The 68,518-nt window shown below is 38.9% G+C and overlaps 1 protein-coding gene across 1 annotated transcript; it reads right to left on the bottom strand.

Moving 5' to 3' along the window:
• Window positions 1-9,143: 9,143 nt before the first annotated feature.
• On the bottom strand, window positions 9,144-60,956 carry SNX15 (sorting nexin 15). The gene is made up of 8 exons (XM_053720133.1): window positions 60,685-60,956; window positions 50,033-50,068; window positions 49,724-49,844; window positions 37,861-37,976; window positions 31,535-31,721; window positions 29,482-29,604; window positions 17,145-17,369; window positions 9,144-13,374 (listed from the first exon to the last, which is right to left on the bottom strand). The coding sequence occupies exons 1-8, from the start codon at window positions 60,781-60,783 to the stop codon at window positions 13,268-13,270; spliced, it is 1,014 nt and encodes a 337-aa protein (XP_053576108.1). The 5' UTR covers window positions 60,784-60,956; the 3' UTR covers window positions 9,144-13,267.
• Window positions 60,957-68,518: the final 7,562 nt, after the last annotated feature.

Genomic DNA, 68,518 nt, shown 5'->3' with positions numbered 1-68,518 from the left:
AGCGCTGACTCCTAGGTAACTCCACGTGCGTGAGCACAATGTTATCTATATGACACACATGAACTAACGCCCTCTAGTGGTGAAAACAGTCAAAATGCATTCAGATAAGAGTCGGCCTTCAAGGTCTAAGAAATGAACATATCAGCCTACCTAGGTTTAGTTTTCAACTAAGAATACAAAGAGAAAAAAGCAAAATTGGTGATAAAAGTCAATTTGAAAGTTGTTTAAAATGACATGCCCTATATGAGTCATGAAAGTTTGTTTTGAACTAAACTGTCCCTTTAAATATTTTTTGGGCTCTGCAATGAGGTACTGTTCTGATTTCAGTAAATGGTGTGGCAATTATCGAGGCATATCTTAAAATAGTAATTTCCCTAAAGCACATGGGTGCTTTCGTAAGTATGTATACGTTTGCATATCATAATCTTTTACAGTAGTGCTGCATTTGTGTGTGTATTTGTTAATGCATTCGCTATTGCTGTTATATACACACTTTCTGTGACATCATTGAATATGCAAATTATTGGACACTAAGGATTTTTCAAAGTCGGCTGGTCTGCAAGCCATTGTTAACATACAATGAATGGCTTGTCATTTTTTACGTGATCACTGGGACTGGCTTTCACAGTGATCACATGACCATAGGCCACTTTTTTGTGCATCACTGGAGCGCCGCACTCCTGAGGCATCCAGTGATTGGCCACTGAACTTGATACCAGCATGCATTGCGGCATGCTAGTATCCATGCTCCATTTTAAAGGGATGGTATGGTCAAACATTGTACTGGGTTGCTTATAACAAAATTATGTTCAAATACCTTATGTTGCACTTCTATTACTGTTCTCTTGATATTCCTGCTGTAAAGTGGAGGGTATTTCCAAACCCACCGTAAAGCTAATTTGCATTAGCCAATCACAGTGGGCAACCTGCGTTCTACATTCCCTCCAGTTCCGGGTATTTATTTTACAGGCCACGCATGTGCTCTACTATGCTCTAATCTAACACATGAGCTTTCTGATCGGAGTCCCCTCTCCAACGTCACTGCTCTGGCGGACCGCAGTAGTCCAGATCAGAGCCGGAAGCTAGCAGTAGGCATATATCATTGCTAGTATAGCACAGAGACGAACTGCTATGTGCATACGGCTAAGTTTTCAGAAGACCTGGCAAAAGTCTTCATGTACTGCAGTGCTAATGCGTAATATGCCGAATAGAAATGCGCATGCGTTGTGGGGGAGTGAATTAATGGTAAAATATTATAAATAGATGGGCTTTTAAAAGACTGAGAAGGACAGCCCTTTCTGGTGGGCGGGCAATTAAAACGTCACACCGGTAAAAGAAATAACGTTTTTAACCATCTTAGAAGCTTCGGTTTCTTCAAATAGTAAGTTGACATTTATTGTTTTACCATTTAGGGACGATATGCATGTTTTTTTTAAGTAGACTTTACTAATCCTGTTGTCACAGTGATTGTATACATAGTGCTATTTTTGATGATTACTGTACTGCAGCTAGCTAGCCTCACATACAGACTTCTAGCAGCAGCATGAGATACACGCTGATTGCAGATTACATCTCATGAATGAAGGTACCTCACTGACAGGCATGGGATCATAGGGACAGCCTGCGATCGCTAGCATGGGATATCCTCCATTACTATATTTCTGCACTGCTTCACTCCTGAGGCATGCATAAATAGCGCCGCTCGCCAACAGTGCAGAGAGAGGCACGCTAACAGCATAGAACTTTATATATATTGTTATATGCAAGCAATAGTGCAATAATAAAATGCCCTGTGTGTTTAACTCCAGCAAATGGGTTAAATGCTAAGATAAAGTTATCTCCAGAGCAGCAATGCACTACTATAAGCTAGTTACTGTTAAACACATGTGGTGAGCTAATGACAAGAGACATATGTGTGTGGCCACCAATCAGCAGATATTTCCAAGTAGTATATTGCTGCTCCTGCGGCTACCTATGTATGCTTTTCAACAATGGATAGCAAGCAAACAAAATGAATACATAGAAAACCCTTTTAAAATTGCATGTAGTATCTGAGCCATGTTTTATTTTGGTTTCATGTCTGAAACTTGGTGGCTTTCAAATTGGAATTACAAACCCCATATCTTACAAGCTTACCCCTGCTACATTCAACAGAGGCATTCGGGGGGTGTCATGGGAGTGTCTGGGCAGCTCGTAGGTGTGCCTGGGTAGCTCATGGGTGGGGCTAATGCAAATTCTGAAGGAGAGGAACTGGGGTAGGAAAAGGTTAGTGTAGATTATATGTATCCCTGAACAGTAGCATTTTTAAGGGGTGATTAAAACTTTGAAAACAAGTGGAAAGTCTTGTGGATTATGGTATGTGAGGAGGTAACGACAGAGGAGGAGACAAGTAGGTCTTGGACAGAACGAAGAGGGAAGGCGGAAGAATATCTGCAGGCAAGGCCAGAGATTGTGCAGTGTAATTTAGAGACAAATTATATGGTCTTGATATTGAATTTTATTCTTAAAATACACCAATTTTCATAGAAGTGCATGAAACAGACACTACTATAAAGAGGAATATGAACAGATACTTATCTAAAAATCCAGTATTAAACCTTTAAAAAACTTACTTAGAAGCTCCCAGTTTAGCTCTGTTGATGAAGTTAGGCTGGGACACCTAATGAAAGGGGCTGGGAAAGCAGGACGAGTAGACACCCTCCCCCCCTCCGCTGCATATGAAAAGACAGATTATACAAACAGGAGCAAGCTGGAGTCTATAGACATCAGTATACATCTGAAACTTTGGGGCTTGGTTAGGAGTCTGAAAATTAGCACAATGTTATTAAAAAATAAGCAAAACTATACATTTTTATAAAAACACTCCCAGATGGGCTATGTAAATGGATCATCTACAAAACATTTATGCAAAGAAAAATCTAGTGGACAATGTCAGAGCAGGAGCTGCACATTTTTGCTGTGGCTGCATTGCTCTATATTATTGTTGAATTTAAAATATATATATTTTGTGTAACTGTAAAACTGTAAAAAATGCAAAAATGTCAAGCGCCTGCTTTGTATCTTGCACCCTACCTGAAGCACATTATACAGCTGTAAGTAGGCAATATAACTGGTCTGTGAGTGTGCACAGCTTATGTCACAGGCTGTGGGAATACCTGAGCTCCAAGATGGCAGCCCCCGTACAAAGAGGCGGAGCTTCAGTATCTGGCACCTTTAAAACAGGAGAACGGATTTGTAAAGAACTACAGGAACAAGATGAAATGCAATAACAAAGTGAGTAGTTACTATTCTTTTGTATTTGTGCGCAGCAGTTTAATGTCCCTTTAAAATTATTAAAGGGACATGATACCCAAATGTATAAGCACTTGAAAGTGATGCAGAATAGCTGTAAATAGCTGACCAGAAAATATCACCTGAACATCTCTATGTAAACAAGGAAGATATTTTACCTCAACATTTCCTCAGTAGCGACATCTCATTGTAAAGGGACTTTAAAGGGACACCAAACCCCAAATTTTTATTTCATGATTCAGGTAGAGAATACAATTTTAAAGAACATTCCATTTTGCTTCTATTATCTAATTAGCTTCATTCTTTAGATATCCTTTGCTGAAGAAATAGCAATGCACATGGGTGAGCCAATCACACGAGGCATCTGTGTGCAGCTACCAATCAGCAGCTACTAAGCCTATCTAGATATGCTTTTCAGCAAAGTATATCAAGAGAATGAAGCAAAATAGATAATAGAAGTAAATTAGAAAGTTAAAAAAATGACATGCTCTTTCTAAATCATGTCCCTTTAAGCAGCCAGGATACTTAGTCCAAGGACTTGCAAGGAAGCGTGCATCTGGCATGTGCAGCACAGTCATGTCATTCCTTCACCAGTTTAAGGGAGTTTACTATTAAAGGGACAGTAAACATACAGATCAGAGCGGGAGCAAGCTACATTCACTTCAATGGCGCGACCGGGCGGGCTGTGACTAGACAGCGCGCCCGCAAAGCACTTTTGAACAACAAGACCCGCTCAGTAGAACCTTGAGCGGAGTCCAACTTTGAAATAAAAAAATCAGGAAATGCTTTAGTTTCATAAAGATTTCATAAATTGGTTCAGCCAATCGGATTGAACTTGAATCTGATTGGCTGATTCAATCAGCCAATCAGATTTTTCTACCTTAATTCCGATTGGCTGATAGAATTCTATCAGCCAATCGGAATTCGACGGACGCCATCTAGGATGACGTCATTTAAAGGTACCTCATTCCGCGTTCAGTCGTCGTGCCGGATGGATGCTCCGCGGCGGAGGAGCGAAGAAAGAACATTGAAGATGCCGCTTTGCTTGAAGACATCGCCGGATTGGAAGAAGACTTCACTGCCGCTTGATTGAAGACATCGCCCGGATGGAAGAAGACTTCACTGCCGCTTGATTGGACATCGCCCGGATCGGATTAAGAGTTCTGCCCGGCTGGGTGAAGACAAGGTAGGGAGATCTTCAGGGGGGTAATGTTAGGTTTTTTTTTAAGGGGGGTTTGGGTGGGTTTAGAATAGGGGTATGTGGGTGGTGGGTTGTAATGTGGGGGGGGGTATTGTATATTTTTTTAAATGCAAAAGAGCAGAATTCTTTGGGGCATGCCCCGCAAAAGGCCCTTTTAAGGGCTGGTAAGATAAAAGAGCTGTGAACTTTTTAAATTTAGAATAGGGTAGGGAATTTTTTTTATTTTGGGTGGCTTTATTATTTTATTAGGGGGCTTAGAATAGGTGTAATTAGCTTAAAAATCTTGTAATATTTTTTTTATTTTTTGTAATTTAGTGGGGGTTTTTTTTGTAATTTAGTTTAGTTTATTTTATTGTATTTTAGTTTAGATATTTGTAGTTTATTTAATTTATCGATAGTGTAGGTGTATTTGTAACTTAGGTTAGGATTTATTTTACAGGTAAATTGGTAATTATTTTAACTAGGTAGCTTTTAAATAGTTATTAACTATTTAATAGCTATTGTACTTAGTTAAAATAAATGCCAAGTTACCTGTAAAATAAATATAAACCCTAAAATAGCTACAATGTAATTATTAATTACATTGTAGCTATCTTAGGGTTTATTTTATAGGTAAGTATTTAGATTTAAATAGGAATATTTTAATTAATAATATTAATATTAATTAGATCTATTTTAATAAGAATTTAGTTAGGGATGTTAGAGTTAGATAGGTTTATTATACTTAAGATATATATATATATATATATATATATATATATATATATATATATATATATATATATATATATTATAATAACGATATTAACCCTAATATAATTAGGGTTAATATAGTTAATATAGCTGGCGGCGGTGTAGGGGGATTAAATTAGGGGTTAATATTTTTAAAATAGATGGTGGCGGTGTAAGGGGCTCACTTTAGGGGGTAGGTAAGATAGATGGCGGCGGGGTAGGGGCTCACTTTAGGGGTTAGGTAAGATAGATGGCGGCGGGGTAGGGGCTCACTTTAGGGGGTAGGCAAGATAGATGGAGGCGGAGTAGGGGCTCACTTTAGGGGGTAGGTAAGATAGATGGCGGCGGGGTAGGGGCTCACTTTAGGGGGTAGGTAAGATAGATGGCGGCGGGGTAGGGGCTCACATTAGGGGGTTATAGATTTAATATAGCTGGCGGCGGGGTCTGGGAGCGGCGGTTTAGGGGTTAAACATTTTTTATTGTTAGGATAGTGAGGGGGGATAGCGGATAGAGGGTTAGACGTGTCGGGCTATGTTAGGGAGGCGTGTTAGACAGTACGGGAGATTTAATAACTTAGTCAGGTTTTGTAGGCGCCGGCAGTTTCTAAAGTGTCGTAAGTCACTGGCGACTCCAGAAATTTGTACTTACGCAGATTTCTGGACATCGCTGGTTTATCAGACTTACGGCACTTTAGCCTCTGACGGCGCTGTATATAGGATAGCTCGAGTTGCGAGCTGAAACTGCGGGCAGCGGGGGTTCCCTCGCTTGCGCCGCAAACTACGATCTTTATCGGATCGCGCCCCAAGACTGATCTCTACAGACTCCATCTTGCTCCTATTTGTGTAAAAGGTTTTTTCATATGCAGATAAAGGGGTGGGGGGTGTCTGCTATTTTTGCTTCCACTGGGTGTTCCAGCCTAACCTTCTAAACAGTGCTAAACTGGGAGCTTCTAAGTAAGTTTTTAAAACGTTTTGTACTGGATTTTTAGATCAGTATCTGTGCATATTCTTCTTTATAGTAGTGTCTATTACATGCAGTTAACTGAAAATTGGTGTGTACTGTCTCTTTAAGTCCAGTCAAGCATCATGGGAAATGTAGTTCTGAAACATCTGGAGTGCCACAGTTCGCCACCACTTTTCTAGGATGTATACCAAATAGCTCTGTTTTTCTCAAAACTAAAATGATGCAAAGGTTGATGCTTATTGGTGGCAATCTAACAAGCTACCTTTACTGATAGCGATAATTAACCAGTGAGCAGAAAGGAATGGCTTAAAGTGACTATCAAAATGACATTGTCCTGGTTCAGATAGAGCATGCCATTTTAAGTGACTTTTCAATTTACTTCTATTATAAAATGAACTTCATTCTCTAGCTATCCTTTTGTTGAAATTCATACCTAGGTAGGCTCAGGACCAGTAATGCACTACTGGGAGCTAGATGCTGATTGGTGGCTACACATATATGCTTCCTGTCATGTGTTCAGCTAGCTCCCAGTAGTGCATTGTTCCTCTGGAGCTGACTTTAACTCTGTGTTTAATCCCTGCAAAGGTTATATGCAAGCAATAGTGCAATAATCAGCTTCTGTAACTGAACACTGCATTAAAGGGACAGTAAAGTCCAAATTAAACCTTCATGATTCAGATAGGACATGTCATTTTAAACAACTTTCCAATTTACTTTTATCATCACATTTGCTTTGTTCTCTTGGTATGCTTAGTTGAAAGCTAAACCTAGGTAAGCTCATATGTTAATTTCTTGGCCTCTTATCTGAATGCTTTTGACAGTTTTTCACAGCTAGAGGGTGTTAGTTCATGTGTGTCATATAGATAACATTGTGCTCACGCCTGTGGAGTTACCTAAGAGTCAGCACTGACTGGCTAAAATGCAAGTCTGTCAAAAGAACTGAAATAAGGGGGCAGTCTGCAGAGGCTTAGATACAAGGTAATCACAGAGGTACAAAGTGTATTAATATAACGGTGTTGGTGATGAAAAACTGGGGAATGGGTAATAAAGGGATTATCTATCCTTTTGAACAATAACAATTCTGGAATAGACTGTCCCTTTAAATGAATGCTTTGCATGCGTCCAAATTCAAATCTTTACTTTTTTATGTGATACAAAGAATATTCCATTAACTCCTTAATGACAACAGTACTTATCCATTTTCTGTCCGTTTGTGACAAAGGCTATTTTTACATTTTTGCAGTGTTTGTGTTTAGCTGTAATTTCCCTCTTACTCATTTACTGTACCCACACATATTATATACCGTTTTTCTCGCCATTAAATGGACTTTCTAAAGATACCATTATTTTCATCATATCTTATAATTTACTATAAAAAATATATAAAATATGAGGAAAAAATGGAAAAAAAAAACACTTTTTTTTAACTTTTAGCCCCAAAATCTGTTACACATCTGCAACCACCAAAAAACACCCATGCTAAATAGTTTCTAAATTTTGTCCTGAGTTTAGAAATACCCAATGTTTACACGTTCTTTGCTTTTTTTGCAAGTTATAGGGCCATAAATACAAGTAACACTTTGCTATTTCCAAACCACTTTTTTTCAAAATTAGCGCTAGTTACATTGGGACACTGATATCTTTCAGGAATCTCTGAATATCCCTTGACATGTATATATTTTTTTTTAGAAGACATCCCAAAGTATTGATCAAGGCACATTTTGGTATATTTCATGCCACCATTTCACCGCCAAATACGTTCAAATAATTTTTTTTTTTACATTTTTCTAAATTTTTGGTTTCTTACTGAAATTATTTACAAACAGCTTGTGCAATTATGGCACAAATGGTTGTAAATGCTTCTCTGGGATCCCCTTTGTTCAGAAATAGCAGACATATATGGCTTTGGCGTTGCTTTTTGGTAATTAGAAGGCCACTAAATTCTGCTGCGCATCACACTTGTATTATGGCTAGCAGTAAAGGGGTTAATAAGGTAGCTTGTAGCCTCCCACCTGAAACATCAGACCCCCTGATCCCTCCCAAACAGCTATATTCCCTCCCCCACCCCACAATTGTTCCCGCCATCTTAAGTACTGGCAGAAAGTCTGCCAGTACTAAGATAAAAAGGTATATTTGTTTTTTTTGTTTTTTTTTTATAGCATATTTACATATGCTGCTGTATAGAATCCCCCCTTAGCCCCCAAACTCACAGATCCCCCATCAAACAGTTCTCTAACCCTCCCCCTCTAACTTAATGGGCACCATCTTGGGTACTGGCAGCTGTCTGCCAGTACCCAGTTTATTAAAAAAAAAAATGCTTTTATTGGACTTTTTTCCCATTTTCTGTAGTGTAGCTTCCCCCCCCCCCCCCCAGAACCCTTCGATCATTTATTCATTAAAAAAAACCCCTTTTCTCCCAATTTTGAAGTTACAGTTTTCTGTAGTGTAGCAGTTCCCACCCGCTCCCGCCCCGTGCACGCGCCCGCCCGCCGCCCACGTGCACGCGCCCGCCCGCCGCCCACGTGCACGCGCCCGCACGTCCGTGCGCGTCCCCGGACACTGCCGCATCCGATCCGGCCTCCGATCCCGCCCCCCTCCAAATCACAGGCCCTTGGCAGGCCGCCCACCCACCTCCCTGCCTTGCTCCCACCCACCAACGACGCTCCGGTGCAGAGAGGGCCACAGAGTGGCTCTCTCTGCATCGGAGGCTTGTAAAGGGGTATTGCAGGATGCCTCCATATCGAGGCATCACTGCAATACCCTCAGAGCTGCTGGAAGCGATTGTGATCACTTCCAGCACTCTGTTAGACAACTGACGTACCAGGTACGTCCATTGTCATTAACTGCTTGTTAATGCATGACGTACCTGGTACGTCAGTTGTCATTAAGGGGTTAAGCAGGATTTTGTTTCTCAAAAAACACTAAACCCAGAAAAAAAAGTTACACTTAACATAAATTCTTTTATTTATTTATTTTAAAGTGCAGCATTGAAAAAACATGTTTTACTGAGACCCCCCCCCCCCAAACAATAACTTCAGTCTATGGTAGTAAATACGCCTCATGGGGAGTGAATACATGAGAATAGTTCAAGCCATTCAGTACCAAATGTGTATTTAAAGGGACAGTCTAGTCAAGATTAAACTTTCATGATTCAGATAGGGCATGCAATTTTAAATCAACTTTCCAATTCACTTTTATCATCAAATTTGCTTTGTTCTCTTGGTATTCTTTGTTGAGAGCTAAACCTAGGTAGGCTCATATGCTAATTTCTAAGCCCTTCAAGTCCGCCCCTTATTTTAAAGCATTTGGCAGTTTTTCACAGCTAGATGGTGTTAGTTCATGTGTGCCATACAAATAACATTGTAACCACGCCTGTAAAGTTACAAATGAGAGGGCACCGATTGGCTTAAATACAAGTCTGTCAAAAGAACTGAAATAAGGGGGCAGTCTGCAGAGGCTTAGATACAAGGTAATTACAGAGGTAAAAAGTGTATTAATATAACTGTGTTATTTATGCAAAACTGGGGAATGGGTAATAAAGGGATTATCTATGTTTTTAAACAACAACAATTCTGGAGTAGACTGTCCCTTTAATTCACGCACCACCCAGCTGATTTTACTAATCACCCGGCTAAAATGTAAGCCAATATTAAAGGGGCGTGAAACACAATTTTTTTCTTTCACGATTCAGAAAGAGCATATCATTTTAAACAATATTCCAGTTTAGTTATATTAACTAATTTGCTTCATTCACTTGATATACATTGTTGAAAAGTATATCTATATATGCTCTGTAGCTACTGATTGGTGGCTGCAAATAGATGCCTCATGCTATTGGCTCATTCATGTTCATTGCTATTTCTTCAACAAAGGATACCTAAAGAATGAAGCAAATTAGATAACAGAAGTAAATTGGAGTGTTGCTTAAAATTATATTCTCTATCTGAAGCATGAAAGAAAATATTTTGGGTTTCATGACCCTTTAAGCTAAAATGAGCTAATATTTATTTTTTTAATGTATGTTGCACAAATTATCAGTAAAGGACATGAAACCCAAATTTTCTTTCATGTTTTTGATAGATCATATGATTTTAAACAACTTTTACATTTACTTCTATTATGTAATGTTTCATTCTCTAGGTATCCTTTGTTGAAGGAGCAGAAATGCAATACTGGGGGTTTGCTGAAAGCCAATGACAAGATACTTGTATTTGCAGCCACCAATCAGCAGCTTCTGAAACAAATTAGATAACAAAAATAAATTGAAAAATGGCTTAAAATGACATGCTCTGTCTGAATCATGAAAGAAAAAAATGTGTTTCATGTTCCTTTAAATCAAATTATATTAAGCCATGCAATCAATTTGTGCTTTGAATAGTTTAAAGGGACATTAAACACTAAATAAATACTACACAGAATGATGCATTCAAAGGAAAGATTAGTCTGTTAAGAACGATTTCATTTATTTTTTAAAGTTTCATTAGTTGTTTAATCAGTGACAAAATAAGTGTAAAGTTTTAGTGTCTATAAAACACTGGGAGCTGCCATGTTGTAACTTAGGTTACCTTCTCTGCTGTGGCCAATTAGGGACAATAATAAATAGGTCACTAGAGTGTACAGCTGATGGTTGTCTGGTATATAACAGTATTCTACACTTCCATTTCTAACAGGAACTGAAAAGCTCACAATTTCAGAATTGAATGACAGGAAAAGGGGACAAAATAAACAATGAAAGTATATTGCAGACACACACACATATATATATATATATATATACACACGATTTATCATTTTATATTACCATCTCAAAGTGTTTAATGTCCCTTTAAGTAACATTTTAAATAACAGAAAATCTTATAATATTGCTAAGTATTAAGCTCCCCACTCCTAGCTAATACATAATTTTTTTTTGAGAAGAACAGTGAAATATTCTAGTTTACAAAAAAATAAAATAGTTTTTTTGGCTTAACGGGTCAGTAAATGTTAAATTGTTGTTGGCGTACATAAGTAGTTTGTGCGTTACAGATTGTTTATTTTTGATGATCACACACCACAAATTGCTGAGCACTGGAAAATGTATCCAGCTTAACTTATAATTACATCCTATTGAAAATGTTACTCAAATCGGCGCCTATGCAATTTGCAGTGCGTCACCATGTTGTAGGGGTCTCTTTATACGCAGCCGTCATTTAATGTTCGTCTTTATAACGCATGCGCAGAAGCAGTTGAATGGTAACTAAGTTCGTCAACACATTTGCAGACAGTGTGCAGCTTTGAGACGAGAAGTGCATCCAAGCCGTTTACATAAAGCTAATGATTTATTATAGTTAAAGGGACAGTCTAGTCAAAATTAAACTTTCATGATTCAGATAGGGCATGCAATTTTAAACAACTTTCCAATTAACTTTTATCTCAAATTTGCTTTGTTTTCTTGGTATTCTTTGTTGAAAGCTAAACCTATGTAGGCTCAAACTGATTTCTAAGCTGTTGAAGCCCGCCTCTTATCTCAGTGCATTTTGACAGTTGTTCACAGTTGGACGGTGCTATTTCATGTGTGCTATATAAATATCATTGTGCTTACTCCTGTGGAGTTATTTATGAGTCAGCACTGATTGGCTAAAATGCAAGTCTGTCAAAATAACTGACATAAGGGGGCTGTCTGCAGAGGCTTAGATACACGGTAATCGCAGAGGTAAAATTTATATTAATATAACTGTGTTGGTTATGCAAAACTGGGGAATGGGTAATAAAGGGATTATCTATCTTTTTAAACAATACAATTTTTAAAGTAGACTGTCCCTTTAAAGTATTTTTTCCCATTTATGAAACTATTTATGCACATATCCAAATATGAGTACGAGTTCCCCATTTTATTAAAGGAGAGGATATTATATGTGTGCATGCGCGCTTTTCAGAAGGTCATAACACAACATCCGATAGACATCCCAGCCCCCTTAAGGCAGAAGTTTCAGACAGGGGTAAATACTAATAAGCAGTCAGAATGTGGTGTGCGCTTGCTTTTGTGAGTACTACAACAATGCAGTTGGTTTTTTTTAGACTTAAAGGGATAGAAAGGACAAAACTGAAATGTGTGTGGGAGCATTTGAATTTTAAATAGAAGCATTTTTCCAATATACTTCTAGTAAAAGTTATCAGTGTTTTTCCAGTGGCATATGCACATATATGAGAGCTGTGCACCGGTATTCAAGCTCAGAGAGTGGTGGTGATGTGTATTCTGTCTAGAAAGACCTAATTTGTGTCATACAAGCAACTGCCGACTCTCTGAAAAGGTGCTGGTGCACGGCCCTCACAGCATGTGTGTGTATGCCCCTGGAAATTAGTAATAACTTTTACTAGAAGCATTTTTGCTAATGGAAGTCTATTGGAAAAAATGCTTCTATCCCTTTGGATGGCATTCATATTAAATGTCTCTTTAAATGGATAGAAAATTAAAAAATGAAACGCGTGTGGGTGCATTTCAATTTGAAATAAGCATTTTTGTAATATACTTCCATGAGCTAAAACGTTATTACACACATATCCCATGAGTATTAAAACACTACGTCTTTTCAGAGAGTCAGCTGTGGTTTGTATGACACAAATGACATCTTCAGAAGCAATACACACCACTGTCAGCTCTCTGAGATGTAGTGTTCGAATACTGGTGCACGGCCCCTCATCAGGATATCTGCGTATGCAGCTAAAAAAACAGTAATAACTTTTACTAGAAGCACTTTTGCTAATAGAAGTATATGGCAAACATGCTTATATCTCAAATTGAAATGCAACCACCTTTGACCTTTCTATCCCTTTAACAGAGCTGTTTTTAAAGGTAAAACTATCCTGTCATAGCTACAAATGTGCTTTCTTAATACAGACTACTTGTACGGCACCCAATACTTATTAAAGGTAAAGAAAATCAGCTTTTACTGTCTTACATCTGTCTTAGAAAGTTACTCCCATTTATTAACAGCGGAGCAGTGTTTTTAAAAGTGCTGAAAGTTCCATTTCCCTCCAGGGTTTTTCCAGAGTGTGGATTTAAATAAGAGATGTTGTATATTGCAGCTGAATTAGAGCAGGTCAGGTTGTGTTCTCACTCATGTGCTCTTGGAAGATTCTCTCCGCATGACGAAGATACTCTGCAGTTTTTCGTGTAACAGCATCACGTCTTGCCGTGCAATGCTCATCTGCAAGAGAAGGGGCTACAGAATTAAATTGACACATGAAACATTTCTACACATCTAGATTACACCACACAGTATACAATATCTACATGCACATGACCATACCCTGAAATTAAAGGGACTGTGTACTGTAATTTGTTTTATCCCCTTTAATGTGTTCCCAATGATCTATTTTGCCTGCTGGAGTGTATTAAATTGTTTAAAGATCACTTTATTTTGTCATTTGAAATATCTGATTTTGCCCGTTGTATTCCAACCTACACTAAACATTTCTGTATCGGTTTTAGAAAAACTATCGCCTAGATTACGAGTCTTGCGAGAGCCTTAAAAAGCAGTGTTGAGAGGCCCCAACGCTGCTTTTTAACGCCCGCTGGTATTACGAGTCTGGCAGGTACAGGTGTACCGCTCACTTTTTTTTCTGCGACTCGAGCATACCGCAAATCCACTTACGTAAATTGCGTATCCTATATTTTCAATGGGATTTTCCTAACGCCAGTATTACGAGTCTTGGAAAAAGTGAGCGGTACACCCTCTCCTGTCAAGACTCCTACCGCATTTAAAAGTCAGTAGTTAAGAGTTTTATGGGCTAACGCCGTAACATAAAACTCTTAACTAAAGTGCTAAAAAGTACACTAACACCCATAAACTACCTATTAACCCCTAAACCGAGGGCCCCCCCACATCGCAAACACTTAAATTCAATTTTTAACCCCTAATCTGCCGACCGGACATCGGCGCCACTTTAATAAATATATTAACCCCTAACCTGCGGCACTCCCGCCTTGCAAACACTAGTTACATTTTATTAACCCCTAATCTGCCGTCCCTAACATCGCCGACACCTACCTACAATTATTAACCCCTAATCTGCCGCCCCCAACTTCGCCGCCGCCACTATAATTAAGTTATTAACCCCTAAATCTAAGTCTAACCCTAACACCCCCTAACTTAAATATAATTTAAATACATCTAAATAAATATTCCTTTTTTAAACTTAATACTTACCTATAAAATAAACCCTAAGCTAGCTACAATATAATAATAGTTACAGTGTAGCTATTGTAGGGTTTATTTTTATTTTACAGGCAAGTTTGTATTTATTTTAACCAGGTAGAATAGTTACTAAATAGTTATTACCTATTTAATAACTACCTAGTTAAAATAAATACAAATTTACCTGTAAAATAAAACCTAACCTAAGCTACAATTACACCTAACACTACACTATAATTAAATAAATTACCTACATTAACTACAATTAATTACAATTAAATTAACTAAATTACTAAATAAAAAAAAACACTAAATTACAGAAAATAATAAAATAATTACAATTTTTTAAAACTAATTACACCTAATCTAATCCCCCTAATAAAATAAAAAAGCCCCCCAAAATAATAAAAAGCCCTACCCTATACTAAATTACAAATAGCCCTTAAAAGGGCCTTTTGCGGGGCATTGCCTCAAAATAATCAGCTCTTTTACCTGTAAAAAAAAGTACAATACCCCCCCAACATTAAAACCCACACACCCAACCCTACTCTAAAACCCACCCAATCGGAATTAAGGTAGAAAAAATCCTATTGGCTGATCCAATCAGCCAATAGGATTGAGCTCGCTTTCTATTAGCTGTTCCAATCAGCCAATAGTATGCAAGCTCAATCCTATTGGCTGTTCTAATCAGCCAATAGGATTGAACTTCAAATCCTATTGGCTGATTGGATAAGCCAATAGGATTTTTTATACCTTAATTCCGATTGGTTGATAGAATTCTATCAGCCAATCGAAATTGAAGGGACACCATCTTGGATGACGTCATTTAAAGGACCCGTCATTGTTCCAGTCGCTGTCAAACGAAGAGGATGCTCCGCGTCGGATGTCTTAAAGATGGACCCGCTCCGCTCCGGATGGATGAAGATAGAAGATGCCGCCTAGATGAAGACTTCTGCCCGTTTGGAGGTCCTCTTCTGCCCGGATAGGATGAAGACTTCGGACCGTCTGGAGGACCACTTCTGCTCGGTTGGGTGAAGACGTCTCAAGGTAGGGTGATCTTCAAGGGGGTAGTGTTAGGTTTTATTAAGGGGGGATTGGGTGGGTTTTAGAGTAGGGTTGGGTGTGTCGGTGGTGGGTTTTAATGTTGGGGGGGGTATTGTTCTTTTTTTTTTACAGGTAAAAGAGCTGATTACTTTGGGGCAATGCCCCGCAAAAAGCCCTTTTAAGGGCTATTTGTAATTTAGTATAGGGTAGGGCTTTTTATTATTTGGGGGGGGGGGGTTATTTTATTAAGGGGATTAGATTAGGTGTAATTAGTTTAAAAAAATTGTAATTATTTTATTATTTTCTGTAATTTTGTGTTTTTTTTCCGTACTTTAGTTTATTTAATTTAATTGTAATTAATTGTAGTTAATTTAGGTAATTTATTTAATTATAGTGTAGTGTTAGGTGTAATTGTAGCTTAGGTTAGGTTTTATTTTACAGGTATATTTGTCTTTATTTTAACTAGGTAGTTATTAAATAGTTAATAACTATTTAATAACTATTGTACCTAGTTAAAATAAATACAAAGTTGCCTGTAAAATAAAAATAAATCCTAAGCTAGCTACAATGTAACTATTAGTTATATTGTAGCTATCTTAGGGTTTATTTTATAGGTAAGTATTTAGTTTTAAAAAGGAATAATTTATTTAATGATAGTAATATTTATTTAGATTTATTTAAATTATATTTAAGTTAGGTGGGTGTTAGGGTTAGACTTAGATTTAGAGGTTAATAATTTTATTATAGTGGTGGCGACAGATTAGGGGTTAATAAGTGTAGTTAGGTTGCGGCGACATTGGGGGCGTCAGATTAGGGGTTAATAAATATAATGTAGGTGTCGGCGATGTTGGGGGCAGCAGATTAGGGGTTCATAAGTATAATGTAGGTGGCGGCGGTGTCCGGAGCGGCAGATTAGGGGTTAATAATATAAAGCAGGTGTCGGGTTGTCGTAGGCGGCGGATTAGGGGTTAATAAGTGTAAGATTAGGGGTGTTTAGACTCAGGGTTCATGTTAGGGTGTTAGGTGTAGACATAAAATGTATTTCCCCATAGGAATCAATGGGGCTGCGTTAGCAGCTGAACGCTGCTTTTTTGCAGGTGTTAGTTTTTTTTTCAGCCGAATCTGCCCCATTGATTCCTATAGGGAAATCGTTCACGAGCACGTTTTGTCAGCTTACCGCTACCGTAAGCAGCACTGGTATTGAGGTGAGATGTGGAGCTAAATTCTGCTCTACGCTCACTTTTTTGCGGCTAACGCCGGGTTTGTAAAGACCCGTAATACCAGCGTTACTGTAGGTGAGCGGTAAGGAAAAACTGTGCGTTAGCACTGCACACCATTACCGACAAAAACTCGTAATCTAGCCGTATGTAAACAAGAAGGTTTAGATGAACTCATGCTCCCAGTGGGGAATGTGACAGAGAGGTACTAAAATGTCCATGTCCCATTGTTTTCTCTTTGTACTGGTCTTTGAGTAAACAGTGAGAAATAAGATACGGCAGACATTTTATAAAACATTAGACATATAAGATAAGGAGATCTGCTTTCCCTTTACAGGGAGCCCATTGTATTGAGTTGTAGTTTACATTAGCAGAAACAGCTCTTTCATAAATAAAGCTAAAAGGAACAAGTTCCCATTCATTTTAAACATTGCAGCGGGCATAAGAAGTCATTAGAAACACATTAAGGGGAAACTGGTTTTACAATACACTGTCCCTTTACCTATCACCAGCTCTCACCTTTCACCCCTCGTAGTAAAGTGTCTACTGCGTTGCGGTAAAGTTTGAAGGCTTCAGGATAATTTGCAGCAGATTCCATCGCCATAGCTCTGTGCACTTCCTCTGTCGCCTGAGACAGGTATCCTAATCCTTCTGCTTCCTGTGGAAAATGAGAGATCTGTTCCTCCTCTTCACAACCCAGGGACAATAAATCTAAAGCTGCTCCAGATTCCACAGACGAGTGCTCTGAAAGAATGAGAACATTATGTTTTGCTTAGCAACAAATCATTTATTTTTAAATCTTTTTTTATTGGTTTTTAAAAAACTTTACAATGATGTTAAAAATGCACATCAAAATTGTTATAATATTATATTAGCAAGAGTTTCAATAAAGATAGAAATCAGTGTATCCAAAGTCTTTTGGGCCGATTTATCAAGCCCTCAATAGGCCCCAAATGCATCTGTTTCCACGCGAGCCTTCAGGCTCGCCGGAAACAGGAGTTAAGGAGCAGCGGTCTTAAGACAGCTGCTCCTTAACTCTTATGTCACCTCTGAGGTGGTGGACAGCAATCAGCCCGATCGGATATGCGAATGTGCAGGGGGGCGGCATTGCACAAACATTTTTGTGAAATGCTTGTGCAATGATAAATGCAGACAGCGCATGCTGTCGGGATTTATCGATGTGCGGCGGACATGATCGCTACAGTGGATCATGTCCGCTCGTACTTTGATAATTTGGCCTCTTTGTGTCTTCACTTAGAACTTCTCAATTCTTCGGTAGCAGTAGGTGTACCTAGTCAAGTATCTCAAGATATGGGGACAATTGATCTCATTAGTTGGGCGAAGAGAAAAGTCACATTCCGATGCATAGCAGCATAACACAGATGATATTAGCACATCAAGGTATTCCCACCCTTTAGCCTAAGACAGTGGGATCCCATCCTGTCCCCCCTGCCCAAGTACTGACACACATTTGCTCCCTATCCTCATAATACATAATCCAAGGTTTCCACAAGTTTAGGAAGCTTTCTTTTCGGTTCATCAAATCAGCAGATAAGCTCTCCATAAGGTAATAGAGAGTAATTTTTTGTTGAATTATATGATAATGCGGGACCTCATTTTCCAATACTTGGTAATATAAATTCTATGTACAGCAGTTAGAGTTTGTATCAATTTATTCTGTCTAGGTAAGAGTACCTGGTGGGGTGCAAATACCATCTAAAAGCTTCTTTTATGGGGGGGGCGTGGCCTAACTGAGCAAGGAGATGGTCACATGAGCGTAGAGCTCCGCTCAGCACACTGGCTAATAAGTTGTTTAATTGACCTCAAGTGCTGTATATTGCAAGCTAAATTAATGGGGTACCTATACTAATCCCACCACTACTGGAGAATCCTGCAGCTAGCAACAGAGGAAGCGGTAAAGTCACAGAGACAGCCGTAGAAGTGCAGGGCTGCACCGGACCCATTACAGACTCACCGGATGACAGAAGAAAGCAGAACCCGGTGAAATATACAGCAACAAGCAGCTGAGGATCAAGAGCTCCCTGTGGGGAGCAGCAGATGGTGAGAGGATCGGCAGCATTGTAGATGGAGACCGCAAGGCTCAAACAGAGTTACCAAGATGGCGCCGGCCATGCAGACGCTGCAGAGGTAACGACGCAGCATGGTGTCTGACAGAATAGAGGGAAAATCTTGGACACAGAAGCTAAGGTGAGACCATGCAGAAAGCATATTAACAATACATATATAAAATAATAACGGAGCTGTTCTTCAAATAAAATATTTCAGAGGGGAAGCAAGGGGACAAATTGAACTCAAATATCTGCCTATAACCGCAATTAGGAGTAGTCTGTGACTTCAACCACTTCTAACATAGACAATCAAAGAGGACAAGAGACAACAAAATATACAGCCACTGGGAATAATAAGTATCTTAATGATAAGGGGTAGAAGCACAGCAACGAAATCAGAAAAATAGAGACGTACTTGACCCCTTAATCTAAACTACCACGTGTAGAGATTGCAATACCAGGTGTTTACAAGGACACTACTATAATGTCTACTAGAAGATTGATTAAGGGAGACAAAACACCCAAAACAGTCACAGTAAACGCATTTTTCAAAACATCACAGAACATAAAACCGAACCTATTATCAGAGCCAGATCTAGAAATACAAGAGGATTCAAATATGGAACCTACAGTAACAGATGAAGATCTGACCCCAGTTACAAAAGGGGATCTGAGAGACTTGGTCTCTAAACAAGATATCACATCAAACTTCGAAAGATTATGGAATAAAATTGATAATATGCATACGGCAATGACTAACAGCCTAGCAGATATTAAAACAGAAATAACGGAACTAGGAGGCCGCATTGACTCCTTAGAGGAACACACTGACACGCTAGTGGAAGATATTACTAATGTCACTCAATCGGTTGCTGCCCACCATCAAGAACTAAATGAGATCCAGGAAAAAATAGAAGACCTGGAAAATAGGAGTAGGAGAAATAATATTAGACTGAAAGGAGTGCCAGAGACTATCCAAAACAAAGATCTCCTCACCTATATAGCCCAACTTTTTCATCAAGTGACGGCAGAGAAAGCAGAATTCAACATGGGCATTGAAAGAGCACACAGAGCTCTCAAACCTAGACCTAAAGAGGGCATGCCTCCCAGAGACATTATAATCGGATGGCGCTATTTCAAGACAAAGATAAGATTCTGCAAGCAGCCCGGAAAAACCCCACGTTCAAGGTCCAAGGGAACATAATACAATTCTATCAAGACCTTAGCGTCAAGACTCTACAGCGCAGAGGCTCCATGAGACCACTAACACAGCTCTTGCGGAAACATCAAATCCCCTATAAATGGGGCTTCCCCTTTGCACTCTATATTACCAAAGACTCCAAAACGATAACCATCAAAGAACCAATGGACATACCTGAAGTCTGCACCATTCTAGGATTAGAGGCTCCCCAGATCCCATCCTCTACACAGTCAAATCATCCACAGACAGTAGTGGAACAGCTATCAAAAACGCAATGGTCCAAGTCAAATAGGAAAAAACAGAAGACATGAAACCCCGGCTGCAATCCAACAAAAAAGAACTTTGGAGGTCCCTCTCCTATGGGGAAAACAAACCTCATTGAAGACATAAACTTTTTCTAAACAGCAGATCAATATATTCTCAGACCTATTTGATAAGAACTTGGAAAACAGAGATGGACTGACGAAATTTAAATCAAGATGTAATCCCTAAGGATAATTCCCTCCTCTCCCACTTTTTGTAGTGGGAAGAAGCTAATGGATTACAGTGAATGGGAACAACTTAGCTTAAATATCATGTATCAGCACTTGAGAACTTTTCAGACCAGTGTAGCTGGAGCAACACCTCCAGTAACCTTTTCCTTTCTGAATTTCATTCATTTTCCTCTTCTTCATTCCTTTTATTACTCTATCACCTCCCCCCCCTCCTCTTACTACCTAACCTTTCTCTTCCCTTCTCTTCCAATCTCGGCCATCTTTCTTTTGGCCTCTGTTTATATCTTGCTAGGTAGGAAGAGATTTATGGGACCCACTCCTTGGGTTACAAGTTATGATGTTTTGTTTGAATGTTATTTATTTTATTATGTGTTTAAGGATGCCGGGAGTGGAAAACTCCCAAAGTTAGACTCCCAAGAATATATTGAGGAAAAATGCAGCTTAGAAAACAGTAGAGCCAAGAAGGGTGATGTAGGTGTTGAGGCTGTATCGATGTGAGGTAAGTTAGACAATTTAAACCAGATGGAATATGGCAGGTGAGCTGAGGATTATCTCCCATAATGTAAGGGGTTTAAATACAGATGTCAAGAGACGACTGGCCTTTAAACAGTACAATACACTTAGAGCCAACATACTATTTTTACAGGAGACACACTTGGTTGAACCACTCCTCCCTTATTATTGGACCAAAAAATACTCAACACATTACCATGCCACAGTAGGAACAAAAAAAAGAGGGGTATCGATATTAATTCAATCCACAATAAACTTTGTACACGAATCCACCATCACCGATGTAGAAGGCAGATATATAATCTTAAAGGGTCAACTAGACAATGTAGACACTGTCTTGTGCAATGTTTATGCACCCAATGAAAACCAACACTTATTTTTTGAAAGTCTCTCACACCTCCTGACACAATGGTCACAGACCAGAATAATTCTAGCAGGAGATTTCAATATCCCCATGACATCTCAGGGTAACTCAAATAAGACACTTGGGTCAAATAAACTCCAGAGACGTAGCAGTATCATTAAATCTTATACTTTATATATGCCAACAAGCCAGATAAGTATTTAGCCCATAAGATCAGAGAGAGATTTCGAGCAGCCAATATAGCATTAATCGAAAAAAAAAGACGGCACTAACACCACCCATCCCCAAGAGATAGTTAATACGTTTGGAGAATTTTATGCAGAACTTTATAACGGCCAAAAAGTTAAACATTCTCTGGAAGTAGAGAAACTCACACAAGACTTTTTGGGATCTACTCCCCTAGAAAAATTGACGGAGGAAGATAGAGATGATTTGAATAAACCCATAACAAAATTAGAGGTGGTTCTTGCAATCAGAGCCTTAAAACCGGGAAAGGCTGCAGGACCAGATGGCTTTCCCGGTGAATACTACAAGCTATTCAGAGAATGCCTAGTTCCCCATCTCACTAAATTTTGCAATTACATACTGGAGGGTAACCCAGTTCCCCCAGAACTGCTCCAAGCAAAAATAATAGTCATACCTAAACCAGGCAAAGACCCAAAGAAATGCGCCAGCTACCGACCCATATCTTTAATAAATCAAGATTTGAAGATCTTCACTAAAATTTTGGCTAATAGACTCGCACATATACTGCCCAAATTAATACACAAAGACCAGGTAGGCTTTATAAAAGATAGGGAAGCCCCAGACAACATTAGACGCTTGATAAACACTATACATTACTTAAATGAGACAAAAACGCCTTCTCTGCTCCTGTCTCTGGATGCGGAGAAGGCGTTTGACAGGGTGGACTGGGGCTATATGAAGAAAACTTTAGCCAGAATGAACTTTGGGGGTCCCTTTGTTGAGGCGATAGAAGCAATATATACTGGCCCGACTGCACAGGTTTCCTCAAATGGATATAGATCTGATACTTTCCCTATTTTAAATGGCACAAGGCAGGGGTGCCCACTGTCACCCTTGCTGTTTGCGCTATGCATCGAACCATTAGCAGCGAAGATTAGGGCTACGCCTAGTATATCGGGAGTCAAAATAGGAGACACTGAATATAAATTAAATTTGTTTGCAGACGATGTGTTGATCACCTTGACCAAACCTCTTCACTCTCTGCCCAACCTCTATTCAATAATTGCTGACTTTTCAACACTCTCAGGATATCGAATCAATTTAGATAAATGTGAAATCATGCCAATAGAGATCCCCCAACATACAAAGAAGTTACTAGACATCAACTTTGAATTAAAACAGACAAAACAGACACTAACATACTTAGGGGTAAAATTAACTCCACAGATACACCAACTATACAAAGCCAATTATCTTCCGCTATATAAGTCCATAAGACAAGACATGCAGAAGTGGAAAAGATGTAATTTCTCCTGGATGGGAAGGATGTCAGCGGTAAAGATGACGATACTGCCCCGCCTGCTTTATCTATTCAGGGCCCTCCCCATAAAAATTATATATTCTGATATAGAGAAGCTACAGTTAGACATTTTGACATTCATTAGAGGTAAAAAGAATGCCAGAATAGCCAGCAAAACTATGACAAAACATAGGAGCCTGGGAGGGCTGGGTGTGCCGAACTTGATTGACTACTTTAAGGCCTCTAGATTGGCCCAAGACACACTAACACTCAGATCTAAACATGAAGCTCTTTGGACACAGCTAGAATCCGACATGGGAACGTGGAGTAAAGCTGACGCTATATTATGGGAATATAAAACTACCACTCACAGAACAGATGCCTGCCTTTCACTAGCCAGTCAATGCACACAATACATCTGGCTAGAATTGGCCCACAAAAAGGGACTATGCCCAGTGGGGTCAACATTACAACCTATTAGATATCTACTACACGGGGAGTCACAGAGAGAAGTAGCTAAATGGGAAAACAAAGGATTATACCGTGTGGCGGATTTGCTGGTTCAAAATAAGATAATGACTTTCACCCAAATTCAGGAGAAACTGGCCCCTATAAAAATCCACTGGTACTTGTATTTGCAGGCAACTTCATCCCTACGGGCATACCTCAGAAAAACAAACGACAAAAATAAATCAATCTTAGAGGGTCTTTGTAATTCACAGGGGAGACCGAAACATGCTATCTCTATAATATACCTAAGTATTCAGAAAGCAAGATCTAAGACTAAAACCACACTAATGCTCAAATGGGAGGCAGACATAGAGAAGACAGTAAACTTAGACACATGGTATGAGATATTTCATACAGCTACAAAGGGATTGCTAAGTGCAGACCTGAGAGAAAATAATCTGAAGACAATATTCAGATGGTACCTAACACCAACTAGAACCTAATATATGTCACAAAACAATTCTAGACAATGCTATAGAGGGTGTGGGGAAGTGGGAACTTATAGACACATGTTATGGGACTGCACAGAGGTCCAAACCGTGTGGAAAACGCTCTCTTCCATGTTAAGCTACCTATTAGATGAACAAATTCACCTCAACATCACACAGGCACTGCTACATGAAAGAATTAAAAAATACAATAAGCCAATAAATACCTTTATTAGAATCATATGCACGATAGTACGAACCTGTATAGCCAAATATTGGAAGGTGGGTACACCCACCTGGCCAGAAATCAAAAATAAAATTCAACACACATATAACATGTATGAATGTGCAGCTTGGTCGTTAAACACAAAAGAAAAAAACGATGAAGTATGGTATTATTGGATACTTAGAGATGGCTTTAACTGGTCTACTTAGAAGGCTAGATAGGATTAAAAGGAGCAACACCTAGGGAATTGTGAAGCGTTATAGGAATCTAAGACAGGTAAGCCACTTCCCGGCATCCGAACACTTATTTTATAACTGTTTCAGTTTGTTTTGGTTATTAGTAGAGAAAAGAAAATCATAAAAAATTGATGTGAGTTATCTTACGCTTTATTATGCAACAACAGAGACTACCCATTCAAATATGGACTTTCAGGGATTAATCAACACGGCAACGTAAAAGGGTGAAGAATCCATAAGACGGAATATAGAGAGTTTATAGATGTATTAGCTGATGGCAATTGATAGTGACGATTATGTATGTTGTATTTGATAATGACTGTAAACATATAACACTTGCTCTGTTGTTGCACTAATGAAAATTTTTCAATAAAAATGATTTAAACATAAAAGCTTCTTTTATGTAGTTCTCCTTGAGTGAGGCACTGTGGGAGCAAGAGAAACCCAACCTAAGTCTTAACTGGCCATTCTCATCCTAACTCATCCTCCCAGGAAGTCATCATTATTGTCTTAATTTCCTGGTCAGTCATGTAAAATGATGGGTATAAGGTTGCAATTGCTCCCTTAACTCTATTGCTTGAAGAACATAGGAGTTCAAAATGTGTGTATGATGGTATAGAGCCAGTCTAAAATCTCAGTCACTCTGGAAGCAACCAATCATTTTTACCATACCACAAAGTAGTTATTTGAAATGTGCAAAAATTCAGAACTTGTGATTTATTATTGAAACGACTCAAGAAAATGTCTGTGGTTCCGAAAAATGTATTAGAAACAAAGGTAACTTACTCTTCCATTCTGCTTTTAATATAGCTGTCTGCTTGCAAGAGAGTGCCAGACACGGCCAAAAGTATGTGGACACCTGACCATCACATCTGTATGACCTTGTTAGGCATCGCATTTCAGAACCATAGACATTAATCATTTGCAGATAGAACAGCTGCAACTCTTCTGAGAAGGTTTTCCACACGATTTTGGAGAGTGTCTGTGGGAATTTGTGCCCATTTAGCCAAAAGCAGCATTTGTGAGGTCAGGAACTGATGATGGACAAGAAGGTCTGGCTTACCATCAGCATTCTAATTCATACCGAAGGTGTTCAGTTGGGTTTAGGTAAGGGCTCTATGCAGGCCACCTGACACAACTTCATGGACCTCACTTTGTGTCACACTGGAACAGGAAAGGGCCTTCCCCAAACTGTAACTACAACGTTTGAAGCCCCCCAATTGTCTAAAATGTATTTTATCCTATAGCATTAAGATCACCCTTTACTGAAATTAAGGGGCTAAACCCAAACCCTGAAATACAGCCCCAGGCTATCATGCCTCCTCCACCAAACCTTTACAGTAGGTACTATGCATTCGGGTAGGTAGTGTCCTCCTGGCATCCACAACACCCAGATTCTTCCATCACACTGCTAGGTAATAGAACATGCTTTACACCACTGCAGCCGACTCTTGGCATTGTGCATGCTGATATGAGGCTTGTATACAGCTGCTCGGCCATTGAAAACCATTTCATGATGCTCTTGTACTGATGTTGCTTCCAGAAGCAGTTTGGAACTCAGTAGTGAGTGATGCAACAGATAATAGGCGATTTATACGCACTACACTTGGTTCCCCTGGTCTACAGCTTTATGCCTGGGCTGTCGTTGCTTCTAGACACTTCCACATCACAATAACAGCACTTACAGATGACCGGGGCAGATCTAGTAGGGCATAAATTCCACAAACTGACCAAAGGTGACATTTATGACAGTACCACATTTAAAGTCACTGAATTATTTAGTATGACACATTGTACTGCCAATGTCCGTCTATGGAGATTTCATGGCTATGTGCTGGATTTTACGCACCTGTTGCAATGGGTGTGGCTGAAACACCTGAACTCAATAATTGATTACTTTTGGCCATATGCATGCAGCAGCTCAGTAGGCGACAGAGGAGTTTAAAAGGTGCAATAATATAAGATTTTATTATTGCACTACTACAAACTAATTAGCTGATGTCTGCTCAGGTACCACTAGGCATACTGCAGTATCAGTTGTGCACGGACGTGTATTTCCTGCTAGTATTAATTTAAACAGCTTTTAGGTAAAAGGAAATTCTAATGTAATAAGAAAGTGCTCACAAGATTTTATTATTAAACAGATGCTCATTGTTTGACCCCTGTGAAGGCGATAGATGAAGTTAGATAAAGTTAAAGGGACATGAAACCCCATTTTTTTTTCATGATTCAGATAGAGAATACAATTCCTCCCCCTCCCCCCAATTTACTTCTATTATCACATTTGCGTTGTTTATTCTTTTTTGATGGCATATCTAGATAGGTAGTGTGCACATGTCGGGAGTGCTACATAACCGCAAATGATGCTGCCACCTAGTGCTCTTGGTAATGTATAAAATGGTTGCAAAACTGCTGCCATATAGTGCTGCAGACACGTGCTTACGTCTGCTTTTCAACAAAACATAACAAGAAAACAAAACAATTTGATCAAAGAAGTCAAATGGAAAGTTGTTTAAAATTGTATGCTCAATCTGAATCATGAAATAAACATTTTGGTTTTATGTCCCTTTAAAAGGCCATGACATGCTCTAGTTAGTTAGTATGTAGATTTACAACTAACGACCCTTTAACGCTATGGGTTTAATCCGTGCAAACGGGTTAAACACATAGTAGAAATACCAATTGGGACCCGCATAGCACTGCTAGTCCCGAGGAGAAACTGCCGCTAGTCTATGTGTGAATGAGGCAAGTGTTGTTTATTCCCCTGCAGCCCCCTCAATAAAACAGACTTCACAGGATACAAGTTTCAGCTGCGTCACTGGGATAAACGGGCTGAACCTAAGAAGGCCATGCTGACTGCAGAAATGACTGACTCTCCCGCCAGTAACCTCTAGCAACACCCACCTTGTGACAAATAGCCAAACCCCACCCGCCACCTAATATGGAGGAGCCAATCAGGGCTTTAATCTGCAGACAACAAGCATACAATGTACTGTTTTGTAATTATCAGCTAAATCCTATTAGCATTGCGGAATCTGCTCTACAAATAAATGATAATAATAATAATATTAGGAAAGGATATGTAGCAGTGTTAGCTTGAGAAGTCTTGTATACAGAAACAGTAACTGTGAGCGCCTAACTATTTACCAGTGGCTAAAGATCTAAGAAATGGCAATGTTAGTTCTTTAATGTGCAGTTTGACCAGCGCAAAGTTTATTTATAAAGTTTCCTCTTTTTTGTTAGCTTGAGAAGTCAGCAGGTCCTGAGAATGATAAAATGCACAATATTTAAATCTAAATTACATGAAAAGTGGCAAAATAAATATTGAAAGTATATTGTAAAGGGGTTTCATTATCAAGCATTTTATATAAAAATATAAAAAAGGTGTTTACTTTTTTAGGCAACAAACCCACCCAAAACTTTAAAGGGACATTAAACACTAAACACATGTTAGATAGAATGAAGCATTCAAACAAAAGATTAGTCTGAGAATAACAAGTAGATGTATTTTTAATGTTTCATTAGCTGTTTAAATAGTGACAATATAAGTGTAAAGTTTTTGTGTCTATAAAACAATGGCAGCTGCCATGTTGTAACTTAGGTTACCTTCTCTGCTGTGGCCAATTAGAGACAGTTATAAATAGGTCACTAGAATGTGCAGCCAATGGCTGTGTGGTATATAACAGTGATCTGCACTTCCCTTTCTAACAGGAACTGAAAAGCTCACAATTACAGTATGGAGTTACAGGAAAAGGGGACAAAATAAATAATGAAAGTATATTGCAGCCTTTTTTCTATATACGATTTAGCATTTTATATTACCATCTATAAGTGTTTAATGTCCCTTTAATATGTTTAATTGCTGCTCTTTCTTAGGAAAAACAGAAAACAAACTGCCAAGTGGAAAATTGGCAGCACACTAAGGTGATTTCTAAAGTCACTATAGGTGATTATGATTAAAGGGACATAAAGCTTCAAATCTTTCTTTCATGTTTCAGACAGAACGTGTGATTTTAAGCAAGTTTCCAATTTGCTTCTATTATCTAAATTGCTTCATTGTCTTGGTATTCTTAGATGAAAAGCATATCTAGGTAGGTGCAGGAGCAGCAATGCATTACTGGGAGCTAGATGCTGATTCGTTGCTGCACAAAAATGCTTCTTTTCATTGGTTCAACAGATGTCTTCAGGTAGCTCTCAGTAGTGCATCGCTGCTCCTTCAAAAAAGGATACCAAGAGAATGAAACAAATTGGATAAAAGAAGTAAATTGGAAAGTTGTTTAAAATCACATGCTCAATTTGGATCCTGAAAAATAAGAAAAAGGAAAATGTTGGGTTTCATGTCCCTTTAAATTTTCATGATTCAGATAGAGCAGCAGTTTTAACAACTTTCCAGTTTACTTCCATTAATAAAATGTGCACGGTCTTTTTATATTTACACTTTGAGTCACCAGCTCCTACTGAGCATGTGCAAGAATTCACAGAATATACGTATATGCCTTTGTGATTGGCTAAGGGCTGCCACATGGTACAGGGGAGGGGAAATATATATAACTTTGAAATTTGTCAGAAAAAAATCTACTACTCACTTGAAGTTCAGACTAAGTGCTATTGCATTGTCTTGTTATTATGCAAATCTAATGTATCTGATTCTTTAAAGGGACATGACACCCACATTTTTTCTTTCATGATTTAGAAAAAGAAATGCATTTTTAAACAACTTTCTAATTTACTTCTATTATCTAATTTGTTTTATTCTCTTGATATTCTTTGCTGAAAAGCATATCTAGATATGCTCAGTAGCTGCTGATTGGTTGCTGCACATAGAAACCTCATGTGATTGGCTCACCCATGTGCATTGCTTTTTCTTCAATTAAGGATATCTAAAAAATGAAGCAAAATAAATAATAGAAGTAAATTGTAATGTGGTTTAAACTTGTATGTTCTATCTGAATCATGAAAGAAAGATTTTGGGTTTAGTGGCCCTTTAAGTGCTTACAGTCGTCATGAAACGCATAAGGGACTTCTTACCTTAATGTTAAAAACCCCCCTTTTATTCCTATCATTTAAAGTTCTAACATATTTTCTATGCAGCACCTTTAGTGTGCTTCCAATTTTGGACTTTGAATTTCTAACTTGCGGTTTGCTTGACCACACTTGGTGCGCACCCCCACAGTTTCATAATTATTCCACTTTCCCCTTGTGTTTCTAGCTAATATGAGAGGAGCGTGTATAGGATCTAGAATCAGCTCTCACTCAGAAAATAAATTGGATCCATTTCATGACCTTGGAGTTTGCATCCTATGAAAATATAAATCTTGGACTATTTTACCTTCTGTATAGCAAGGGTCAAACAACGCTAGGTCATTGGACGTTAACGGATTTCGAGTGAGAGCTTCCTCTTCTTGATTATTTTCTTCGCTCATATCAAACAGCAAATCAAACTGGGAAGGATCTGGGGGGATAAACGGCGAATTAGATTACTGCACAATACCATTTTTTTTTTTTAAATCGTTTTTTTTTATTTCCTAAACTAACACTACAAATGCAGAACTTTACTGCACCATTGTAATACATGTCAGCAAGTGAGCCAACATTTCAAAACAAGCTTTATTAGCAACGTGCGTTTTTACAGGGTAACTCTGCACTGGCTACTAACAATAAAACTGACATTACGGAGAAAGGAAGATATTAAAGGGAAGAGGAAAAAAAAGAGTGAGAGAGCGAGGGGGAAATGATTTAACAAACTAACTTTTTTTTTAATTTCCCTGAGAAAAAATAGTTGGGGGAGAGAAACGACCAGTCAAATGGAACTATGGTCATTATTATGTGTTAAAAGGGACAGGCTAGTCAAAATTAAACTTTCATCATTCAGATAGGGCATGCAATTTTAAACAACTTTCCAATTTACTTCTATCATCAAATTTGCTTTGTTCCCTTGGTATTCTTTGTGGAAAGCTTAACCTAGGTAGTCTCATATGCTAATTTCTAAGCTGTTGAACTGCCTCTTATCTCAGTTCATTTTGACAGTTAGACACTGCTAGATCATGTGTGTCATTTAGATAACATTGTGCTCACTCCCGTGGAGCTATTTAAGAGTCAGCACTGATTGGCTAAAATGTAAGTCTGTCAAAAGAACTGTGATAAGGGGGCAGTCAGCAGAAGCTTAGATACAAGGTAATCACAGAGGTACAAAGCATATTAATATAACTGTTGGTTATGCAAAACTGGGGAATGGGTAATAAAGGGATTATCTATCTTTTTAAACAATACAAATTCGGGAGTAGACTGTCCTTTTAAACGTTGAAACATATTAGTTAAACTTAAAGAAGAGTTGTAAAACACAGTGAGGTTGAATCTGATATTTCAGATCCGGTTTATAAATGTTTTCTGCTCTTCATCCGTGTTTTTTAATTCAAGTTCTGAGTAATCACAATCTAAGCATGAACATCATTTCATTACTGAGAAACGTTCAGATCAGATCTAAAAAAATAGCGGTTAAATCACCCTAACGATGCATGGACAGCAATGTATTTACTGATCACTATCCTCCTGACTATGGGTTTTGCTCAAGCGTTAAAAGTGCTAGAAGTACACTTTTTGTGCCTGTCGGGTTGCGCTCCTATTATGAGTTTAAAGTAAACCGTTTTCTCTCTTGTGCTAACCCGACGCGAGTAAAAAGCTGAACTTACAATATAGAGCGCACAATAACGCATTCCCCCTATAGAAGTCTATGGAGCAAACAAGGTGGAAAAAAACACCCTACCCAGCGCACAAACACGGAAAATAAATATTTCACATTCCAATGTTCTTTACATAGAATATGTTCTATTTATTCATAAATACATATATCTGATTTTTTTTTTGCACGTTTAGCGGTTAATAGAGTAGAGGGGACTTTGTGGTGGACCATGCAGTGGTTTAGGGGTTATTAGAGTAGGGGCTTATGGTGATTCGGGTTAGTACATGAGTATGGGTGTTAGGTTCTTTTCCCACTTTTATTTATCTCTCCATTGAAGTGTATGGGGGAGTACCTTAACACGGTCGTTAAATGCCGTCTAATTATTTACTTTTAACTTGCTACCCAATGCGTGCAAAGAGCAGAAGTCGACCAGAGTTAGCTTGCGATTGGGATCAGTAATTACTGCTCCACTCGTAAACTAGCCCATTGTTTGTAAGTAATTCTCAATAAGGCTTGTAAAACTAAATGGCATAGTGGCTGCTTTGGAACTAAATATAGGAACAATACTGTCCTCTTCTGGGAAGTGTGTTGACCCTTCATATTAATGAAAACCAGTGTCATTTTATATTTTCTAAACTTTTGTATTTTACTTTTTTTTTTTTTAAAGGAGGTGGAACGAGTATTTCATACGTCTGTCACTCACCGTCACTGACCGTATCCTCAACATATTCGGGCACCTCTAGCGCATCTAGCGCCGCTTGTAATTCAGTTGTGATGTCTTCTTTAATTTCAAAAGAGGAACTTCTTGCTGGCTCTGGGGTAAGAGGAACCGGCAAAACCAGGATGTCTCTGGAATCTGGAGTGTCTGACTGCAAAATGACATCTCCTTCCTGCAGACGATAAGAACAAAGAGCTATGATACTGTCCACCCAAAGAACAAAGACAGTGACGGATGAAGAGACACTAGGGAACTGTTCTTGGTATTAACATTAGGGTTTCCCATAGACTACGTTACCAGCTGGGGTGGCATTATGAAGTAGCCCGGGTGGGACAGTATAATACTTTGTAATATCACATCCGCTATCCAACGCACAAATTAATTGCATAATTTAAGGTGAATGTAAAGTTAAGCACAGCAGTTAACGTTATATTAGTCTTTTATCCAAAATATGGCAACTTTAATTAAAAGTTTTTTTATAAAACCACTAATATCGCTAAATTTTACCTTTTTATTCCTCTCATTCTTTCCGCACTTCCTCCGCCCGCCATGTTGTCTGTTTGATTGACACTTCTTGCAAATTTCAATTGCCAATTATTGTCCCCCCCCCCCCGGGGCGTTCAACCTATTTTTTGAAACATCATGCGCTTCTTCTGCACATGCGTTAAACAAAATTCTCCCTATTCAGTTCAAATGCGCATTCACACGCGTTGAAAATATACTTACATTACAATGAATACTATGTTGCTGTCACGTAATAGGATTTTTGTGCATGCGCAGGTCCACAGTTCAAAGGGGAACGTGCTTGAGAGATACGTATAGAGCGGATGGGACCGCTCTATACGTCACACTGTGCCGAACAAGGAAGTGCCGAATGGGAGGAGTCCAAAATGAGAACGGAATATAAATTGGTAAATAAATATTAACGAAATGATAGAAAATTTAAAAAGAAATTACGGTGGTTTCACTAACAGAGTTCACAAATGATTATTAGGCTTCCTCACTGCGTAAATTGACATTCATTTTAAAGTAAATATATTTAAAGGGACAGGAAACCCCACAATTTTCTTTCATGGTTTGGATAGAACATTCAATTTGAAACAACTTTCAAATTTACTTATTTTATCAAATTTGTTTAATTCTCTTGTTATCCTTTGTTGAAGGAACAGTATTGCAATACTGGCAGCTAGCTGAACAAATCTAGTTAGCCAATCACAAGAAACAAATGTGTGCAGGCACCAATCAACAGCTAGCTCCCACTAGTGTATGATATGTGCGTATTCTTTTTCAACAAGGGATACCAAGAGAACAAAGCACATTTGAAAATAGAAGTGAATTAAAAAGCGTCTTAAAATTACATGCTCTGTTGGAATCCTGCAAGTTTAATTTTAACTTTCCTGTCCCTTTAATGATAGACTTGAACACTGAACATGATACAGTAACAGAAGGGAATCCTTTTCTTAAACTCCTTTCAATAGAATAATATATCAGCAGAGTCTGAATGTTTTTAGAATAGATTGACACCTTGTTTTCTGCATTTGTTTTTCAATGGTCAAAATCCACCAATCACTTGCCATATTTGGAGAACCCAATTTTGACTTGAGCCTGGAGATGACAATTTGGTTGGCTTCCACAGAAATTATAACATAAACTACAAATGATAGAGAGAAATTTGGCAGGGTGCGAATTATGAAGCCTGTCGTGTGATCTTTCAGTTTTCATGACTGTTTTTTGTCCTTTAAAATTATGGTAAAGTTTAAGCTTTAAGAAACTATGGCCTAGATTACGAGTTTTGCGGTAAGCTAAAAAGGAGCGTTAACAGGTGCTAACGTTGCTTTTTTACTACCGCTGGTATTACGAGTCTTGCAGGTTTACGTAAGCTTCGTAAAGTCTTTTTTTTCTATGGGACTTTTATAGCGCTGGTATTACGAGTCTGTCCTGGGAGGCCAAAAAGTGAGCAGTAGACCCTCTCCTGTTAAGATTTCTACCGCATTTGAAAGTCAGTAGTTATGAGTTTTATGTACAACGCGGTAGCATAAAACTCATAACTTAAGTGGTAAAAAGTACACTAACACCCATAAACTACCTATTAACCCCTAAACCGAGGCCCTCCCGAATCGCAAACACTAAAATAAATGTTTTAACCCCTAATCTGCCGCTCCGGACACTGCCGCCACCTACATTATACTTATGAACCCCTAATCTGCTGCCCCCAACATCGCCGACACCTACATTATATTTATTAACCCCTAATCTGCTGCCCCCAATGTGGCCGCAACCTACCTACACTTATTAACCCCTAATCTGCCGCTCCCGACATTGCCGACACTATAATAAAGATATTATCCCCTAAACCGCCGCACTCCCGCCTCGCAAACATTAGTTTATTATTATTAACCCCTAATCTGCCGTCCCTAACATCACTGCCACCTACCTATATTTATTAAACCCTAATCTGCCACCCCCAACGTCGCCACCACTATATTAAAGTTATTTACCCTTAAACCTAAGTCTAACCCTAACACCCCTAACAAATATAATTTAAATAAATCTAACTAAACATTCCTATCATTAACTAACTAATTCCTATTTAAAACAAAATACCTATAAAATAAATCCTAAGCTAGCTACAATATAACTAAGTATCTATAAAATAAAACATAACCTAAGTTACAATAACACCTAACACTACACTATAATTAAATAAATTAACTAAATTAAATACTATTAAATAAATTAAATTAGCTAAAGTACAAAAACAAACACTAAATTACAGAAAATAAAAAACAAATTACATATATTTAAACTAATTACACCTAATCTAATAGCCCTATTAAAATAAAAAAGCCCCCCCCCAAAAAAAACAAAAAAAAACCCTAGCCTAAACTAACAATAGCCCTTAAAAGGGCCTTTTGCGGGGGATTGCCCCAAAGTAATCAGCTCTTTTACCTGTAAAAAAAAAACACAAACAACCCCCCCAACAGTAAAACCCACCACCCACACAACCAACCCCCCAAATAAAATACTATCTAAAAAAACCTAAGCTCCCCGTTGCTCTGAAAAGGGCATTTGGATGGGCATTGCCCTTAAAAGGGCAGTTAGCTCTTTTGCCGCCCAAACCCTGACCTAACCCCCCCCACCCAATACACCCTTAAAAAAAACGAAGATTCACTTACCGGGAGACGTCTTCATCCAAGCCGGGCCGAGGTCCTCAACGAAGCCGGGAGAAGTCTTCATCCAAGTCGGGCGAAGTGGTCCTCCAGACGGGCAGAAGTCTTCACCCAGACGGCATCTTCTATCTTCATCCATCCGGCGCGGAGCGGGTCCATCTTCAAGACATCCGACGCGGAGCATTCTCTTCATCCGACGACTAAAGCTGAATGAAGGTACCTTTAGGTGACGTCATCCAAGATGGCGTCCCTTAGATTCCGATTGACTGATAGAATTCTATCAGCCAATCGGAATTAAGATACAAAAAATCCTATTGGCTGATGCAATTAGCCAATAAAAGCAGTAAGCACAATTAAAAACAGAAGTAAATTGGAAGATTGTTTAACCCCTTTGCTATACAGGGAATTTCAGAGAAAATCGTGCCTAAAATACCAATGAATTTTGAGCATTTTTGCTGTCACTCCATTGAAACAGAAATAGAGCCTTTTATCTTTATTTACCGATCAAAACTATATATTTTTTTAGTAGACAACACAAGGTATTGATATAAGCCCATTTTGGTATATTTTATGCCACTATTTCGCCACCAAATGCAAACATATTAACAAAATTGTTCACTTTTTTTTTTATGCAATCTTTGTGTTTCTCACTGAAATTATTAACATTCCGCTTGTGCAGTCATAACACAAATAGTTGTAAAACTTCTCTGGTATCCCTTTGTTCAGAATTAGCAGACATGCATGGCTTTTTGGTAATCAGAAGGTTGCTGATTTACTTCTGAAATTCCTGGCAGTGAAGGGGTTAATTAGTTAGAGGGCAAGGGTTATAGTATTCTAGTGTAAGGATTACCCTTCCACCTGACACCTCCCGGATCCTTCCCAAACAGCCCCCCCACACTCACACTTCTCATCATCTTAGGTACTGGCAGGCAGTCTGCCAGTATGATTTTATTTATTTATTTTCTGCAGTGTAGGATCCCCCCCATACCCTTCCACCTCCCTGATCCCTCCCAAACAGCTCTCTTACCCTCCCCCCTCACAATGGTGTCTGCCATCTTAGGTACTGGCAGCTCTCTGCCAGTACCCAGTTTATCGTTTTATTTTTATTTATTTTTTAAATATATATAAAAAAAATATTCTGTAGTGAAGCAGCCCCCCCCAACTCCCTGCGATCACTATGTAGTGTCCACCCCACCCTAATTCTCCCTTTTTCTGTAGTGCAGCGTCCCATCCCTCCTTCTCAATTCCAAACTTTATTTTCTGTAGTGTAGGGCCCTGCCCATCTATCCCACTGCCTTCGTGCCACCCACACACCTCCCTCCTTCCATCACACAGATCCAACAGGCACCAACAGAGAATGTTACAGACAGTGAGCCTTTACCGTATGAAGGCAGATGCCTGCAGCCCAGGAAGACTCACTAGACAACCGAGACTGCTGGAGCTTCCTGAAGTTCGGACGTAGATCTATGTTATGCAGTACGATTGGCTATGTACCACATGACGTAAATCTATATTGAATTGGCCCAAGGGGTTAAAATTTCATACTCTAGCCAATCATTTTAAATTTAATTTTGAATGTCTCTTTAAAATACATAAGAACAGTATGTCACTTAGCAAGAATGTCTTATAACAGTGATTTCATCTCTTTAGAGTCATTGAAAAAGTTACACCTGAATGAAACCTGTCTGACTCATTTATTTGTATCATGCTTTTATGAAGACTCAATGGCCCCTATTTAACAAAGGTCTGTCAGACCTGATCCGACAGTGCGAATCTGGTCCGACAGACCTCGCTGAATGCGGAAAACAATACACTCTCCGTATTCAGCATTGCACCAGCAACTCTTGTGAGCTGCTGGTGCAACGCCGCCCCCTGCAGATTCACGGCCAATCGCCTGCCAGCAGGGGGTGTCAATCAGGTGTTTCCGTGGGGGGCCGTGGCGAATCATCTTTATCCTGGGCACCTGTTTTGTGGATCAAGGTTCCGGAGGAATTATTTTTTAGGAACACGTGCAGCGTGAAGAATGCTGACCCTGCGGCTGACGGATGTATCACTAGAGCGCATAGCCAAAAGATAAATACGGCTTCTTTAGAGCATTTCACCTGGGACCACATATGTGATGCAGATACCGTTATAACATATCACTATTTTGACAATCTTTTTAGCATAGGGCCATAAGTGACATAGATAACACTGTATTTATTGTTTTTTTTCTAATATATGACATAAAAATATAATACCTGTGTGTTATTTTATACAAGAAGCAGGTTCTTTATCCTCCCCTTTCAAATTAACTGCAAATTTGGTGAATATTTAATCAGTGAAGTGATGAAGGTGGAATTAGACCATATGGGGTAGATTTATCAAGCAGCGAATGCTGCAATCTACCCGCAAGACCGTTCCTCCTTAAAAAGGACAGTCTAGTCCAAAATAAACTTTCATGATTCAGATAGAGAATGTAATTTGAATCAATTTTCCAATGTACTTTTATCACCAATTTTGCTTTGTTCTCTTGGCATTCTTAGTTGAAAGCTAATCCTAGGAGGTTCATATGCAAATTTCTAAGCCCTTGAAGGCCGCCTCTTCTCTCAGGGCATTTTAACAGTTTTTCACCACTAGAGGGTGTTAGTTCATGTGTGTCATATAGATAACACTGTGCTCACGCACGTGGAGTTCCAGTGAGCCAGCTCTGATTGGCTTAACCCTTTAAGGACACAGCTTTCTGTTTGCTCAATTGTTTTATGACGGAAAAATTCCGTCATATGTCCTTAAGAGGTTAAATGCAAGTCTGTCAAAATAACTGAAATAAGGGGACAGTCTGCAGAGGCTTAGATACAAGTTAATCACAGAGGTAAATAGTGTATTTATATAACTGTGTTGGTTATGCAAAACTAGAGAATTGGTAATAAAGGGATTATCTATCTTTTCCAATAATAAAAATTCTGGTGTAGACTGTCCCTTTAATTTGTCCACTACCTCAATACGATCAGGATGATTGACATCCCCTGCTTGGCTGAGATTGTGCAGGGGCGGTATTGCAGACGCATTTCACAAGAAATGCTTGTGCAATGATAAATGTCGACAGCTACAGCGGATCATGTCCGTCCGACATTTGTTAAAATCGGCCCCTATGTCACTTACCCTGAAAAACTCCTTTAGCTGCGGGCTGTTATTGAGAGCTGGGATGCCCACGGTGAATTTCAGCAGCTGCTCTGCGGCCTGTCTGCGCTCCTCAATCACTGGAGGTTCAAATCGCCCTGAAAAAGGAAAAAAAAAAACAGAATTTATGTTTACCTGATAAATTTCTTTCTCCAACGGTGTGTCCGGTCCACGGCGTCATCCTTACTTGTGGGATATTCTCTTCCCCAACAGGAAATGGCAAAGAGCCCAGCAAAGCTGGTCACATGATCCCTCCTAGGCTCCGCCTACCCCAGTCATTCGACCGACGTTAAGGAGGAATAATAGCATAGGAGAAACCATATGGTACCGTGGTGACTGTAGTTAAAGAAAATAAATTATCAGACCTGATTAAAAAACCAGGGCGGGCCGTGGACCGGACACACCGTTGGAGAAAGAAATTTATCAGGTAAACATAAATTCTGTTTTCTCCAACATAGGTGTGTCCGGTCCACGGCGTCATCCTTACTTGTGGGAACCAATACCAAAGCTTTAGGACACGGATGAAGGGAGGGAGCAAATCATGTCACCTAAATGGAAGGCACCACGGCTCGCAAAACCCTTCTCCCAAAAATAGCCTCAGAAGAAGCAAAAGTATCAAACTTGTAAAATTTGGTAAAAGTGTGCAGTGAAGACCAAGTCGCTGCCCTACATATCTGATCAACAGAAGCCTCGTTCTTGAAGGCCCATGTGGAAGCCACAGCCCTAGTGGAATGAGCCGTGATTCTTTCGGGAGGCTGCCGTCCGGCAGTCTCGTAAGCCAATCTGATGATGCTTTTAATCCAAAAAGAGAGAGAGGTAGAAGTTGCTTTTTGACCTCTCCTTTTACCTGAATAAACAACAAACAGGGAAGATGTTTGTCTAAATCCTTTGTAGCATCTAAATAGAATTTTAGAGCGCGAACAACATCCAAATTGTTGCAACAAGCGTTCCTTCTTTGAAACTGGTTTCGGACACAGAGAAGGTACGATAATCTCCTGGTTAATGTTTTTGTTAGAAACAACTTTGGAAGAAAACCAGGTTTAGTACGTAAAACCACCTTATCTGCATGGAACACCAGATAAGGAGGAGAACACTGCAGAGCAGATCATTCTGAAACTCTTCTAGCAGAAGAAATTGCAACTAAAAACAAAACTTTCCAAGATAATAACTTAATATCAACGGAATGTAAGGGTTCAAAACGGAACCCCCTGAAGAACTGAAAGAACTAGATTGAGACTCCAAGGAGGAGTCAAAGGTTTGTAAACAGGCTTGATTCTAACCAGAGCCTGAACAAAGGCTTGAACATCTGGCACAGCTGCCAGTTTTTTGTGAAGTAACACCGACAAGGCAGAAATCTGTCCCTTCAGGGAACTTGCCGATAATCCTTTTTCCAATCCTTCTTGAAGGAAGGATAGAATCCTAGGAATCTTAACCTTGTCCCAAGGGAATCCTTTAGATTCACCACCAACAGATATATTTCTTCCAAATTTTGTGGTAAATCTTTCTAGTTACAGGCTTTCTGGCCTGAACAAGAGTATCGATAACAGAATCTGAGAAACCTCGCTTCGATAAAATCAAGCGTTCAATCTCCAAGCAGTCAGCTGGAGTGAAACCAGATTCGGATGTTCGAACGGACCCTGAACAAGAAGGTCTCGTCTCAAAGGTAGCTTCCAAGGTGGAGCCGATGACATATTCACCAGATCTGCATACCAAGTCCTGCGTGGCCACGCAGGAGCTATCAAGATCACCGACGCCCTCTCCTGATTGATCCTGGCTACCAGCCTGGGGATGAGAGGAAACGGCGGGAACACATAAGCTAGTTTGAAGGTCCAAGGTGCTACTAGCGCATCCACTAGAGCCGCCCTTGGGATCCCTGGATCTGGACCCGTAGCAAGGAACTTTGAAGTTCTGACGAGAGGCCATCAGATCCATGTCTGGAATGCCCCAAAGTTGAGTGACTTGGGCAAAGATTTCCGGATGAGTTCCCACTCCCCCGGATGCAATGTCTGACGACTCAGAAAATCCGCTTCCCAATTTTCCACTCCCGGGATGTGGATAGCAGACAGGTGGCAGGAGTGAGACTCCGCCCATAGAATAATCTTGGTCACTTCTTCCATCGCTAGGGAACTCCTTGTTCCCCCCTGATGGTTGACGTACGCAACAGTCGTCATGTTGTCTGATTGAAACCGTATGAACTTGGTCCTCGCTAGCTGAGGCCAAGCCTTGAGAGCATTGAATATCGCTCTCAGTTCCAGAATATTTATCGGTAGAAGAGATTCTTCCCGAGACCAAAGACCCTGAGCTTTCAGGGATCCCCAGACCGCGCCCCAGCCCATCAGACTGGCGTCGGTCGTGACAATGACCCACTCTGGTCTGTGGAATGTCATCCCTCGTGACAGGTTGTCCAGGGACAGCCACCAACGGAGTGGGTCCTCTGGTCCTCTGATTTACTTGTATCTTTGGAGACAAGTCTGTATAGTCCCCATTCCACTGACTTGAGCATGCACAGTTGTAATGGATCTTAGATGAATGCGCGCAAAAGGAAACTATGTCCATTGCCGCTACCATCAACCCGATCACTTCCATGCACTGAGCTACGGAAGGAAGAGGAACGGAATGAAGTATTCGACAAGAGTCCAGAAGCTTTGTCTTTCTGCCTCTGTTAGAAAAATCCTCATTTCTGAGGAGTCTATAATTGTTTCCCAAGAAGGGAACCCTTGTTGACGGGATAGAGAACTCTTTTCCACGGTTCACTTTCCAGCCGTGCGATCTGAGAAAGGCCAGGACGATGTCCGTGTGAGCCTTTGCTCGAGGGAGGGACGACGCTTGAATCAGAATGTCGTCCAGGTAAGGGTACTACTGCAATGCCCCTTGGTCTTAGCACAGCTAGAAGGGACCCTAGTACCTTTGTGAAAATCCTTGGAGCAGTGGCTAATCCGAAAGGAAGCGCCACGAACTGGTAATGTTTGTCCAGGAATGCAAACCTTAGGAACCGATGATGTTCCTTGTGGATAGGAATATGTAGATACGCATCCTTTAAATCCACCGTGGTCATGAATTGACCTTCCTGGATGGAAGGAAGGATAGTTCGAATGGTTTCCATCTTGAAAGATGGGACCTTGAGAAATTTGTTTAAGATCTTGAGATCTAGGATTGGTCTGAATGTTCCCTCTTTTTTGGGAACTATGAACAGATTGGAGTAGAACCCCATCCCTTGTTCTCTCAATGGAACAGGATGAATCACTCCCATTTTTTAACAGGTCTTCTACACAATGTAAGAACGCCTGTCTTTTTATGTGGTCTGAAGACAACTGAGACCTGTGGAACCTTCCCCTTGGGGGAAGTCCCTTGAATTCCAGAAGATAACCCTGGGAGACTATTTCTAGCGCCCAAGGATCCAGAACATCTCTTGCCCAAGCGTGAGCGAAGAGAGAGAGTCTGCCCCCCCACCAGATCCTGGTCCCCGGATCGGGGGCCGATATTTCCATGCTGTCTTGGGTAGCAGTGGCAGGTTTCTTTGCCTGCTTTCCCTTGTTCCAGCCTTGCATTGGTCTCCAAGCTGGCTTGGCCTGAGAAGTATTACCCTCCTTGCTTAGAGGACGTAGCACCTTGGGCTGGTCCCGTTTTTACGAAAGGGGCGAAAATTAGGTCTATTTTTTGCCTTGGAAAGGCCGATCCTGAGGAAGGGCATGGCCCTTACCCCCAGTGATATCAGAGATAATCTCTTTCAAGTCAGGACCAAACAGCGTTTTCCCCTTGAAAGGAATGTTTAGTAGCTTGTTCTTGGAAGACGCATCAGCCGACCAAGATTTCAACCAAAGCGCTCTGCGCGCCACAATAGCAAACCCAGAATTCTTAGCCGCTAACTTAGCCAATTGCAAAGAGGCGTCTAGAGTGAAAGCATTAGCCAATTTGAGAGCATTGACTCTGTCCATAATCTCCTCATAAGGAGGAGAGTCACTATCGAGCACCTTAATCAGCTCATCAAACCAGAAATATGCGGCTGTAGTGACAGGGACAATGCATGAAATGGGTTGTAGAAGGTAACCCTGCTGAACAAACATCTTTTTAAGCAAACCTTCTAATTTTTTTATCCATAGGATCTTTGAAAGCACAACTATCCTCTATGGGAATAGTGGTGCGTTTGTTTAAAGTAGAAACCGCTCCCTCGACCTTGGGGACTGACTGCCATAAGTCCTTTCTGGGGTCGACCATAGGAAACAATTTTTAAATATGGGGGGAGGGACGAAAGGAATACCGGGCCTTTCCCCATTCTTTATTAAACAATGTCCGCCACCCGCTTGGGTATAGGAAAAGCTTCTGGGAGCCCCGGCACCTCTAGGAACTTGTCCCATTTTACATAGTTTCTCATGGGATGACCAAATTTTCACAATCATCCAGAGTGGATAATACCTTCCTTAAGCAAAATGCGGAGATGTTCCAATTTAAATTTAAAAGTAATCACATCGGATTCAGCCTGCTGAGAAATGTTCCCTAAATCAGTAATTTCTCCCTCAGACAAAACCTCCCTGGCTCCCTCAGATTGGGTTAGGGGCCCTTCAGAGATATTAATATCAGCGTCGTCATGCTCTTCAGTAACTAAAACAGAGCATCCACGCTTACCGCTGACAAGGGTTCATTTTGGCTAAAATGTTTTTGACAGAATTATCCATTACAGCCGTTAATTGTTTGCATAGTAAGGAGTATTGGCGCGCTAGATGTACTAGGGGCCTCCTGAGTGGGCAAGACTCGTGTAGACGAAGGAGGGAATGATGCAGTACCATGCTTACTCCCCTCACTTGAGGAATCATCTTGGGGCATCATTGTCATTATCACATAAATCACATTTATTTAAATGAATAGGAATCTGGCTTCCCACATTCAGAACACAGTCTATCTGGTAGTTCAGACATGTTAAACAGGCATAAACTTGATAAGAAAGTACAAAAAACGTTTTGAAATAAAACCGTTACTGTCACTTTAAATTTTAAACTGAACACACTTTATTACTGCAATTGCGAAAAAACATGAAGGAATTGTTCAAAATTCACCAAACTTTCACACACAGTGTCTTAAAGCCTTGAAAATATTGCACACCAATTTTGGAAGCTTTAACCCTTAAAATAACGGAACCGGAGCCGTAGTTTAAGCTTTAACCCCTTTACAGTCCCTGGTATCTGCTTTGCTGAGACCCAACCAAACCCAAGGGGAATACGATACCAAATGATGCCTTCAGAAGTCTTTTATCAGTATCAGAGCTCCTCTCACATGCGACTGCATGCCATGCCCTCTCAAAAACAAGTGCGCAACACCGGCGCGAAAATGAGACTCTGCCTATGCTTTGGGAAAGCCCCTAAAGAATAAGGTGTCTAAAACAGTGCCCTGCCGATATAATTATATCAAAATACCCAGAATAAATGATTCCTCAAGGCTAAATAAGTGTTAATATCAATCGATTTAGCCCAAAAAATGTCTACAGTCTAAATAAGCCCTTGTGAAGCCCTTATTTACAATCGTAATAAACATGGCTTACCGGATCCCATAGGGAAAATGACAGCTTCCAGCATTACATCGTCTTGTTAGAATGTGTCATACCTCAAGCAGCAAAGGACTGCAAACTGTTCCCCCAACTGAAGTTAATGCTCTCAACAGTCCTGTGTGAACAGCCATGGATTTTAGTTACGGTTGCTAAAATCATTTTCCTCATACAAACAGAATTCTTCATCTCTTTTCTGTTTCTGAGTAAATAGTACGTACCAGCACTATTTGAAAATAACAAACTCTTGATTGAATAATGAAAAACTACAGTTAAACACTAAAAAACTCTAAGCCATCTCCGTGGAGATGTTGCCTGTACAACGGCAAAGAGAATGACTGGGGTAGGCGGAGCCTAGGAGGGATCATGTGACCAGCTTTGCTGGGCTCTTTGCCATTTCCTGTTGGGGAAGAGAATATCCCACAAGTAAGGATGACGCCGTGGACCGGACACACCTATGTTGGAGAAAACACATGTTCCAAGATAATCAATTATTTAACTGAATGATGGTAATTATTCAGCAGCACTCTCACATTCAAATGGAGTTAATACATTTAGAATACAGCATAAATGATGTATTAGAAATACAATTTAATTTCCTATAATAATAATCCTCATTGGGAGTTGATTAATAAATCCTAAATCGGGACGCTCTGGGTTTACATCACTACAGTAAACATATAGGGCTAGATTACTAGTGTCTAATACCTTTTCTAATTTTCAGGACATTTTGCGTAAGCAGCTGAGAAATTTGTAGAAAACAGAGCAAAGAGAATATCATACATCGACTATTGGATGATAAAACATCTTAAAGGGACATGAAACCCCAAATAATTTAGATAGAACATGCAATTATAAACATCTTTCTGATTAACTTCTATTATCAAATTTTATGCGTTCTCTTGGTATCTTTTGTTAAAAAGCAGGGATGTAAGATCGGGAGGCGTACACGTATCTGGAGCAGTATATAGCAGCAGGTTTGCAAGAAAGTTATCCATTTGCAACAGCACTATTTCCTGCCATGTAGTGCTCCTGACACTTACCTCTTCAACAAAGAATACCATGGGAACGACACAGGTTTTATAATAGAAATAAATTGGAAACTATTAAAATTGTATGTTCTGTCTGGAGAAAATTCAGGATGTAACAGATGACCAAAGTGACATATGGAATAATAGAGTCAATTTTTGTTGGAAATTGTGGGGACAATGAGAACGCCAAGGGGTAGATTTATTAAATGTTGGGCTTGTGCGGAAACAGCAGCATATGCTGCTTGTTAAATACCCCCCTCCCAAATGTTGACTGCAAACCAAAGAGACTGCAAACCAGATAAGAACACTTTCTATAGGCATTTGTCACTATGGATGAGAGGTGGATACATTACATTGACCCTGAGACAAAAAGCACAATCAAAGCAGTGGAAAAGCTATGATGCTCCGCCCCCTAGGAGACTCCAGCTACAAGCAAGTGCAAGTTTATGGCATCCATGTTTCGGAATGCAGAGAGACTTTTGACCATTGAATTCCTGCAGTGCAGAGAGACCATAACATGTGACTTACTATGCCAACTTGATTGGATGATTGTGCAAAGCAATTACAGAGAAGAGATGTGGAGAGTTGAGTCACAGAGACAATGCTCTCATGAACAAGTACCTTGTTGCCATGGTTACTATTGATAAATTGGATTCAAATTGCTGGATCACCAACCCTATATTTACCAGACCTTGCTCCAGTGACTATTACCTGTTCTCACATTTGAAGGATCGCTTGCAAGGAATGAGTTTTGCCAGGGGCCTGTTCATGATTGTCTGGACAAAAAAATATATATTCTCCTTTCTGACAGGACTAGGATTTCTTCATCTACTCTTGTAATCTTACAAAAAAGAACAATACTTTTCGGGATGTTAAAGGGACAGTCTACTCCAGAATTTTTATTGTTAAAAAGATAGATACTCCCTTTATTACCTATTACCCAGTTTTGCATAACCAACACAGTTATATACAGTAAATACACGTTTTACCTCTGTAATTACCTTGTATCTAAGCCTCTCCAGACTGCCCCCTTATTTCAGTTCTTTTGACAGACTTGCATTTAGCCAATCAGTGCTAACTCATAAATAACTCAATGGGAGAGAGCCCAGTGTTATCTATATGGCACACATAAACTAATGCCCCTAGCTGTGAAAAACTGTCAAGTGCATTCAGATAAGAGGCGGCCTTCAAGGGCTTAGAAATTAGCATATGAGCCTACCTAGGTTTAGTTTTCAACAAAGAATACCAAAGGAACAAAGCAAATGTGATGATAAAAGTAAATTGGAAAGTTGTTTAAAATGACATGTCCTATCTGAATCATGAAAGATTAATTTTGACTAGACTGTCCCTTTAATTGTAACTCTTCATCAGAGGGGGGGTGAGTCACACAACGTTGCCGTTTGTTACAATACAGCCATGAGAAAATGATCAATGCTGCCTTTCTTTTCTACAAGTGTTCTAAAAAGTTATTTACTAAGCAGTTTTAGATCAAGATCTGGGCTGCATATGGCCAGAAACAATATTCATTTTACAATAATGTTTTACTGTTTCTGCTGCATGATATAGAAAGGGTGCAGGAGGCTATTTGCAGCTTAATCTAAGGTAAGACTTGTAAGACTTTAAGATGACTAAGGTGTAGACTGCCCCTTTAAAATTGTCTATCCGTATAGTATATATTAGGACTCAAGCATGTTTATAAATATATTAAATAAAAATATTAAAACATAAAAGTATCAAAAGAAATCATCTGTATGCAAGCCATAGTGCAATAATATAATGCTGCATGTAACTACAGGTACAAGTCCCCATATCCGGAATTCCAAAATTAAGACTTGGGGGCCGATTTATTTTGCCCAGAATGCACCTGTTTCTGCGCGAGCCTTCAGGCTAGTGGAAAACAGGAGTTAAGAAGCAGCTGTCTTAAAACCGCTGCTCCTTAACTCGTCCGCCACCTCTGAGGCGGCGGACAGCAATCAGCCCGATCGCAAACGATTGGGATGATTGACAACCCCTGCTAGCGGCTGATTGGCCGTGAATGTGCAGGGGGCGGCATTGCACAAGCATTTCACTAGAAATGCTTGTGCAATGATAAATGCCAACAGTGTATGCCGTCAGCATTTATCGATGTACAGATCATGAACCGCCCGTACATTAGTAAATCGGCCCCTTATTCTGAAATCCAAACTTATTAATCAATTTATTTTTTTTAAATAAAATTACCAAAAAGTACTTTTACTATTTTCACAATCTTCTCTGCCTGTCTTTGGTTTGTTTTTTGTGTGATTTAAAATACAAATAGTCTATATTTATTTAAAACAATAACTATTACCTTTCTGAATACGGTACTGTACTATCGTTCTGAGGGTACTATGTTTACAAAAGTATAAAAAATATAAAACTACCTTTTGTTACATGTATAAACTAAATGACTTAAGAGATCGTTGTTTACACTTGGAGGCCTATTTATCATATGTCTGTCGGACCTGATCTGACAGTGCGGATCAGGTCTGACAGACATCACTGAATGCGGAGAGCAATACGCTCTCCGTATTCAGCATTGCACCAGCAGCTCACAAGAGCTGCTGGTGCAACGCCGCCCCCTGCAGACTCGCGGCCAATCGGCCTCCAGAAGGGGGTGTCAATCAACCCGATCGTACTCAATCGGGTTGAATTCCGCCGATTCCTGTCCGCCTCATCAGAGCAGGCGGACAGGGTTATGGAGCAGCGGTCCATTCGGAGCTTGATAGATCGGCCCCTTGGTCCCATCCCCTCTCCAAACTGTCCCATTTTACAAAAGCAAATCCAAACCGTTTCGGTCCCAAGCTGTTTGGATAAAGGCTTTTCTACTTGTATAGGTTTAAACCCTGCAAATATACAATTTGAGTTTGGATTCTATGAATTTCTTTTCATTAGAATCAGGTATTTACGTATCTTTATGTAATTAAGATCTTCTTATAAAACAAGGAATTTGTATATAAATAATAAATATGCAACAATATTAAGATGTACAATTAATTATTTTGTGATGATGCTGATCCAAACCATTTGTCTGTGCCCATCTAACAATGAAGAAATCTATTCACTGCAGCACTTACACAGCAGACTAAAGATGCTACAACTCCATATGAAGAGGACTATTTACTAGCTCTGTAAAATTCCATATATAATACTGCAGGGGGGACGACTTATAGCACACGTGCCCAACGTGGTACAGAAAATAATTTTGCTGGCACACCAACCCCCTTACTCTCCAAATGGAAAAACTACAAATGCCAGCATGCTGTGGCCTGGTAGCAGATCCATGACCTTGCTTACATGACAAAATATTAAAGGCATATTGCAAGATTAAAGGGACATTTAAAACTTTGAGATGGTAATATAAAATGATAAGTTGTGTGTGTGTATATATATATATATACATAAAAGTAAATATATATAAAACTCTGCAATATACTTTCATTATTTAATTAGTCCCCTTTTCCTGTAATTCCATACTGTAATTGTGAGCTTTTAAGTTCCTGTTAGAAATGTAAGTGCAGAACACTGTTATATACCACACAGCCATTGGCTGCACACTCTGGTGACCTATTTATAACTAATTGGCTACAGCAGAGAAGGTAACCTAAGTTACAACATGGCAGCTCCCATTGTTTTATAGACACTAAAACTTTACACTTATTTTGTCACTATTTAAACAGCTAATGAAACTTTAAAAAATGCATCTACATATTGTTCTCAGACTAATCTTTTCTTTGAATGCTTCATTCTATCTAGCATTTATTTAGCGTTTAATGTTCCTTTAGTAATTAAGCACTACACTGCAGCAAAAATAAAGGCTGATGCGTTAAAGGGGATGCAGACTGGCTTCAGGGTGTTTTGTTTTTATGATAGCTAATCTGGGCACAGGCTCTCACAAATGCTTTTTACAATGTTATACATTTTGCAAAAATTCCTCAAAAGTGTACAACATTATAACAAAACGGTTGCCATATAGTGCTCCCCACACGTGCATGATCCTGAGCCTACCTAGGTACGCTCTTCAACAGGATTCAGGGGCGGTTTTAGGTCTTTTTTAGACATACTATTTTTTTAGGTCAGGGTGCAAGCAACATTACTTTCTTTTGCATTTCAATTCAAAAAAATAATATTAGGAAGGGAGGGGGAGGAGGGAGATATGGCATATTTCTATCTAGAAATGTTCAAACACAGGGCTGTAAAAAGTGCAGAACAGTCTCTCAGACCGCAAACAGTTTTTGTGATTTGTATAGAAGAGCGCGACTGCTTTTCTATACAAAACATTCATACTGTTCCCGGTCTGAGAGACTGTTCTGCACTTTTTACAGCCCTGTGTATGAAAATGACAGGCCGGGCTCTGGGGATGGAAGAACTGGATACTGGGGGCATGAGGCTGCTTCCTCTTGGCTGCAGTGTGGTCAGTGTGCTTTGTAGGTCCCATACAGCTGCCCTTAGTGTATTCCCCTGGGGCAGCCTTCATACCCTCGCAATACACCGCAATACACACTGCATGCGGCAACATTATTTTCCCAGCCGGATATTTCATTCTCTGTTGCTGTGATCCGGCTCTACAGTGTGGGAGTAGCGCTACAAAATTCTCAGTAATAGAGAATGAAATCTCCAGCTAGAAAAATAATGTGGCCGCATGCAGCGTGTTGTTACATTCACATTTTAAGTTACACTTAACTCTGATCAGTCTGAAGATCTGATCCTTTGAGCTGCATTTCAGACAAGGCAAAGCGGCTTATACTCTTTCCGTCGCGTCCCCTTTCTTACAGAAGCATCAGGCAGTTCTACTGAATGCCCAATGGCCAGTCCGGGTCTGGTAGGTATCTCTAACAGTCAGGCAGGGGCTCCCTCTATCACACCCCGCGCTCCAGTCCTCTCACTGATCATAAAAGCCAGTCATATGACCGCTCGGCGGTAAGCCACCAGGGCAAAATGTTTTTTTTTTTTTTTTTAAAAGCATGGCCAGATATTCACTGCAGTGGACAAGTGCCGCCCCCCCCAAAATCTGCAGCTCTAGGCACCGGCCTTGTTGGCCTATTCATTAATATGCCCCCGACAAGATTCCAAGATGTGATAGAAATACTTTGGAATTATTTTTTTTCTATTGCATGCTCTATCTGAATTGTAAAAGAAAATGTATGAGTTTCATGTCTTTTTAAACAGCTCATGTGTATCATTTTACCAAAGACAGGTTCTTTTATTATCATTATTTTTCTGCAATTGTTTTTTTCTGAAAATTCATCTTTCAACATACCGAAAACCTGTGCACGAGGGAAAGCTGGGAACTCCTGAGTGCGTTGAAAAAGGTTTCTGTGAGTGTAAGACAGTTCCCCATGAAGTTTCTTAAAGTCACTGTATCGTTTCCACACAACCACCTAAAATAGGAGGGAAACAAAATAAAAAAACATTACAGGAATAAAGGAGTGTTGGTTCATTTAAAGCATAGAAAGATAACAGAACAAAAATCTACAGACAGATATATATTAAAAAAATAAGATTAGGGTTTAAAAAAGGATTTTTAAATCAAATTCATAAAAGAATTTATAAAACATTTGGTAAATACCTCTTTAACATCTTGTGGATTTTTCTTAGATATAAACTAAAGGGGGAAAAAAAAATATTATTAGACATTTAGTTTTATAGATACAGGCCATACTGGGAGAACATTTACTTGTCTCACATACAACTAAAATTACAATAATTCAGGGCTTGACAAATCCAGACGCCAAGGACCCACTGGTGCCATAGGGGTTGATTTATCAACCTCTTTTGCCTTCCTAGGACTGCAGGTTCTTACAAGAACCTGCCCGTCGTATTTAGCAAGCAGCGGCCATCGGACGACTGCTTCTTCTCCACCTCTTAGGTGGCTAATTTCAATCTCCCTGGTCTAGTCAGACCGGAGAGAATGACAGCTCCTGCCCGTGCGTTATTGGCTGTGTGCGGGCGGGTGGCAGGATTACACACGGCGGTAAGGTATTGAGAAAGTTATATTCATACGAAACACACTTGACTCTTGTGCCATAATTTAATGAGGAAATAATACAAAAAAAAAACTGTTGATTTTTCTGCACATCCTTTTTTGTTGTTTATATATATCCTGGACTGAGTGTAAGGGCATGGGTTTATGGCATTAAAATTAGGTCCTGGTTAAATGGAGAGAGAGAGAGAGAGAGAGAGAGAGAGAAAGAAAGAAAGAAAGAAAGAAAGAAAGAGAAAGAGAGAGAGAGAGAGAGAGAGAGAGAAAGAGAGAGAAAGAGAAAGAAAGAGAGAGAGAAAGAAAGAAAGAGAAAAAGAAAGAGAGAGAGAGAGAGAGAGAGAGAGAGAGAGAGAGAGAGAGAGAGAGAGAGAGAGAGAGAGAGAGAGAGAGAGAGAGAGAGAGAGAGAAAGAAAGAGAAAAAGAAAGAGAGATAGAAAGAGAGAGAGAGAGAAAGAGAGAGAGAGAGAAAGAAAGAGAGAAAGAGAGAGAGAGAGAAAGAAAGAGAGAAAGAAGAAAGAGAAAGAGAGAGAGAGAGAGAGAGAGAGAGAGAGAGAGAGAGAGAAAGAGAAAAAGAAAGAGAGAGAGAGAGAGAGAGAAAAAGAAAGAGAGAGAGAGTAAGAAAGAGAAAAAGAAAGAGAGAGAAAAAGAAACCACACTAGTGCTACTCCTCAACTTTGCATCTTTTGCATAGTTCATTTGCTGTTTTTATGATACTATTATTTAGATTTATTTGAACCACTTACTTAATAAAGTGGACATTTTTGTTCTGAGCTCTTGCCCGGACTCTTTTTTCTTATATATATATATATAGAAAAGATGTGTATAGGGATGGCGCTAGATACAACCCAGATGTAAAAATAAGTGATATTTGGAAATGCAGCCCTAGAAATCCTATCAAATGGTGAGAAGAATCCCTATAAACTAATCACCAGATAGAAAAAAATATGATATACAAATGTTTAGGTAAAGGGAAAAACAATACATAAAAATAAACAAACAAACAAAAAAAGGAGTGTTTCTAGTGGCGCAACACTTAATTAGATGATGTTAAATTTATATATATATATATATATATATATATATATATATATATATATATATATATATATATATATATATATATATGATACTGTTTAGAAATACAGGTGGTCCTAGGTTTACAACGGTTTAATTTGCACCGTTTCAGAATAACAACCTTTTTTTCCAGTCATGTGACTGCTATTGAAAAGCATTGAGAAGCAGTACATTGATTAAAATAGCCAGTAGGTGGAGCTGTCCACTTGTGTTGCAGCAAAGCCAAGCAAGCTGAAATTAATCCGTTTAACCAGACCTGAGCTATCGAGCAGATTTCAAAGGAACAAGATCTTCCTATCTATAAATCAGTCCAGATTGGAATGCATAGAAAGAACTGTTTGCAGAAAAATGCAAGTAAAGTCTGTGTTGTGTGATTATTGTATTAGGTTTATAATGCTGTTTAACAATTTTTTTTTGTTCATTTAACTTATTTTAATTATATATTGTTTTATTAGGTTTATAATGCTGTTTAGCATTTAAAGTCTTCATTTCAAAGCTTTAAAAATAATGTATTAGGTGTTACTTATGACAATTTTGAGAGGGGCCTGGAACCTAACTCCTCACTTCCCATTGACTTACATTATAATTTGGGTTTCAATTTACAACGGTTTTGATTTACAACCATTCCTTCTAGAACCTAACCCCAGCGTAAACTGAGGGTTACCTGTAGTTACACCTCTAATTCTAACGGATAAATATTGTGATTAGAATGACTATATGAAAAGTCAATCTAATATAATGGCCAGCTAATAACGTTACAAAACTGTATTATTCCTTAAGCAAGCCTATTAACATAGGACAAAAAATATATTCTTAAATGTCACATTCAACTATATTAATAAATGTGGTACAAAAAACGTATCAATAATCAGATAGAAATCCCAAAAAAAAGTGCTTTGTTGTATATTAGGCACTAATGGATGATGACATCGTAGTCAAAATGGCAGAATTTAAAAAGTCACTTCAATTGAAAAATCTTCTTAGCAGACAAATATAAACTGTAGAACCAATCAGATATCCACTTGATATTACAGGTCCCTTTGGGAGTCTACTTACACTCCTTCACCTCAATCCTATGAGGTGAGTGCAGCGCAGTGCAAGGGGAATCCCTTGGGATCACAGATGAAAGTGGTCTCTCGATATCTTTATAACCCACTGCTGCTCTTCAAAAAACGTCTCCAGGAGAGTAAGGCCTTTGCATTGTAACTGCAGATTACCTTCTTGATAAGTGGAGGGCAGTTCTGTCAGTTCAGCCCCCAAACTGACAAGTCACACGCTGTATCCAAAAACCACGTCCGGACTGCTGAACAATAATCAATATTACCTATTTTGACTGTGCCGCCCTTCTGCTTTCCTCAACTGGCCATTGTATTAGATTGACTTTTCATATAGTCATTCCCTTTTTCTAATCACAATATTTATCCGTTAGAATTAGAGGTGTAACTATTTCTAAACAGAATGGGCCGGCTCCTAAGCTTATATTCCTGCTTTTTAAATAAAGATACCAAAGAATGAAGACAATTGATAATCGGAGTAAATTGGAAAGTTGCTTGAAATTGCTGCTCTATCTGGATCATGAAAGAAAAAAAATGGGTTTCATAGCCCTTTAATCTTTTAACTGGAGATTTATTTATTTATTTTTAAATATATAAATATTTTCTGCAGTGTAGATTCCCCCCTAACCCCGCAACCTGCACAACCCCCCCCCCCCAAAGAGCTCTCAAACTCCCCCCTCTTCCTATTTGTGGCCATTTTAGGTAATGGCAGCTGCCTGCCAGTACCCAGTTTCTTAACAAATTTGCTCATTTTTTAAATTATTTTTATTTTACCCCATTTTTCTGTAGTGTAGCTGCCCCCCCCTCAATATCCTACCCCCCTCTTAGATCCCATTCCAAACAATTATTTCCCCCCTCCCTCTCCCTGTCCCTCTCCCTTTATGACAGATCGGTTGGTCGCGAGTGCGCACTCCCGCCCCCTTCCCGGAACAGCGGCCGGAACTAGTCCAGCGATGGGCCACCCACCCGCCTCCCTGTAGCTGCTCCCACCCACCAACGATCGGCACCATCGCTGGCCGATGCAGAAAGGGCCACAGAGTGGTCCTCTCTGCATTGTTGTGCAAAAAAAGATATTACAGTGATGCCTCAATATCGAGGCATCACGGCAATACCTTGAAAGCGGCTGGAAGCGATCAGGATCTCTTCCACCGCTTGAAAACCCTGAGGACGTACAGGGTACGTCCTTGGTCGTTAAGTGACACTTTTTCTAGGACGTACCCTGTACGTCCTTGGTCGTTAAGGGGTTAAAGGGATATGAAACCCAATTTTTTTTTCATGATTCAGATAGGGCAGTAATTTTAAGCAACTTTCTAATTTACTCCTATTATCAATTTTCTTTGTTCTCTTGGTATATTTATTTAAAAAGCAGGAATGTAAAGCTTAGGAGCCGGCCCATTTTTGGTTCAGCACCTGGGTAGCTCTTGCTGATTGGTCGGTAAATGTAGCCACCAATTTGGGCTTTGCACTGCGGTCATAAGTAAGTCCATGCTGGATATAAATAAAACCTTATTGGTTAAAGCAGCAAAAAGGTCAAAAATGAAATGTGCATAGATCTATCTCAATGTGAAATATAAGCATGTGTGCAATATACTTTCATCAGCAAAAATGCTTCTAGTAAAAGTTATTACTTTTTTTCTGCAGCATACGCACATATGCTTTTAGGGCCTGTGCACAAGTATTCAATCACCATACCTGCTTAAAGTGCTGGGGTGGTGTGTTTTGTTTCTGAAGGCATAATGTGTGCCATACAGGCCACTGCTCACTCTCTGAGAAGATGTGGTGTTTGAATACTGGTGCACGGCCTTCACGGAATATGTGTGTATGCTGCAGAAAAACTGTAACAACGTTTAATACAAGCAATTTTGCTAATGAAAGTATATTGCAAAAATGCTTCTATTACAAATTGAAATACACCCACGTATATTTTCTTTTTGATCTTTCTATCCATTTATCAACTGAGTTTAAAATTAAGTTACTAGATTGTTTTGTTCTCTTGGTATCCTATGTTGAACAGTAAACCTAGGTAAGCTAATATAAGCTCAGATGTGTGCATGAATCTTTTTTAACTGCATATCTGAATGATTAAAGTTTAATTTTCACTTATCTATTCCTTTAATGTGTACAGTGCCCTCCACTAATATTGGCACCCTTGGTAAATATGAGGAAAGAAGGCTGTCTTTATTGTTTAACCTTTGGATCTTTTGTTCAAAAAATACACAACAATACTCTTCTCTCATGGATATCAAACATTTGCAAACACAACACAGGTTTATAAAAAAAACATTAAATATATATGTGGCACAATTATTGGCACCCTTTTAGTCAATACTTTGTGCTACCTCCCTTTGCCATGAAAACAGCTCTGAGTCTTCTCCTACATTGCCTGATGAGGTTAGAGAATACATGGCAAGGGATGAGACCATTCCCCCATACAGAATCTCTCCAGAGCCTTCAAATTTCAAGGTAGACGCTGGTGGACTCTCCCAACAAGTTTTCTATGGGGTTCAAGTCAGGGAACTGGGATGGCCATGGCAGGACCTTGATTTTGTGGTCAGTAAACCATTTTTGTGTTGATTTTGATGTAAGTTTTGGATCATTATCTGCTGGAAGATCCAACCACTGCCCATTTTAAACTTTCTGGCAGAGGCAGTAAGGTGTTCATTTAATATCTGTTGATATTTGATAGAGTTCATGATGCCATGTATCCTAAATGTCCAGGTCCTCTTGCAGAAAAACAGCCCCAAATCATTAAAGAGCCACCACCATATTTACCAGTGGGCATGAGGTACTTTTCCATATGGCTACCTCTCTGTGTGCGCCAAACCCACCTCTGGTGTTTATTGGCAAAGAACTCTCTTTGATTTTATCAGACCAAAGAACCCCATCCCATTTGACGTTCCAGTAGTGTCGGGCAAACTGAAGATGCTTGAGTTTGTTTTTGGATGACAGTAGAGGCTTTTTTCTTGAAACCCTTCCAAACAACTTGTGGTGATGTAGGTGACGTCGGATTTTAGTTTTGGAGACTTTCTGAGCCCAAGACGCAACTAACTTCTATAATTCTCCAGTTTTGATCCTTGTATCCTTGGCCACTCAAACCATCTTCTTCACAGTGTGTTGAGACAATATAGACACACGTCCTTTTTCCAGGCTGATTCATAACATTTCCAGTTGACTGGAACTTCTTAATTATTGCCCTAATGGTGGAAATGGGCATTTTGAAAGCTTTTGGTATTTTCTTACAACCACTTACCATTTTGTGAAGCTGAACAACCTTTTGCCGCACATCACAGCTATATTCCTTGGCCTTACCCATTGTGATGAATGACTACGGGAATTTGGCCTATGTGTTAGCGCATATTTATACCCCTGTGAAACAGGAAGTCATGAATGACCAATTTCCTGTTCCTATTCAACCAAGTGTACTAAAATGTTTTTAATATCAATGGGAATATATTTAACAAAGACCAGAGTATTTTTGAGTATTTTTTTTAAACAACAGATCAAAGAGTTAAGCAATAAGGACAAATTTGCACAGCCTTCTTTGCTCATTTTTACCAAGGGTGACAATATTAGTGGAGGGCACTGTATGTAGATATTTTGTAATCTATTCCTTAAATGCTGATATATACTATGTTATATAAATGTCCCTTTAATCATTTTGCCAAGCAATAATACAGATAGGAAAGTCTAAAATGGCCCCACCCTTAAAATATCATAAAGAGAAAGTTATGTGTTTGCAAGCCGCGGTCAAATGGTTTATTTGGCAAATGCTCTGCTGACTCTTCATACCAAAGCAGCCTTTGTTTGCATATGAAATGAATACTATAGACAAGTACTACATTGTGAGGTCCCTCGTGCTAATGATGTGGGTTTCAGTATTTTTGCTTTGCAAATTCCTTGGTATGTATCTGGAATGCATGTGACACAACTGAATTATACAGTATCTGGAATGCATGTGACACAACTGAATTATACAGTATCTGGAATGCATGTGACACAACTGAATTATACAGTATCTGGAATGCATGTGACACGACTGAATTATACAGTATCTGGAATGCACGTGACACAACTGAATTATACAGTATCTGGAATGCACGTGACACAACTGAATTATACAGTATCTGGAATGCACGTGACACAACTGAATTATACAGTATCTGGAATGCATGTGACACAACTGAATTATACAGTATCTGGAATGCATGTGACACAACTGAATTATACAGTATCTGGAATGCACGTGACACAACTGAATTATACAGTATCTGGAATGCACGTGACACAACTGAATTATACAGTATCTGGAATGCACGTGACACACCTGAATTATACAGTATCTGGAATGCACGTGACACAACTGAATTATACAGTATCTGGAATGCACGTGACACAACTGAATTATACAGTATCTGGAATGCACGTGACACAACTGAATTATACAGTATCTGGAATGCATGTGACACTACTGAATTATACAGTATCTGGAATGCATGTGACACAACTGAATTATACAGTATCTGGAATGCATGTGACACAACTGAATTATACAGTATCTGGAATGCATGTGACAACTGAATTATACAGTATCTGGAATGCATGTGACACAACTGAATTATACAGTATCTGGAATGCATGTGACACAACTAAATTATACAGTATCTGGAATGCATGTGACACAACTGAATTATACAGTATCTGGAATGCATGTGACACAACTGAATTATACAGTATATGGAATGCATGTGACACAACTGAATTATACAGTATCTGGAATGCATGTGACACAACTGAATTATACAGTATCTGGAATGCATGTGACACAACTGAATTATACAGTATCTGGAATGCATGTGACACAACTGAATTATACAGTATCTGGAATGCATGTGACACAACTGAATTATACAGTATCTGGAATGCATGTGACACAACTGAATTATACAGTATCTGGAATGCATGTGACACAACTGAATTATACAGTATCTGGAATGCATGTGACACTACTGAATTATACAGTATCTGGAATGCATGTGACACAACTGAATTATACAGTATCTGGAATGCATGTGACACAACTGAATTATACAGTATCTGGAATGCATGTGACACAACTGAATTATACAGTATCTGGAATGCATGTGACACTACTGAATTATACAGTATCTGGAATGCATGTGACACTACTGAATTATACAGTATCTGGAATGCATGTGACACTACTGAATTATACAGTATCTGGAATGCATGTGACACAACTGAATTATACAGTATCTGGAATGCATGTGACACAACTGAATTATACAGTATCTGGAATGCATGTGACAACTGAATTATACAGTATCTGGAATGCATGTGACACTACTGAATTATACAGTATCTGGAATGCATGTGACACTACTGAATTATACAGTATCTGGAATGCATGTGACACAACTGAATTATACAGTATCTGGAATGCATGTGACACAACTGAATTATACAGTATCTGGAATGCATGTGACAACTGAATTATACAGTATCTGGAATGCATGTGACACAACTGAATTATACAGTATATAGCAATAACAGCTTATTTAAAAGGAACACTGAAGTCACAATTAAACTTTCACGATTTAGATAGAAAATGCAGGTTTAAGAGACTTCTACTGAAAAAGAAGGCTAAATAATAACTAAATATCTTAATGTTATATTTGAGTTATTAAAGATTTGATAGAGTAATACATTTTGTGTTGAATGTCCCTGTAAAGAAGGAAGGAAAAGTCTGCTTCTTAAAGGGATACTAAATCCAATTTTTTTCTTTCATGATTCAGATAGAGCAGCAATTTTAAGCAACACTATACATTGTTACAAAAACACTCCCAGATAGGCCTATATAAATGGTTTATCTACAAAACATTTACGCAAAGAAAATCTAATGTACAATGTCCCTTTAATATATTGCGCCAAAAGCAAGTTTTAAATACATTGGGCTCAAGTGCAGCTGTGGAAGCCTTGCATAATACTGTAACATTTCTGTATTTAAAGGGACATTATACGCTCATGTTTTCTTTGCATACATGTTTTGTAGATTATCCATTTATATAGCCCATATTTTATTTTATTTTTATTTATTTTTTTAAATGTATAGTTTTGCTTATTTTTAAAGAACATTGCTCTGATTTTCAGTCTCCTAACCAAGCCCCAAAGTTTTATGTGAATACCGTCAGCTACCTTCTCCAGCTTGCTCCTGTTTGTTTAAAGGGTTTTTTCATATGCAAAAGAAGGGGAGGGGGAGGGTCTTATTTCCCATTTGCAGTGGGCTTTCCAACTACCTTTTCAACAGAGCTAAACTGAGAGCTTCTAAATAATTTTTAAACAGTTTTATATTGGATTTTTAGATCAGTATCTGTGCATCTTATTCTTTATAGTAGTTTCTATTACATGCAGTTATATGAAAATGAGTGTATACTGTCCCTTTAATTCCCCCCTTTACCTTTATTATGGCATTTGAAATAACTGTTTTTGACTGTGGTATCCCCACCTATACTGAAAATTTCAATACATATTTATTGGCTATAAAAAAAGCTATGTAAACATAGCCAGCAGAAGAATTTACACTCTGGGGAGTAGGAGAAAAAAAGTCATAAAACATTAAAGTGATTGTAAATTTTTCCGGTTTTGAAAATATAGTTCTTTAGACAAACATTATATTAATCATACCGCCACTATAATTTTTTGAAAAAGTTGGTAATATGTTTTTAATTTTATATTGCAAATATCAACTATTTACTATACCTGCTCCTCCCACAGTCTACTTCCTTATTTTCATCCACATTACGTATACAGCGGTCCCACCCGCTGTTTACGTATCAGCAATACGCGCTCCTGTTCCAGTTTGCCATTGCGCATGCGATAAATATAACGATATTATATAGTTGTGTAAATCATAATACTAATAACTTTGCATATAAATATGAACAGTATTGGTCAGAAAAATAATGCGATGTAATTACAGAATACGGAGCCCTTTGACAGATCAACTTACCAAGCTGTAAAATAATTCAGAAATGACAGGACTCCGTAAAGAAATTTATTGCGCATGCGTGAAATGTGCACGAGCTTACGCTACTCATCTGGGAACAAGAGTAGAACGCAAGCGCAAGAAGGATTCGTGACGTCAACATAAGGGGTTGGGTCCCCCTGTGGTTAGAGCCATTATTGGTTCTGAAGACATCAATGCAAATGAGAACGACTGAGCGCAAGTGCCGGGTGGAGGATGGAAATAACGGGAAAGAACACAAATTATTAAAAAACAAGGTATATACAAAATTCATAATAAATTGATGAATGAAACTCCAGTTTTTTATAAACAAACGTTAAGGATAAAGTTAGTCATGAAGCGGACTTTACATTCACTTTAATTTCTATTGTTCTAACTACTGAACTTTGGTATACAGAGATAAGGAAGCAATTGTGTGTCTGGAAAGTGATGCGATAAGGAGGTCTGCTTTCCCTGAAAGCTCAGACTATTTTAATGGGAGGTAGGCTTCAAAGAGTGTCTCAGAAGGTGAGGTGCTTTAATACTGGTGCACAGAACACTCACAGCATATGTAAGTATGCTGCTGAAATACAGTAATAACTTTTATTAGAAACATGTTTGCTAATGGAAGTACATTGCAAAAATACATCTATATAAAATTGAAAAACACCCATGCACATTTTATGTTTGACCTTTCTATGTATATTTTTTTTTATCTTTAATATAAAAATGAAACAGCTAAATAAAGAGTTCATGCCAGAGTTTAAAGCTTTGCTGCTCCTACCCAAATGGTGAGCCAATGAGGAGCGAGACACATAGGCACCAACTGGAGTGAGTGTAACTATGTATTTGCAGTGTTTAAACACATAGTTGCAGAAAACATTTGTACAATGATAAAATGCTCTAGATTTATAGGAAACCATATACAAATATAACATAAACTTATTTATATATGAATATACTTTGTTTAATCTATAAAGATATAAATGCTTATCTAACATAGATCTCATATATTTATTTATTCTAAATGCTACTGACATATTTTCTTCAACTATGTCACATATTTATTATATGTGCTGACCACTTACCACAGCTGTCACCATATACTCAGTGAAACCCTTTGGGTTGGTCCGACTATCAGTCACGTGATATCTCCGTTCATACTGATCCCGGGTACCCCGGGACATTTTTTCACTACGGTGTTTTGTTTTTGCTACTTCCCCTTTAAGAGACTACTTCAGCTTTTGCCTAACTCAAGCCTGCGCAAAATAGAACGTGACGCCATCCACTGCCATTAAATAAATGGCACGAACGTAAAGCGGAAGAACACTTGCCAACCATGGTAAATCATCAGTGAGGGACGCAGTCACACAAGGCAATAGCTGGTACTTATCCGCCTATTGGGCGGCACACAAGTCACCTGACTTCAGCGATCACATGATGCTGATAGTTGCAGCAGTAATCAGCAGGTCCAGTCGCTCCAGTCACAAGAGTGTGCTCTGACTTCTGTTTGAGATGTGCTGCATTTTGCAATATAGAGGTTAATCAAGTATATTTACTAGAATCTGCTCATTTTAAATGAGTCATACCTAGGGTTACCAGCTGTCATCCACAAATATACAGGGGAATCTGTAGGTGTGGCAGACAATTGCACCTCGAAAATCTATACATTAGCCACTACTCTTAGTGTCTCATATTTGTAATGCATGGGAGATACAGGAAGTATTTTACAGTTTGCCAACACTCAATAAAAGCTGGATTTTTAAAGGGATATGAAACCCAAACATTGCCTTTCATGATTCAGATAGAGCATGCCATTTTAAACAACTTTCTAATTTACTTCTATTATCAAATTTTCTTTATTTTCTTGACATCTTTTGTTGAAAAGCAGGGAAGTAAGCTCAGGGGCGTGCACATGTGTGGAGCACTATATGGCAGCAGTTCAGCAAGAATGTTATCCATTTGCAATAGATGGCAGCACTATTTCCTCCAATGTAGTGCACCAGATGCTACCTAGGTATGTCTTCAACAAAGAATATCATGAGAACAAAGCAAATGTGATAATACAAGTAAATTGGAAACTTTTGTTAAAATGGTTTGTTCTGTCAGAGTCACACAATAACATTTTTAGGTTTCATATCCCTTTAAATGTCCAGTATTTTTGTGAAGATTTGGCTGGACAACCTGCTAAAATACTGGACTTTCTAGTTGAACACTGGACACTTGGTAACTGATACCTTCACGACCGAGATTCTTTATATCTGCAGGAAGGGCTGTACCGGATGTGTCCAATTTTTCACCCAGTATATAACATTCTAGTATTGTTTTACAGGAAAATGGTGAACATAGTTTATATACAAGACTGATTCCTGTTAGATGACAGTGATAGGAAAATACTATATTCACATTTTTATATTAAAATTCCGATTATCCTAATACTTTGAAGGTATAATCTAGATTTTATTAAAGACACAGAGACAAGTATTTTTGCATTCTCTTTCTTTACTACTCAATGCAGCCTTTAAAAGTAACAGATTGACATAAACATAACATATTAAAACAGCATAGAAAACAGATAACCAAAATAAGTGACCAATCAGAGAAGGAATAGTGTCCATAAACTGTCCAATAAACTGTCTTATTAAGAAATAAGTGACCAATCAGAGAAGGAATAGTGTCCATAAACTGTCCAATAAGCAGCCAAACCTCCTCTTTCTTGACTGATGCTCACAAATGGAAACATTTTTAGAACTAACAAAAGTCCAAAAAGTCCCAAACAAAACATAAGTATAACTGTTGAAAGTTTGATTGAAGAGAAACTTGGGAGATAAGAACTTGATAGCAGAAGATGACTTTGCTCTAGGAGTACTTGCAAGATGAAAATCCTCTTGAATAGAAGGTAAAAATCCTGACATAAGGAAAGGGTTCCTTTCAGATGGAAACTATCAAAACAAGAAAAATAAGTAATAATAATATAAAATTCTTAACGGGAGGGTATCATACATAATTGAGGTGGGAAAATACTCGTCTCTGTGTCTTTAATAAAATCTAGATTATACCTTCAAAGTATTAGGATAATCAGAATTTTATTACAAGACCAGCGACTCCTATTTTTGCAAGTTTAAAGCACATTAATAATAAAATAAAATCATTTAAGAAAATAAGTTAAGCGAGGCATGTTGAATGGGTCTGAAATAAAATTGCTTAAAAGTAGAGTCTGAAGACCAATCTGCCGCATCCAAAATCTGCTGAAGCGGAGCAGATTTCAAAAAGGCTTTAGAAGCAGCAGAACCTCTAACTGAAAGAGCTGAGAAAGAAATATCAATCCCAGCTTCTTTCATAACCCATTTAACCCATCTCGCTATAGGAGTAGAGGATACAGCAGCATGAGGGGGAACAAAAGATATTAAAAGTTGATTATTAGAAGGCTTTCTAAAAGGTAAAGTTTTGGATTCATAAGATTTCAAACATTCCACTACACAAAGGGAAGGTTCAGAAGGAAGGTAAGGGTAAAAGATAGATGTGGAAAGGGTTTTAGTTCTTTGTGAAATGAAAAAGGTAACACCCTCTGGAGAGAAATGTTTAGCATTCCAATCTAGGGCTTTAACATCAGAAACTCTTCTGAAAGAGATTAGACAAAGAAGAGTGGCGAGTTTAGCTGTGATTTGTTTAAAGGATAGTGAAGCATTATGTGGCCAAGATTTAAAAAGGGAAAAAATTAAATCCACATCCCAGAAAAATTCATGCTTAGGGACTGGAGGTCGTTTTAGTCTCATGGCTTTGAGAATCCTACAAACTAAAGGATGTTTACCGACAGAAACACTATTAATCAAATTATGCCTAGCAGAAATAGCTGAGCGATGGACATTGATAGTTCTATAAGCTAAACCTAAATCAAAAAGGTGAGATAAATAATTAATAATGTCAGTTAAATCCGAAGAAAAGGGATCCAGATTCCTTTGCAAGCACCAGCTAGACCATTTAGACCAAGCGGCAAAGTAGCATCTACGAGTACCTGGGGCCCAAGATTCCTGAATGAGGGATCTTGCTCCAGCCGAAAGGCCTCGGAGAGCCCAGGGTCCCCTGATATCGTCCATGCTATTAGGAGAAGAGAACCTTGAAGGACTAGATCGTGATAATTGCCCTCCGGATCTGTGAGAAGATGAGGAAGACAAGGCAGAAGAATCGGGAGATCGATGGACATTTCCAAAAGGGATGGATACCATGACTGTGTCGGCCCAAAGGGGGTCACAATCATTAGGCGAAGGAGATCCCTGCGGACAATTGAAATTGTCCTCGGAATCATCGAGAAGGGAGGGAACGCGTAAACCCCCTGATGCGGCCATGGATGGAGAAAAGCATCTATGGCCGCTGCTTCTGGGTCCGGGCGCCAGCTGAAATAAGGAATAATCTGAAAATTGGCCCTGGATGCAAATAGATCCAAACAAAATGGACCCCTGAGAGATTGGAGATAGAGAAAAAGACTCCTGTCCAATTTCCAATTGCTGAAATCCGTCAAATGACGAGATCCCCAGTCCGCGACCAAATTCGATTGTCCTGGAATATATTCTGCTCTGACTGAAATGTTCCTGTCCAAACAAAGATGAATAAAATCTTTGGTGATGTTGGACAGGTCCCTGGACTTGGTGCCTCCCAAACGATTGAGATACTGCACCGCAGATATATTGTCCATACGCAGTAGAATAGAGACTGGAGAATAAGACTTTGCAAAACTCTTGACTGCAAACGAGCCAGCCAATAATTCTAAACAATTTATATGAAAGCGTTTCTCCTCCAGAGTCCATTTGCCACCTGTGATGGAAGGACCGCAACGAGCTCCCCAGCCTGAAAGACTGGCATCGGATTCGATGAGGAAATCCGGAGTTTTGCCAAAAATGGCTCTTCCATTACAGGCATCTAAATGAGAAAGCCACCAAGAAAGTTCTTCTTTCGCTTCTGAAGAAATGGGAATCAAATGAGAGTATCTTTGAAGTTCGCGATAATGAAGAGGGGCAGGAAATATAGCCTGAATAGAGGATGATAGTAACCCTACTATCCTGGCTATAGTTCTGATGGGAACTGACTCTTTGGATAAGGTTTTGGAAATCTCTTTCTTTATGTTCTTCACTTTGTCTAATGGGAGACTCAAAGTGGAAAGGGTTGTATCTATCTTGAAACCTAAGAAAACTAAAGATTTGTTAGGAGACAAAATTGATTTCTGTTTGTTTACTATGAAACCTAGAGATTCCAAAAGGGAGATTGTGGAAGACAGATGATTTTGGAGTGAGAGAAAATTCTGGTCCATAATAAGGATGTCGTCTAAATAAATGATTAGACGGACACCTCAAAGTCTTAACCAAGCTATCACAGGTTTGAGTAATTTTGTGAAGATCCAAGGAGCAGAGGATAGGCCGAAGGGAAGACAGGTGAAATTCCAAAATTGATCTTCCCAACGGAAGGTTAAAAATTTCCAGTGCTCCTGAGCGATTGGCACGGTTAAGTAAGCGTCTGTGAGATCTAAACGGACTAGCCAATCGTTTTCTCTTAGGCATTCTCTTAATAAATGAATGCCCTCCATCTTGAAATGATGGTAAACAACGTAAGCATTTAAGGATTTTAGATTTATAACAGGCCTGAATTGGTTGTTTTTCTTTTTGACAAGAAAAAGATTGCTTAAATAAAATTTTGAGGATGAGGGACCGGAAGGATAGCTTTTTTGGAAAAAAGGGAGGAAATTTCGTTTTGAACCAGAATTTTGTCTTTTTGGGAAAAATGAATTGGTTGTGGAAATTTTATTTGAATGGGAAGGGAAATAAATTCTATGTAAATTCCTGACACCGCTTGAAGAACCCAAGGGTCGGAGGTGATCGAAGCCCAGTTTTGGGCAAACAAATCAATTCTGCCACCAATTTTGTTTTGGGAAGAAAGAACCTGAGAAGGAACCAATAATCTTACTGGAGCTTGTCTTGATCTTGATCTACCCCTGAAGCCTCTTTGGTTCCAAGGCGTCCCCTTGCTGGGAAGAAAGTTGATGAGGTTGAAGGTTCTTGGAAACCTCTGTTGAATTGAGACTGATATTGGGTAGAATAATAGGGTTAATGGGATTGGTTATAATGAGACCTGGATAGGAATGGTTGGCGGCCGGGAAAGCGGCCTCTGCCTCTCCCGGCCCTGTCAGAGAAACTCTGATTAGGGTAGAATATCTTTTTAACAGAAGTTTTAACCTTGTTGAGATTTGAAAAAGTATTTACATATTGATTAAGCTCTTTCAAATAAGAGTCACCAAATAACAATCCATTATCATCCGGGGGAATCTCATTGGAATTAAAATATGATATTTTTGGATACATTTTTCGTAATATATTTCGACGTCTCTCTAACGTCATGGCAGCATTAGTGTTACCTATAAAACATAAGAGCCTTTGGACCCACTCTCTAACGACATACGGGTCAAGGGGGGAGTCTTCTGCAACACCCTGTTCTGATAATTCAAATAACTGTGGAATCTAACAATTTGTCCTGACATATTTTCCAGGATCTGTCGATCCCTTTTTTAACTTTATAACCTGGGGCCCCAATAAACTTAAGGATTTTCGGATCCACCTCAGGGGTAACTGATGAATTGTTTTGGAGTAAGGGGCGTGGGCATTCCGCCCTCATTTTATTGCGGGTCTGCTTCTTTAAAGGTTTTCTCATTTGGAAATCAATTAATTTTGCTACCCCAATAGTGGGGCACCATTCCGCAGAGCGGGGATGGTGAAGTTCGTCAGGATTAAATCTTGGAATACCCAGACAATCAGTGAATTCTGACTCCTCCTCAATAAATCTCTTATTTCTTATGCATCTTTTTATGTTTTTTACTAGCAGGGGTATAATCTGAATTTTCTGAATCTACATAAATAGAATCTGAGTTAACATCTGTGTAACTACCATCCTCAGAATTATCATCAGAAGATGATTTTTCAACATATTGTGTATTTTCTTTTAACTTTGGACTTACACTAGGAACTCCTATTTGGACACCCTTGGGATTCAGGGTTCTTTTGGCAGCAGTTTTTGTTCCCATGCTGCAAGGAATTGTGGTGTCAGACAAACGCTGACGAGATTTTGCGACAAGCTTTTTACTAGCAATTATAGAAATAGAAGGATTTTTTCTCTTTAAACATTTTTTAGTTTCTTTAATGCCCAGTAAAGAAGACATTTTGTTGAAAAGATTGTTCATTGAAGAATCAGTCATAGTCTGAACAGTCTGAACTGTTAGAGGAGGAGTACATTCTGTGTTATCAGACATTTTTTAAATATAACATTTTTTATATATATTTTTAAAACCAAAACTTAAACAAAAGTTTCCCCTAAAACCTGAATATAAACAAATTCTTAAATAACTTTAGATAATACAATTAATAAATTCACTACAGCTAAATATATATACTTTGTTTTTCACTAAACTCTGTTTAAAATAAAGCTACCAGAAGATGGCAATATAATCAAGCTAACTTGCTTTATAACATAAAATGTTAGTGTGGTGAGAGAAATGGCAACAATTGTTACCGGTCTGTGAGGAGAAATGGTTCAGACTGACAGGAAAAGACACGTCAGTAATGAGAGGGTGGGAATAGAAAGTCCGGCCCACAAAATGGCGACCGGAACACTCGAGAGGATGAAATGGAGGAGAGAGGGTAAATTCAAACTAATACACCGCAATAGACATGAAACAGAAAACCGGAGGTAAGGGAAAGTTGAAGATAAGCAAAACCGGAAAGGTTGAGGAAAAAAACGATAGCGAAAAACGTCAAATAAATAAGCCCAAAAAACGGAGGCAAAATAAAAGTTACATTTTTCTGCAGTAAACAAATTATATATAAATAAAGTAGGGACCAATGAAACAAAAGTTCCTAAAAATTAAGTAAAAGTATAAAACATCAAACTGTACATTAAATAATATAACAGGATAAATTTAAATGTTTATTAGAGACAACAAATTTTGTGTACTTATCTTTGACTGAGCAGCAAAAGAAAGAGGAGGTTTGGCTGCTTATTGGACAGTTTATGGACACTATTCCTTCTCTGATTGGTCACTTTTTTCTTGGAGTTATAAGTTAGCTCTCTCTTTAGCTACTTATTGTGGTTATCTGTTTTCTATGCTGTTTTAATATGTTATGTTTATGTCACTCTGTTACTTTTAAAGGCTGCATTGAGTAGTAAAGAAAGAGAATGCAAAAATAGGAGTCTCTGGTCTTGTAATAAAATCCACATATGAAACACAAAGCAAAGGCATGAGATCACGACTACAGCATAGAGGATATGTGAGACATACTATTGAAAGAGCCCAAAACAAGTGGATTCAATAGATAGAGATACATTCCTTACTAACAATACTATGAAATGTGATGTTTCAAGTAAAGTAAACATTCCCTAGTGTTTTACATTTTCTATAGGAACAGCGTAGACCATTGTTCACACATTGATCTAACTTTTAATCCTGAATGCCGCTCCTGCGATTCCCCCGGCTGTCGGAAGCCTCTGCAGAATCAGGCTTCCTCCAATCACAGCTTCCCCCCCCGGTATACAGTAAAAAGTCCAAACTGCAGCAGCACTGTATAAAAGTTTTATTCAAGCCAAAAAATTACAACGTTTCGGACAAGTGTCCTTAATCATGTATATCTACATGATTAAGGACACTTGTCCGAAACGTTGTAATTTTTTGGCTTGAATAAAACTTTTATACAGTGCTGCTGCAGTTTGGACTTTTTACTGTAATTGTGGGTTTTTGGTATAGACCCTAGCAGCTTGCACGGATTGAACTCCACTGAGTGCTGAACAGTTATTTTTGATTTGGGAGCTTCCCCCCTGGGGGAATCTTGGCCTGATGCAACGCTGTGATTGGAGGAAGCCAGATTCGTCATTTTGGACCCGCAAAGA

This window comes from Bombina bombina, chromosome 7 (assembly GCF_027579735.1).
Source record: "Bombina bombina isolate aBomBom1 chromosome 7, aBomBom1.pri, whole genome shotgun sequence".
NCBI lineage: Eukaryota > Metazoa > Chordata > Amphibia > Anura > Bombinatoridae > Bombina > Bombina bombina.
The sequence above is the reverse complement of the archived record's forward strand: the minus strand, read 5'-3'. Positions and strand labels throughout refer to the sequence as shown.

What these genes read in the sequence shown, in the direction of transcription:
- SNX15 (XM_053720133.1), bottom strand. Translation starts at nt 60,783, where the DNA reads ATGTCCCGGGGTACCCGGGATCAGTATGAACGGAGATATCACGTGACT. An exon ending in ATCCACAAGATGTTAAAGAG is followed by an intron (nt 49,845 to 50,032) that starts GTATTTACCAAA and finishes CTCCTATTTTAG; the next exon opens with GTGGTTGTGTGGAAACGATA. An exon ending in TGAGGATACGGTCAGTGACG is followed by an intron (nt 29,605 to 31,534) that starts GTGAGTGACAGA and finishes TTATCCCCCCAG; the next exon opens with ATCCTTCCCAGTTTGATTTG.